The following is a 69,039-nucleotide window of genomic DNA, read 5'->3' on the forward strand; positions in this document are numbered from 1 at the left end:
ATTCCTTGATGACCTAGGTTTGTCTCTAAATATGATTTGCTCTGTTTGGATCATGAACTCTGCTAGAATGCTTAGGACCCTGTTACTCATTACACTCTAAAATATGATTACAATGTGTTTTCAAAACAAAATGTGCGAGTATCAAAATGGGAAAATGAGATTTTTTTTTGAAAATAAAGAGATGCTTAGATGAGATGGATGGTGACTCCTGTGTGGGACGCCAAATGGTGGGCTCGTACCTGTGTGGTTGAGCGAGGTTGGGAGATATCCATTTTGTCACAATTAAGGACCGAGTTGATGTGTCATCTCACCTAACTCAACTTATCGTACAACCACTCGACCGTTGTGTGTGGCAACGGCTTAGCATAAATCCCACTATAGCTAGTCTGTTAGTCATCAAGAGAGCTGGTGAGCAGCGGGTGATCAAGGAGACGGGATAAGATCTTTGTGAATTATACCCCGGTTGGGCCTCGTTGGTAGGTCAACGACCCCTTGGTGGATCCCGTGTTGGCTACTCAGGTCTAGCTAAGGTGGGTAATGGCTTCGACGGGATCTGCACCGACACTAAGGTGATCATGCTATAGTACCCCGCTTGTGGGGAAAGTGTACACCTCTGTAGAGTTAAAAACTATTCGAATAACCGTGCCCACGGTATTGGGGGGCTATGGTTTGGTCACATAACTAAATTTTTTTTTGGGATGGATGGTGTTGGTGGGAGTTGTTTCGGAAGATGTCCAGCAGTTGTGCCGTGTGCTATGGCGGACGAGGAGTCCGGTAGTGTCACAGAACCGCCTAAATTAAACCGGCTTAAGTGCACTAACTATCATCTTAAGTGTTAATCAAGTCACTGCACACTTAAAATGGTGTAATCCGGCAGCCTGTTGGGTTAAGGATCGAAAACACCGGAAGTCTCACCCGAAGGCGAGCACAGATGATTACATGCAAACATAAGTTTTTCAAATTTAAATTACAAAATAGAGCTTAACAAAATGAATTTATGAAAAATATCAGAGTTCAAAATGCAGCGGAATTTAAATAGAAGTTCAGTTTAAAAACCACGATACTACGAAGACGGGAGGATGTCACATCGAGCCCACCGATGTGAATCCTGGTTAGCTCCAACCAGCAGTAGCTACACCTGAAAATAGGGTAACAACAAACCCTGAGTATACTAATACTCAGCAAGACTTACCTGACTAGTGGTATATACTTAGCCGACTCCTAAACATGCAAGGCTTTTTGACTCTGTAGTTCTTTTGCTGAAAAGCCGCTAGTACTGGATCCTTACTTTCAATATTTTAGCTCCAATTGAGTTGACAGCTATAAACTAGGTTTGCCTAGTTCCCTAGAACAAACATGGTTAATCATCTTATCTTATCAAAGAAATATAGCCATAAATCCAACTTCCATCTTTCTGTCCGTTCAATCTTTACTACGATGCGACGCATTGACCAAGGCTCTCATATCCGCAAGTCACGGCGAATCGATCCGATTTAACCTTGCAAGGTGGACCTAACTCACACGCCAAGTGCAACCCCGTCGAGTCACACCGAGCAACTGTTCCCATAATTACCTCGAAGTCTGACTCGTGGCCGCAAACACTCGGATGATAAGTCCCACACGAGCGAACACTCGGTGAACCCGTGGACGACAACATCATCCGCCTCTCACCCCCACGCCAGAGTAGCGGATAGGGAGTCAGATTTCGTTGCAATTAGGTAATTAGCTTACCAGTTTCGACTACCTCCTACTTCTGGCATGTGGTTAGTACTGTTCAATCCTCAGTCAAAAGGCCAACAACGGTACGGTCCTCAATCGACACAGGCGGAGACTCAACTTTCCTTTATTCCATAATCATGTCCAAGTTTCTCTCAGCCTGGTCTCCATTTTCATTCTTTACAGTATTATTTCTCACTTCTCTTACTGAAGTATCAAACATATATCTCGCAGGTGACAAGAAATCACCCGTCTTCCACCGGGTTTACTTTAGCATAGCAGTGCTAGCGATAAACTGAACTAGTAAAGACACTGGGTATTCAAGATTATGCATCTATGGTTGCAATCAATTCCTTGAACGTAAATGTACAATACTTTAAATAAAACATGGAGTAATTAAAATAAGGGATATGCTCCGGGGCTTGCCTGGGTTTGACACAAAGTCAGTTAGTTAGCTTGCAGTCTTGCACTGGCTTGGCATCATCTCCAGTCTAAGCATGCACTCCAGTCAGTCCTTCCGCCTTCTGGATTGGTCCACTAGCACCGTCTTGTGGTTCGATTCCATCAGCACGTGCTTCACGACCGCGCATTGTACATCTAGCATATCTAAATGAGATGTGACAATGCAATTGCAAGAACTTAAGGAAACCACCACATGATGCATTTAAAAAGCATACAAGGCAAGCATAAGATCGAAATTGCATGGGTGCTGATGTGTGGGCTCAGATTCAAAATCATTTTAGCCTGAAGTGTTTCCTTCGAATAGAAGTTACTAAACTTGATTAGGAAGACTAAGCATAACCTAGAGCAAAAATAAGTAAGCTCTGGACTTTATTTACTAACCAGCAAACATAAGTAAGGTACACAAAAACAAGTAATTAACTGGTCCTAATATGGTTAGCATGATGTATAGGAACTGCACGCTTTTTGACTTAACAGAACTGCAGGTATTAAGAGCTAGCTTAAACAAGCATTAACACAATTAAATCATTAAATCACAAAAACACTTAACTAAACATCAGGTTAATATTTTTCTACAGTACTGCATAACAAAATAAGGCAGCCTAACTGGTTTTATATTTGGGGCTTTTGCGTTTATACCCCTATTTTAAGTGATAATGGTGATTTTGCCCCTATTTTTTTAACTTGGTGATTTTGCCCCTGCTTTTTTAAACTGAAGATTTAGTTTACCCCTATTTTATTAGAAAAAGCTAATGGCATCAATTTAACTGCAAAAGAAAAACTTTATGTCCAACCACATTCAGCAAATCTGTCTGCATAAGCATACTCGACCGCCCTATGTGCGCTCACCGGCAGCTGCGAATGCTAGTTTGCTGCCATTGGCCACAGAAGCTGCTATGGTCAGAAGGGAGGTGGAGGTGGTGCAATGGAGCAGGAGAGTTTTAGATAGTTACCTAGGGTTGGGATGGTTGAATAAGGGGCACTTACATATTTTTATGATTATTTTAAAAAATTTATTACCTTTTAAATTCATTTAACAGAGGTACACTTAAAAAACACTCAAAATAAGGGCAAATAGAAGCTTCATTTTTGAAACGTGAGGGTAAAATCACAAAGTTACAAAAAGAAGGGTATAAACACAATTGGCTTCCTCGGCAAGGGTAAAAACACTAATTTCCCTTTATATTTTTAGCACGCTCCTAACTCTAGTTATACAATTAACAAGCTACAAACATATTTATCTTGCATAATTAAAACTGTACATAAAAAGTTGTCAAACAACAAATTTCATGGTTCTATCATATAGAGCATGAAAATACGAAGCTAACAAAACAAGTTTTGAACTTTTAGCATTTATATTTTATTTATAAAGCATTTAAAACCATTTATAAAACACTATTCAAGTTAAATCAATAACTCAGTCAAACATGCATCACTAATTTTGAAATTTTTACCACAGAACATGCATCACATGACTATCCTACCACAAGAATTTCACAGCAATTGGAGCATTTCAACTATTGGTATGAATTTATCCCTAAAAAGCATAAATCTATTTTTATAGCAAAAGTTTTCAACTAACACCCATCATATTATGATTCTATTGCATAGATCTACTTACGAGAATTCCAAAAAGTCCTTATTTTCTATTTTAGGATTTTTCTACGATTTTTAATTGAATTTACAAGTTCACTATAAAAAATTTAAAAACAAAACTATATATTACGTATGGGTCCCTAGTTTTGCAGAAAGGACTTTAGAACTAATTGGGGGCTTGCAAACTAGTCCTTGGCCGGAAAAATAGAGGAGGGTGGGACGGGCCGGCCATTTCCTGGCGGCAGGGCTCGCCGGCGGCGAGGGCCCAGTGGGGGAGAAGGGAGAGGAGACCGAAGTGGACCTCTGGGTGCTTGTAGTTGGGGCTGGGGTGGACGGAGGCGGGCTGGTGTTGGCACTCCTTAAGTACCCCTTTTATCCCTTATTTATCCTTGATAATGGCATGAATTTAATATCAAAATCACTAACAGTCCTAACCCCGGCCTAATTATTGGTCATTTTCACACTAGCACATATATTTTGGAGGAACTTCGTTTTTGCAGGTTTTTGGCCTATTTTGGAGCATGAAATGACGAGGCCCGTGATCGAGCGCTGACACGGGGAAAGACGAAGGCCAAAGCCCAAGGGGAGGACCAAAGCCCATGTTGATTCGAAGCCCATTCACGCACATCCATCCTCCAAGAGAGCCCAAAGGACCGAGCCCACGAAGATGAGATCAAGATACTTCGGGATTAAGCAAAGCAAATGAAGATTTAAGGAAGGATTCCCTATCCCATCCTTTCCTCGAAGATATCTCCAAGATAACGACATCCAAAGGGGTGCAATCGTGAAGGACATAAACTCTAGAAGATGCGAGGAGTCTACACGCCAAAGATGAGACCGAGGCGAGCCCGAAAGAGGGTAGGCCGGCCGGCCTAGGCCCAAGGGGCCGGCCGGCCTAGCCCGTTTCCGAGGCGTTTTGGCCTCCCCTTCGACCGGTGGCTTCCTCGGCTTATAAATAGCTCGCACCTTATTCAACTCGCAGCATCCATCCACCCAGAACTCAACGAAAACCTAGGGCTAAGACCGGAGGGAGACGACGGCCGCCGCAAGTCTTCGAAGTTGTATAGGAGATGGCTTAGGCCACCCCTAGCCGCCATGGACTCCTTGCGTGGTTGTGTCATGGTGGAGTTCATGAGCTAGTTGGAGTCGTCATTGGTGTATACGCGGTGGTGATGATCCAAACGAATCTATTATGTGAGTAATGTCTTCATGTCATCCGATCTATTTAGCGATCATGTCTCTCCTCTTTGATTTCGTTCTTGCCTTGGGTGCGCTTATTCCTAGATCTATTCTCGAGATAGATTGCATGGGGTGTTCTTGTAGCTATGGTGGCTAGGAGTTCATACCGGATCTACCCAGGGGGGTTCGACACTAGCGTGCTTCTGGGGGCTTAGTCCCAAAGGGAGTGTCATGACAGGGCGTGGCCTGAGTAGGGGGGTTCCCGAGGGGTTGGATTGGAGGTTTTGGTTTAAAGAGGCTTTGGATGAGATGCATGTTGTGCTTACTCGTTTAGCTAGAACTACAACTAGAATGCGAGCGATCGGTTTAGTCATGCCTTCGGTCATGCTTTATCCTTACCGATGTTCATGGATGAGATCAACCTTTGTACATCACTCATATCTATCAAAGGTTTACCCTTTATATGCAATCAATGCTTCATGTTAGGATAGATCCGTTAGATTAGATGGAAAACCTTAGGTAGTTCATTGTCGATCCACGGATTGATAAACCTTGGGGGAATACTCTAAGGGAAAAGCTACACGATCCCGTATGCTTGCGGTATATAAATTAGGGCGCTAAGGAGCATCAACAGCCGGCCATGCAGCTCTGCTCCAGGCGGCGGCGGCGCCACTCCGGCGAGGGAACGGGGGCACGGAGGGGTCGGTGTCGGTGTTTACTGTCAAGCCTGCTCAGGGATACCCTTAGCAGTAGGGTTTGTAGGTAGGGATCGACTGCTCTAGAACCCGATGGTACAAGGAACACAAAAATTTAGACAGGTTCGGGCCGAGAGTTTGCATAATACCCTACGTCTTGTGTGGTTTATATTGCCTTAGGTGTTGATGATTGTTTGGAGGGGGTCCCTGCCCTCCCTTATATATCCGGGGGGACAGGGTTACATGGAAAGTCCTAGCCGAGTACAGTTGGAATCCAACTACAACATAGTCGGGTAGTTTCCTTTGTACTGCAGCTAGTTCTATGCCTATTCGTATAGTTACAAAAGAGGTAAGATACATCCATGAGCTATCCCTTACTCTAGAACATTCTATGTCTATAAGCAGTCCCGCTATCCCGGGTCTGACAAGCCCCCAAGCTCTTCGTAGCCGAGTTCTGCAGGCGTCGAGTACTTGGCTGGGCGTCTTCGAGTACTTCACGTAGTCAGAACACCCTTCTGGTTGCTTCTGGTTCTTCCTTCAGATACGTCAAGTAGTCCTTCAAGTACTTCCGTTTGCTTCGAGGCTGTGAGGTGTTCAAGCCCCAAAATCTTGATCATTTATGGTGCGCGAAGTACTCGCGCTCCATATGTAGTAGGCCCCCAGCCTTAGGTTGAATCGTAGAATAAGGCTGAGGGTCACTTCAGTCTTTTTACTTCTTTATTTTCCAAAAAAATTGAAAAATAAATCTCTGATGCCTATATCTTGCAGCCCCCGAGCCTTAAATCAAAATCCCTTTTGCTGCAAGTAGCCCCCGAACGTAGATTTGGAATTAAGGATATAAGACGTGGCATCAGATTTTATCCTTCTAATTATTTGCAGGATTCATCAGATCTAGAATCCGAAAAGACCTCTTTTTCGGGTAAAATCCCAAAAAAATAATACAATTGGATCCGCCACACTGATTGCACCCGAAATAACTTCAGGAATAAAACCTGGGATGTACGGCTCTCTATTCAGTGCTCACGTGGGACGTTATTGTTTGGAGAATCTGCATTATTGCATCTTTGACTGCATCCGTGAATGCTGCTATGAATGCGTCCGTGAAACATGCACTATTGATTCACGGGTTTCCCTCAATAAGCCCCCTTATGACTATAAAAGGCAGGGGAGACGCCCTTAGCAGAAGCACCGAAGTGTAGCAGCCATGGCTTTTCCTTGGTGTTCTTGCTCTCGACCTCCTGAGATTTGTGTAGTTCTTCCCAGTAAAAGATGCTAGAAGAGAACTTGCGAGTGACAATAGAAGTCTCTGCTGCCTCCTCCTGCATCCCCAATGTTCTCATCGGATCCATGCTAGACATCATGTCCTTGTATCTTCCAATGAGGCAGATTTGGGGTCGCTGGGTTGAGTCTTGTTGTGTCACATCCTTGGGGTTGCCTGTTTCTGGGTGCCCAAGAACTGACATCTCTAGCGGGGAAGCTTAATCTTGCCACAACGTATTCTGGGAGAATTAGAAGTTTCTCTAGAAGATGCTACAAGAGGACTTGCGAGGTGATTACTATAATCTACCTCCAAACTCTTGAAACTTTCCTTCCAGAGTACGAGTATCATTATTCCCTTAGTGGGAATAACAAGTTTGTACTTTGTTATGGCCTTGGACTGATCTAGTCTGCTGCAGGCGTCGACTAGAAGCTCCAAGAGATCCAGGAGATGGGCATGCAGGTCCGAGTCATTGTAAAGTTTATTTAGGAAAAAGTACTCGAGTTGTTATGTCGAGTAGTTGTACTGTGTCGAGTACTTATCCTTGTTTTGGAATGTAATCCCAGTTAAGGAAAAGAGTGTCGAGTAGTCGACTAGGGATGTGAGTGTTTTCTTTTCTAGAATGTAATCTCAGAAAAAAGGAATGTCTCAGAAAATCCCATTTTATCCGTAATTTGCAACGGACTGTTGGCCTGTTGGGTGTTTTTACCATGTTGCCACTGCCATTATAAAATGAAACAGTAACGTAGGTTTTACCCCATCGGCCGCCATTTATTTTTATTGTTTTAGGTCTGTCTTCGCTCTCAAGCTCCCAGATCCAAAGCTCTGGTTTCCTTTTGTTCCCCACTTTTGCCCTAGGGTTTCCGCCGGTGTATGCGCATGAAGCGATCCGTAGATTTCCGGATGGCCCCTAAGAAAGCGACCAAGGGAAAGGGTGTGGCTGCAGAGCCAACCCGTGATGAGGGTTGGAACACAAGTAAGTGTTCTCAATCTGACTTAGATTCTCTGGTGTCGCAGGGTCTTTTAGTTCCTAGATCTATTATCCAATGGCGTCCTGCCTTGGGGAAAGATCATCCGTATGAAAATACGGGGGAAATCATTGCATTTACCTCATACTTGGAACGAGAATTGGGGTTTCTTTGCTCTTCTTTCTTTTCTGAACTCCTGCGCTATTACAGGATCCAATTGCATCATCTGACCCCAAATTCCTTTGTTCATATTTCCATCTTCGTGCATTTATGTGAAGCTTTTCTGGGCATCGAGCCCCATTTCGAACTCTTTCGCTTTCTTTTTCATTTGAAACCGCAGCCCGACATATTCGTCTTAGATGTAGTAGGGGGCGCGGGTATCCAACTTAGGCAAAGAAAGGATAGAGTGTATATCCCTTATAACCTTAGTAATAAAGTAATCGAATGGAAACCCAAGTGGTTCTATGTCGAGAACCAGTTGAGAAGTTTTCCATCCATTACTCCTGGCCATCCAATCCAATGGCCCGAGTAGAATAAAAAACCAGTCGACGAGAGTCAGATCTCTGAACTACTCGAGCGGATTTCCTTCTTGAGACAAAACTTGTTAACTGGAGAGGTGGTCGTATTTGACTGGATGAAGAGAAGGATCCAGCCATTGCAGGCTCGGGAATCGCTTGGATTCTAGTATCAGGGAACAACTGATCCATCAAGATACTCGAAGGAAGAGATCTCGGATGATGTAGTTTTTAGTCGAGTACAACGACTTCTGAAGAATGCAAAGAAAATCCCAGTTGTTCCTGGTACATTTTCTACTGTGAATCTGCCGAAGCAGGTACTTGATAAGAGTAGTCGATACATAGAAATCGAGTACTTTACCATAGTGTAAATCTGATATGATTTGCTTTCTGTAGGAGGACGTGGATCACTTTAAGAGTAGTCCTTCGCTACCAGGCATTTGTTCGCCCTTTTGTTCTTCTAATTTCCTCGATCTGTTAATCAAATCTTAGTATGCTCATATGAGGTTTCATATAAACAGTACTGATGTCTAGACTTGGTTGTGCAGATGAGGCAGCGTCTGGGGAAAGGAGTGATGGGGAACACAGCCCCACTCCAAGTGCTGATACCCAGACCGAGCGCCTAAGGAATACTCGGTCAGTGGCGAGGAAGGGCAGCAGCTCCTCCCACACTACTAGCGACAGGTAAATAGCTAGTTGTTTTTGCAATCAAGTACTTTCTAGTTGTCGATTTGCAAGTTTTGATTTGTGTTTTTTGCTTTTCCAAGTCCGGCGGCTAAGATGCCACGGACCTCAGCATCTGGGGATGATGCTGCGGTAGAACAAACAATTCCCTCCACCACAGTGGACCCATCGAGTGGGATCGGGGCTACTCATTCAGCGAGTAGTTCCGATGTAAATATTACCGGCGATGCGGGTAAGCTGGCCATGATCACAAAGCCTGCCCGCAAATTTGGCATCAAGGGGTTTACCCTAATAGGAGCTTCTGCATAAGTTCTTTAGAACTTGTATGTGTAGGATCTGTTTTGAATCTAGTAGTTTGTAACTACTTTGTCTTTGCAGAGATGCGGTCCTGGGAGAGGACGTGGGGGCTGAGAGATACTCGACTTCTCAGCTGGGGCTGGGGAAGCCCCCGAGTACTCCTGAGATGAGTGCTCATGATGCGGAGGCGATGGCCAACGCTATGCTTCTAGATTCTCCACTGCTAGATCCTGAGAGGGCCAATGAGGAAATCCCAGAAGATGGCAGAAGCGGCAGGCTTCCAGGAGAAGGAAGAAGGCGAGAAGCTTCCTGAGAGAGGCGATGAAAACAACCTGCGGAGACCCCTGCAGGTAAGCTTGCAGTGCCTTGTAGAAAGGTATCCTTTTATTTGCCCTTAGTGTGATTAAGTAGCATGTCCTTCCTTTAGATTCCCAAATCACAGAGAATACTGTAGGAAGAAATGAAGAAGTACCCAAGAGGGCTGTTGTTGTGGCAAGTACTTCCCAAGTCACATCGGGAAGTGACTTGCCGCGAGAAAAGGTGGAGCATGCTTTCAAGCTGCGGGGAGTAAGTAGTCGAATACCTCGAGTACTTTTTGTAGTAGATCGAGTAGTATACTGATCTTTTTTGTTTTTGCAAAAAGCATTGGGACGGAAGGATGGTCAGTCCCAAGATGAGAAGAGCTAAATGCTCTCAAGGAGAGGGTTAAAACGCTCTCGTCTGAGAAGACTGCTCTTGAGGGAAAGCTGAGGAAGCTTTCCCAATCTAAGAAAGGTTAATCTTTAGCATTTGATATGCACTCGACTAGTAGATCCGCTTGGTGTTTATAAGAATTTCTTTTTAATCAAGTACACAGCTTGTGCCAAATCTTTAGAGATTCAGGAAAGCTTGGTACTGGATTTAAAGATTCTTATGTACCGAAACGCAGATGAGATAGAGAAGCTTAAGAAGATCAAAGAGGACACTGACCGAGAGGCGGCATCCATGCTGCAACAGCTCAAGACTTTATCAGAATCTCGAGACTCGATGTAGCAGGAGCTCGTGGAGCTGAAAGAAGTCAGAGATGCCGCCCTGGAGGTGACGGAGGCCATGGATATCCCACAAAAAGATAGAGATGAGCCACTAACGTTGGTTGTGAGGCTTCGCAGGTTGCCTGGAGTCTTCGAGAGGTTTGTCTCCCACATTACCCGTCAGTACGTAGGTCACGCTGTCGTTAGGTACTAACCCCGTCAAGTTGTCCAAGATGAAGGTGCCGAAAGAGTATCCAAGACCTACTCGGGCCAATGAGTAGGGTGTCCTTTAACCAAGGACTGGAGTAATCCGTAATCCAGAACTGTTAGGTACGAACCCCGTCGGGTTGCCCAAGATGTAAATGTCAAAGGGATATCCAAAACTTACTCGAGCAGGGCGAGTGAGGTGTCCTTTTAACCAAGGACTGGAGTAATCCGCAAGACAGAACTGTTAGGTACAAACCCCGTCGGGTTGCCCAAGACGTAAATGTCGAAGGGATATCCAAAACTTACTCGAGCAGGGCGAGTAAGGTGTCCTTTTAACCAAGGACTGGAGTAATCCGTAAGACAGAACTGTTAGGTACGAACCTCGTCGGGTTGCCCAAGACGTAAATGTCGAAGGGATATCCAAAACTTACTTGAGCAAGGCGAGTAAGGTGTCCTTTTAACCAAGGACTGGACTAACTCTTAAGGCAAGTCTATTAGGTACTAACCCCGTCGGGTTGCTCAAGATGAAGGTGCCGAAAGAGTATCCAAGACCTACTCGGGCAGGGCAAGTAGGTTGTCCTTCCGGAGGACTAGAGTGTCTTTTAGGACAGAACTGTTAGGTACGAACCCCGTCGGGTTGCCCAAGACGTAAATGCCCAAAAACCACTTGAGTATGAACCATAAGAACTACTCGATAGCTGCTCTAAAGCTGAGCAAGGCTTTCGAGATGGGGTATTGGTTGTGTGAGCGAGAGCCAAGTAGTCGATATATGAGAAATCAACTTTATTTGGATTTGTCGAAATTACGATAACTGTAAAGTGACAGACTCTGACTCTTAAGACCTACCCCTTGCTCGTTGGACGTGAGCGATGGTTTACATGACTGAATAAAACTTTATTCGAAGAAAGAACTTAGTCAATATGATGGTTGACTAAATTCGAGGTAGAACTAGTCGATGCAGAGATCGACTAGATTATTGGTAGAGTCTCCTTCAGGAGAGGTGTCCCAAGGGCCTTGCGGAGTGAGTCACACTGGAAGATCGTGTGAGAGCTCTTTAGGTGGATGAAGCACTTGCATAGTAGTACTTTGTTGATCCTATTTCCGCTCAGAGACGATTCACCTTGATGCTGGGTGTGTGGTTTACCCTGAGGACGGGCACTAATGGTTGCCGGCTTGTGCTTCTTGAAGGATGCGGAAGCCTTTGGCGGGATGCGGTAGTTGGAAGAAGGGATGTATGCCTCGACTTCCTGTCGTTCCTTTCTCCTTGAGATGATGATGTTGCGCGCATCACGCCCAACATTGATCACACTACGGAGGTCGTAGTTGGAGTAGTCGTAGTTGTCGCCTTGTTGTTCTTGTAGGGTGTTAAGGAGGCGCTGATGCCTGAACGCCCTCTTCTGGTTGAGCTGGCGACGACGTTCGTAGAGGTCTTTTGCTGGATTCTGCTCGTCCAGTTGGACGGTGACATTCACTGCTGGAGGAGGAGGAGCAGGTAGATCCTCATTGGTGGTAGCTTGGATTTGTATTGACTTAGGTGTTGATAATTGTTTGGAGGGGGTCCCTGCCCGCCCTTATATATCCGGGGGGACAGGGTTACATGGAAAGTCCTAGCCGAGTACAGTTGGAATCCTACTACAACATAATCAGGTAGTTTCCTTTGTACTGCAGCTAGTTCTATGTCTATTTGTATAGTTACAAAAGAGGTAAGGTACATCCATGAGCTATCCCTTACTCTAGAACATTCTATGTCTATAAGCAGTCCCGCTATCCCGGGTCTGACAGTCGGAGAACTCCGGGTGAGGGCGTAGAAGCTTGCAGGAGGATCTATTCGGAAGAATGGAGGCCGGAGGAGGGGTAGCTGCGGCGACTAGAGACCGGCGGCGGTGGCAGCCTTGCTCCGGCGAGCTCCGGTGATCGGGGCGGGCGGAGGAGAGGCCGGTGTGGATCAGTGGAAGGCGGGGAAGGTGATGGTACGCTCCATTTGGGAACGAGGGGGGCGCAGAGGGGAGCTCCACGGCGAGCTGCTAAGGGGCGGCAGCCATGGCTCGTGGCGGCGCCATTCCTGAGCGCCGGGGAGAGCTCGATTCGGCTCGGGGATGGGAAGGGAGTGGAGAGGGAGGTCGGGAACGTGCGTTGCGCGAGCAAAAAGGGGAGGAGAGGGGCGAGGGCGCATGTGAGATGGAGAAGTGGCGCACAGCACGGCATGGCCGCGGCGTCGCCGTGGCGCTTTGAGCGGCCGTCCTCGGCGTGCGCGCAGGGAGACGGCGCCGCGTGGCGAGTTCGAGAAGCGTCAGGGAGGATCCGGGAGCGGGAGGCGAGTTTGGCTGGGGAGAACAGCGCGTGGACGGAGGCGAGACGGTGACGAACGGCGAGGCGACGGCGTTGCGACAGGGAAGGAGGAGATGGTGGTGAGGGCAGTTCGGTAAATAAGTCAAAGTTCAAAATTTCCATTTTGTAAACTCAAATTTTCTCCTTCCTCAAGGCCTCAAATGAAAAATTTTCGAATACTAAACTTGCTTAAAATTTCGAGATCTACAACTTTTGTTTCAGGCACTTTTAATTTGAAGCCTACTTTTAAAAATAAATCTTAAACTCTTGCAAATTCAAAATATGGCCCTCTCCAAAATTTAAATTCTTCTCAAGTTTTTGCGTGGCAACTTGAAAAATCATGAACATGAAAGTTGTTCCACATTTAAAACTCTAAACTTTGGTTTTGACCAAAAGTTTATTTGAGCAAGAAATTAAAAGTTATTTTTAAAGCATGTTTTATTGTATTGGAATCTAGGCATCATTTCATGTGTTAAGGTGCTAGCAAAATTTAATCAAATAATTTTCATGCATGCACGATTAATCCTAATGATGATGTTAAACACAGGATTAATCCTAATTACGGGTAATTAACACCTGAGGTGTTACATGTAGCAATTGTAAAACTTGGATCCTGTGTGGATCAACCCCACTCGGTTACAAAAGAATTATTTAAGAAAAACCTTTGTCAAAATAAACCATTGCATGTGTTAAAAACTGGCTTTACTGCAAATGAACCCTAGCCTTATCCTTGATATATCCTGTGCATATGCTTTATATCCCCCTCCGTGGAGGAGATTGGACTTGTTGAGTACTTTTGTACTCCACCCCGATATATGTTGTTGCTTCAGAGGAAGATCCGGACTTTGTGGTGGAAGACATTGAGTAGAGATTGAGTCCGCACCCAAAGCTGTCTGTGGTGTTGGCCCTTTGCAGGATGCTTGCACTGGGCCCGAGCTGGGTCGTGCTTTGGTGTATCACCGTAGCCTTTTTAGTTCTTGTTATTATCTGTCTAGAGTGTCCACCTCCTCGGAGGATTATACGGTGACTGAACTATCTGATGAATAAATGTGTTATCAACCTCCTGGGACTGATATTTGTATCACATTTAGTCTCTACTTAAGTGGGGACGCTTCACACGCCCCTGCCCCCCACCCCCACTACTGCCGTCCACCCCCTCCACCCTGCACAGCCGCCGATGCCCCTCCGTCCCGCGCTGCCGCTGCCCTTCGTGCAGCTCGCTGCGGCGAGGCGGAGCTCGGCCACGGCTCCCGGCGGCGCGGCGGGCAGAGGTCGGCCTGGTCCGGCGGGCGGAGCTCGCCCGTGGCTCCCGGTAGCGGGCCAAGCTCCTCCCCGGCTGTTGCTCCTGGCGGCGCAGCAGGCGAATGACCCCGGCGGCAGGGGCACCCCACTCTCTCTCTCTCTCTCTCTCTCTCTCTCTCTCTCTCTCTCTCTCTCTCTCTCTCTCTCTCTCTCGAAATTTTGATATTTAGGACTGACTTCGCAGGCCTCACGTCTTTAGGGATCAAGTTCGCAGGCCTTTCAAAATGAGGGACTCCGGCTGCGAAGTGTTTGAAAACATGCAATTATTACCTTTTCTTGAGTCTCCTCGATTTTCTTTAATCTTTTCAATCTCCCAGGCACATGAACGGATGGTTTTGCCCTTCTGGCTATCCTCATCCCATGAGACCGGATCAGATTGAACTCACGCGCTCCAGGTCTTCGCTCGCTGCTCTCGGCGCCCGCCGGCTCGCCGCTCTCCCCACCCCCAGCCCTCCCCGGTCGCCGCTCTCCCCGTCCCCGGCTCTCCCTGGCCGCCGCTCTCCCTGCCCCCGGTCTCCCCGGCTGCCGCGACCAGCACCGCCAGCCGCACCTCCACGGCGTATGCATGATGTATGTTGCAACTCAGACCTTGAATGAAGTAATGGCTTGATATCCATGTAATGTACTGATGTATCCATCATTTGGCAGATTGCATTTTTTGGGAAAAATTGACAGCACGTCCCCATATTTGCCCACCCCTTTTCCTCCCCATTAGAAAACCATAAAAAAGGAGATTGAAAACAAAACACCTTGAAGATGAGCGTAAACACCACCAAAGACCTTTCATCTCCTTTTTTCTGCGATTTCTAGTTGGCATCCTCCGCCCCTCTGGATGGAATTTCACCTCTCCCAGCGCCTCCCGCCGTCAGCCGTCCGCGATCAGAACTTGTCGGGCGTGAAGTCGTCGTCCCAGGCTATCCACCCGATGGGGTTGACCATTGCGTCCAGCTCTGACTGCAGGAACACGGTGCGTGAGTACTGCTTCCAAGGATGGCCCAGGTACGTGCGGGGCGCCCCGGCGGCAACGTGGCCAGATCCGCCCGTGTTCTGGTTGGGGTCCTCCCGGGCCCACGTCGTGAAAATGCTGTTCTGGTTGGGGAGCGGACGGCGGGCATGAAGGTTGTAGTCCTGCAACACAGCGGTGGCGTTGCCGAAGATGAAGTCGACGGTGCCCTTAGCTACAGCCGTGCCGAGTAGGGCGGGGCATGCTGGAGGTGGAGTTGAGTTATTTAAACTCGATTGCAGGGACGATCTTTGGGTTTCTTCGTATTGCAGTGATGGCCTTTGGTTTCTTCAGCTTCTTTTCAGGTGTGTTTGTTGTGGTGGAGGAATTATTTGTGCTAGAATTGATGGCTTGCGGTTGTGCACAGAAAATCGATAGAAGGCATAAATAGAAGGTCTTAGTGGATGATGATTTGGATAGCTTGCATGTTGAGAGAAATAGAGTTAGTGACCTTTAGTGGAGAGCTTCTTTATATGTTTTATAGATGATGGTGTTATGTGACATAGTTCTAACACTTAGCTTGTACATAACGATTATGTCACATGGTTCTAACCCTAGCTTGTACATAATGATTATGAGATAATGTTGATGTTCCGTGAATTTGGTTCGTCTCTGAGATAATTTCTATGATTTGGTTCTGTTCTGTCAGCTCGGAAGCCTAAAAAAAATATTGCTCGGGGATCATAGGTGACGGGCAACATTTAGAGAGGTCTAGAACTCAGGTGAAGGGTAACATGTTGCGTGTCACCTATAGTTTGAAGATAAGTGATGCGCAACAAGTAGCGTGTCACCTATCTCTACTAAAGGTGACGGGCCAAGACCCCACTTGGGGTCATGGGTGATGCATATTGGTGACGTCCTAAGAATGAAGTGCGTCACTTTTGTGTAGGAATGCCCGTAACCTTTGACTTCACAACAGTGACGCGACAAAGGTGTCCGGCGCGATGCCCGTCACTTTTGCGAGATGATGCCCGTCACCTTTGACCCTTTCTTACGTAGTGTACGGAGGGAACAAGTACTGGTAAGTCCGCAAAGAAATATGTGCAATCAGACGGCTTTGATAAGGTATTACTTCCTGCCTCCATATATCTGTGCTTCCGCATGGAGAATACCATTTTTACCACCCAATAACACTTCCCTCTATTTGTCATGAAACAAACCCAGATTGATGCTGTAGAGAGCCCTATCAGACTCAGAGGTCTCCGAAAGTTCAGCTGATCCTGTCAAGAGCGAAAATCTTATGGTTAATATATCTAAAAATGCATTTTTCGGACCAACAAAAAAAATGCTTGGTGCACACTTCACCAGCATCTCCTTGCATTCCTGTCACATCTAATTTCTGGTCACACCATAATAATTGCCTAACTAACTTACACAAAGATTTTATCGTGCAGGACAACTGGGCAGCGAGATAATATGGCTTCTGCAAAAGCCATTCCTAAAGGGTTACGATCCCAGAAAAAATAGTTGGAGGTAACTTAGCAGTGAGTTCCTTCGTTTACTAACTTATCTTACTCCGTTTCCTTAATTCGTGTTCTAAATCTCTATATTTCTTTTGTTTAATGATTTTTACTTACCTAACTAGGTATACCATGATGACCCCATCAATTCGGAGCCTTCATCCCACTTTCAACCACTCACTCAAATTCCATATCGAATTATTATGGTACCAAATCTGGGAATTGTTATGCTGCTTCTCTGACTTTGAACCCTGCATTAGCCTGTACCATTTACCATAGCTTCTATTCTGAACTATCAAATGATCTCCAGAACACTATCTGTTCAATGATTAGTGCGTAAATTTGGTTCTGCTTGAAAAATCTTCTTCATTCGCTATTTAATTTGTTTTTTAAAACAGTTCTGTTTTGTGATAACCGTTTGCATTGGACACTGTCCATTATTATTATTTTTTGAACGAACCATACAAGATAGTGTGAGCTTCATTGATATAGCAGAAAAAAGAATACAAGACTATAGTCCTGAGAGGCTATAGCCAGGAAAACAAAAGAAAACTAAAATAGACAGGATTCTCCCAGTTGGATTGGGATGTCAACAACGGGAACTCTACAACTCAACTCACCCGGTTGGATTGGGACATCAACACAGGAAGAACTCGAAAACAACCTCGAGAGGCCCCGACCGGTTGGATTGGGCCATCAACACGATCAAAACCACTCCGCTAGGCTGCACCGGCCGAACTAAGCTGAGTTGGTGCGGCAAACCACCTTCTCCTACTCTTGAAGTCGTCGCAAGACGCAATCCAAGCCGATAAGGAAGGGCAAGAAAACAGACAGCCCTGCACCAAGCAGGCCACTGCCATGCGGGACCCGACGTTGTAGTGCTGCTGCAACAGTACCCACCATCCAACAGAGTGGAACCGCCGGATCCGGACTTCTCGCTGGCTGTCTCGCAGACGCCGCTACGAAAAAACACAACACGCGGGGGTCTCACCTCGCCCGCCGTCGGACACCTCCTCACTCTCGTCACCACACTGAAGACACCGCACGCGGGGGCCTCGCCACGTCCGCCTAAATACTCCATGCCACGGATCCATATATTGTATTACCGTCAGGATGATGAATAATGATGCCCTGTTTCCAAGATCTTCATCAAACAACCAAACCGCGCCCGTCGGCCAACAACAACTCATTGCACAACACATGCACGTAGCTTCCGCCGTCATGGCAGCAAACCAGAGTTGTCGTTTGCGCCATCTTTCGACGATGAACCATGCCGGAGTAACTGCAGCATAGCTGAGCCACCCGTCACAATCCGCCGTAAACCTAGTTGACCCACATTGTTGTTGCCGCAAACGCCGCCCTGAGACGCTATGCCATACCGAACTGACAACCGCAGAGTAGCGCCAGTCGCCACGGCACGCTGCAAGCAGCCAAAACCAACCAACATGCATCAACCTCTGGTCATCACCAAACTACGGAATGACATCGCATGAGCTTATCAACCCCCTTGAAGCTCATCCACCTGCACATACCCGTCACTCCCCTCGGCCGGTGAGTTCCAAGCTGAGTTGGGTCTCAAGAAACGATGCCTCCAAGAAGGTCACAACACCAGTGGTGCCGCCGTCGCTCGTCCAGGAACTCGACAGGGCTTTCGCCTAGAGAACAGCCCAGATAGTGGTGGTGGAGCTCGAAGATGATGCCCCCAACAGGGAGAATGACGCCCGAAGGCGCCGTCGCCATCGCCGTCAGAGAGACTGGCGGAAGGACTTTCGCCCAGAGCAACCAAACCCAAACCACTGCACGCGCTCAGCCAAGCACCCACTAGAAAAATCCAGCTATGGCGGACCACCAAGGGCGGCGCCGCCGCCGTGCTACCCAATATGCCACGCCGGAACAAGCCGTCCAGCCGCAACCCACTCCAACGTGTCGCCTCCCACGCCAGGTCGCCACCGCCGGAAGACGTCATCACCACCACGCCGGCAGCTGTCGCGCGTGGCCTCCACGCGGCCTCCGCCAGCGCCGCTCGGGAAGACCGCCGAGAAGGCAGCGCAGCCCAGTCACCCGCGCCCGTCGCCAAAACGCGCCTCCGGACGGCCTCCACTCGCCGAGCAAACCCTCTCCCACGCCAGCTCCTTCCAGCACCCACCAGTGGCCTCGGCGCGCCGCCCAGGGCGAGGACCTGGTGCTAGAGCCGCCGCCGCCGCCGCCGCAGATCCGCCACCATGGCCGCCGGATCCGGTCGCGGAGACACCGGATCCGGGCACGCCGGCCGCCAGCGCCGCGCATCCTAGGCAAGCCGCGTGCACCGACTGCGCCTCCCTGCATGCGCCGCACTCCCTATTGCAGCTTCCCTCGCGGCTTGTCGCGCCGCGGAGCCGAGCACCCACACCGCGCCCCTCCGAATCCAGCTAAGTGGGCGACGGATCCAGCCAAGGGGCCACCGAATCCGGCCGTAGCAGCGTTGGAGCCGGGCCACTCCATCGTCGTCGAGCTCGCCGCCCACACCGTTGTCGTTGAGCTCGCCGCCAAAGCCCTACCGCTGGCGAAGATGGCCCTGCCGCTGCCTTCCTCGAGGCTGCCGAACTTCCGGCGAACCACTCTTGCAGCGGCAGGAGGGGGGTTGGAAGGGGACCGGTCCGCCGCCGGCGCGCTGCTGGGAGCCGCCCGAGTCGCCCGTGGGGTGGCGACGCGGGGGCTGTTACGGTGTTACCTACCTTTCGCTGTTCTGCAAGATTGGGAATTTACACGCGGTCCATTATCATCTCTAAGAAATTTGCGATCCTCTTAATACTACTTTTGTACAGCAAGAAGTGACACGCCGTCCGTATCCATTGGTGGAATCGACTATCAAGCATCTTATCAACTACATTAGTACCATCTCATGATAGCATCGAAATCCACATTATCTACCTCCTGTAATACCATCTGCCCAGCATTTTCCAAAGTACCTATGCTGGCACTAAGCATGGTTGTCACCGGCCAAGCAATGTAGCTACTTCCTTTCTTAGTTCTCTTCCCCTTCAGTCCTACTAACTCTGTTATAATGAACCGTATGTTGTATAATATCCAGATATATTATTGGTTGCCTACAATGTGTACCTTCCTGATACTTAAGTGCTGAATCAATCGTATCTCTGTTTATTTGTGCGAAAAGGCAATTTACTCACAGCCTAAAAACTAACTTGCAAAATAGAAGAATATCCAGAGCAGGTAACCTTGAAATTGTATCATATACACAGGGTGATACACCTTCTGCAGGGACGCGCGCGATGGCGCGCGTTATACACTAGTACAAATGAACCCTACGCCCTTTCTTTCTTTGGAACCCAAACCTACTCCTAATATGCCCTTCCTGATACTTAAGTGCTGAATCAATCGTATCTCTGTTTATTTGTGCGAAAAGGCAATTTACTCACAGCCTAAAACTAACTTGCAAAATAGAATATCCAGAGCAGGTAACCTTGAAATTGTATCATATACACACAGTGGCGAAGCCAGAAATGGAAGGCAGGGGGGCTGGTGACCCTTCTTCTTCCTTGCTCCCTCCCTTCCTTCATCAATGGTCTCCAAAATTTTAGGGGGCTGTGGGGGGGCTCCATGGAGTTTTGGGCAGTAGGGGGGCTAGAGCCCCCCAGCACCCCCTTAGATCCGCCCCTGTATACACAGGGTGATACACCTTCTGCAGGGACGCGCGCGATGGCGCGCGTTATACACTAGTACAAATGAACCCTACGTCCTTTCTTTCTTTGGAACCCAAACCTACTCCTAATATTTTGAGCTAAGGATATGAACTGTATATGCTTGTTGATGTGATGGAACAATAAGAATTTCTCAATCTATGTGTGGGCAAGACGTATATTCGTATTCTAGTATATCTGAAAGAGTTTCAGACAATAAAAAGCAAAGCAGTATATGACAACAATATATTATATATCCCTCCTCCGTACAACATTACGTAAGACATATATATCTTAAAACAAGAAAGTCTTAAAAGTATTTTTAATTAAAAAATATTTTCCCTTACACTATACTGTTAATTGCTATAAAATCAACACTATCTTAAAACTAATCTGAATACGAAAACAATTGATACAACTTTTCATATACTAAACATGCATATTATTTGACAAATTTTTTGTTACAAAATGCAAGATTTGACTTTTTCCAAAACAGAATATGACTTTGTGCTGTTGGAAAGAGGGAGTAGTATCAAAAAAATAATTTTGTGTTGTTCTCCTAATATAGCAGTTGTGGAGCTACAGTCAACCATCATGATCAGCTAACATCGGCGACTTTATGCAAAATCAATGATGAATCACTGTTTTGCATTGTTCATATGTGTATTGTGTAGCTGACATCAAGGTATAACAGAGCTGATCTCGGTGGCTTCGCCGGCTCTGCCCCTGGAATATAGTTGCAGAGCCTGCTCGAAATCACAGTTCAAATGCCGAATCAGTGATTTTTTTGTGCAAGTGTTTTTTAAAAAAAAAACTCAAGCAGTAACACTGTCATGTCATTCAAGAAGAATTAGGTCTTGCAAAGTTTTGGTTACGCAAATAAATGATAACTCGAGCTCTCAAATGTCTGCAAGGAATTCAAATGCAATGTAAAGCATGCACAGCATGGTGCATGCTGGTTGTAGGGGAAGAGAGAGAGACGGAGCAGGGAGGGAAGAACGAGATGTGTGCAGTATGCGGGGGTGCAGTGGTGGAGTCCCACGGGTGGCAGAAGGGGAATGCGCCGCAGCTGCTGCGCCATGCCGTGCTGCCGCTGCCAGTCCATGCCGGTCGACAGGGAGTGGCTTTTGTCAGCCGGCCGTGACCGCGAGCGAGAGGCCACAGGCCAGGCCATATTCCTCTCCCTTTAGCAAGAGGGAGAAAACGTTTTTATGAAAACTTTTTCATGTTTTGACCATTAATTAGAGATATTAAATAAAGTCTAATTATAAAATTATCTCCACAACTATAGTACTGTAGCAGTTATTCTAACTAATGAGGCCTTTGAACGTATGATTAGGAGATGATTGAGCGCGGTCACTGTAGCATCAATGTAGCCAATCATGATGGAACTTGGCTCGTTAGATTCGTCTCGAAAAGTTACACACATCTCTAAAAATTTTTTACAAATAGACTTTATTTAGTACTTCACGCTGAAATTCGTCTTTTTGTAAAATTTTGATGTGACACCTAACAATTCCTCACCATGCCTGCCGCCGTCAGGGTTTTACCTGCATCGTCAGAGGTTTTCTTCTTCTTTTTTCCTTCAGCCGGCAAAGCGTAACGGCAATTCGGATCCTCGGCCCTGCTGCTCGCTAATCGCCCCCACAAACGCGCCTATCATCTGTGTCGTGTGGCTTTATCAGCTTTCTCTGGGGAAGATTTGGCCAATCCCACAGGCCATTTGCAGGAACTTTGGCCAGTCTCTTCAAAACTGACATGGTGTCACTGTGCTTTCTTTCTCAGCTCAGCCTATCAAGTCTTTTTTGTCATTTTGGCTGGCAAAATACCACAAATTTTAGAGGCTAGTGCCTTCCTCGTCTTCCCATCCTTCTCGTTGGCCTGCCCTGATGTTGGCCTGCCCTGATGTGTAACATCCCGAAAATCCACCAAAATAAATCATGCGCTAAAAATATATTTTTTAAAATTTATTTCGTCGTTGAGCTCAAAACCTCCTAAAACCTGAACCCTAACTCCCGAAAATCTTTTCTCTGTCCCGAACACCCACTTTCCAACACCCGATCCCATTCGTCGTTTCCATCCTTTCTCTTTCGCCGACCGTACCTCGCTCTCTCTCTTTCCTCGCCATCGTACCATCCCGTGCCGCTCGGCGGCCTGTCGCACATGCGTGACCGCCGACCGCGATTATCGCCGGCCGCACGCACCGCTGTCTCCCCTGGCCCGCGCGCCATGCCGCGCACGCCTCCCCTGGCCCGCGTACCCCGCAATCGCCGCCGGCGCGCACTCACTCTCCCTCCCCCTCTTCCTTTTCCTTTTTCCCCATTTTTCTTTTCTTTTTCCTTTTCTATGTTCTTTCTCTCTTTTTCCCTCTCACACTTTCTCTTTTTCTCTTTCTCCATTTCTTATTCCTTTTCTTTTCTTTTCTTTTCTTTTCTCTCCTTCCTTCTCTCTCTCCTCCCTCCCCTCTGCCGCTTCCCCCGTGCGCGCCTCCCTTCCCTGCCGCACACCTCCCCGAGCGCCGCTCCGCCCAGCCGGCCGCCTGCTCACGCACGCACGTTCCATGGCCACCGCGCCAAGCACCCTGCGGTCTCCCTCTGGCCACGACACGCGAGCCACGGCTACGCGCGCACTGCTCGCCGCGCTCGGCACGCCACGCCGCAACACGCTCGCCCGGCTCGGCGCCGCCGCGCACGCGCGCGCCCCTGCAGCCCGGCCCTGCTCGCACACCCCCCCTGCCGCTTTCCCTGCGCGCGCGCGCCTTTCCTCCCTGCCGCGTGCACCCGAGCCCCGCTCCCTGCCCGCACGCCCGAAGCCCCTGCCCAGCTCGCGCACCGCGCGCACCGCCGCGGCACACGCGCACGCTCGCCACGCCGCGACACCGGCCCGCTGCGTGCCCCGCCGTGCCCCCACCGCGCGCCACACGACCGCTGTCACTGCCGCGCCGCTCGCTGCCAACGCGCGCGCCCCCACGTGCGCTCGCCGCGCCGCCTGTTGCTGGCCAAGCCACGCAGACCGCGCGTAGCAACGCACAGCACCGCCGCCTCGCCAAGCACAGCGCCCCGGGGGCCCCTCCACGTGCTCACCTTTCCTCTGCACGCAGTCCTGCCTGAGCCGTCGCGTCCCGCTGTGCCGCATCGCCGCTCGCGCCGCCGCTCCGCGACGGCGGACGCCATTAACGCACCCGCACCGCCCGCCGGTCGCCACCTACACCCCGCCGAGCTCCACCGCCTCACTAGGGCTATAAAAGGACCCCCAGTGCCGCTCCCCCGCTCCACAACCGCCTCCACCACAGCGCGCCCCCTCCCCTAGCTCGCAGCGCCGCCGCCACACCCACTGATGCCTACCGCCGCCCGCTTCCGTGACCGAAGCACCTCGCTTTCCCCCCCACCCGGGCCAAGGGCCAAGGTAGGACCCTCTTGGCCCCCTCTCACCTTTCCCCTTCTCCCTGGCCGCCACCGAGCACCGCAGCGGCACCACCACGGCCGCCGCCGCTCGCCGCCGCCCGCCCCCGTGGCCAGGCCACCTCGGGCCGCCTCTGGTCGAGCTGCGGCCGGGGATCGGGCCCCCGCACATCCCTGCCCTTTCCCCCTCACTCCCGGCCGCCGCCGACGCCTCCGGCCACCTCCCCTGTTTTGGTCGCGAGAGGGGGGTGAGGAAGAAGGGCAAATATGCCCAGAACCCCCTGCCCTTTGCGACATTTCTTAAGAGAACCCCCCCACTCTCTAGACTACTTGCAAAACAAACCCTCCTCTCTATTCTATTTAATTAAGAATCCTTCCACCCTTGGGCCTTTTGCAAATAAAGCCCTATCCTTTATTATATTTCCAAACAAATCCACCACTATATAAACTTATTTACAAATAGAACCCTACCTTTTCCCGGATAACCCAAACCTTCCCCGAAATTCTAATCAAGTCCTTTCGTTATTTATAAACAAGTCCCTGGACCCCGGTTTAGACCCTAATCACCCCGTTAACCTATCATTTCATGCGCCAAACGACCTCAGATCTATCTAAAACTTTACCACACCCGTCATAATATAGTTTTGTCCATGCCATTATGAAACCGCCCGAAAATATTACTCCGAACTCCATATCTTAATTATTTCCGATTCGAGCTCAACGATAAACTTTTATTTCTTTTTCTTGATTGTGTGTTTGTTTGTATGCGTCGTAGACCACGGTGTAAACGAAGGAGAGCCCGTTGACGAGCAGTACTGCGAGCCAGTGAACGAGGACCAGTTCCACGACCCCGAGCCCGAAGGACAGTGCTTCGACCAGGACCTCCCCGAAAGCTTCGAAGACGGCAAGTTCAATCCCATCCTTTAATGCATGCTTTTGTCCTAGTTTTTATAAACACAACCTATTGGCCTATTTTACAAAAGTGCATATGTTCTGCCTGCTGAAAACACGGTTGGATAGCCACCCCTTGATTTGTGATAACCATTCCTTGACCACCTAGATTAATGTCTGATTTTGCTTGGACGTTAATCGATACTAGAACGCTTAGGACCTGGTACTTTAAACAACTTGTTTTATAAAGAAAAGGGGTGTGTGTGTGGGAAGGGATAAAAGTGGAATTTTCGAAAGTCAAGGTTAGACGGGATGGATGGCATTTCTGTGTGATTTGCCGATTGGTGTGCTTGTGCCTGTGTGGCAGAGCAAGAAAGGGAGATATTCATCTTGTCACAACTAAGGACCGAGTTGGTGTGTCATCTCACCTAACTCCACTATCGTGCAAACCACTCGACCGTTGTATGGGCAACTAAGGACCGAGTTAGTCTGATAGCCATCAGGAGAGTTGAGAGCAACGGGTGATCAAGGAGAAGGGATTAGCTCTGTGTGACTTATGCCCCGATTACAACTTCTGTGATAGATCAATGACCCCTTGGTGCATCCCGTGATGGCTAGTCAGGTCTAGCTAAGGTGGGTAATGGCTTTGTTGGGATCTGCACCGACACTAAGGTGATCGAGTTGCGGTACCCCGCTTGTGGATAAAGTTGCACACCTCTGCAGAGTTAAGAATCTATTCGAATAGCCGTGCCCACGGTACTGGGCGAGTTACGGTGTGGTCACATAACTAGTGTTTATTGTGGGATGGGTTGGCGTGAGTTGTTTTGGAAATGTGTCCGGCAGTTGTGCCGTGTGCTACGGCGGATGAGGAGTCCGGTATCAGTCTAAAACTTGGATCCTGTGTGGATCAACCCTTCGTGTTACTCGGTACAAGAAAACTGGTTTTGAAAATGCTTGCTTTCAAATGAACCCTTGCATAAAATATTGTTTTCCGCAAAATTAGACCTTAACCTTATCCTTGAATTACCCTGTGCATTATACTCTGTTTATCCCCCCTCCGTGGGTGTGATTGGACTTGCTGAGTACGTTTGTACTCACCCTATTCTTAATTTTTACAGAGGAAGACCCAGACTTCGTTCCAGATGACGTTGAGTAGGGTACCGTCCTGCACCCAGCCTTGCCTGTGGATTTGGGTCACCCGCAGGAGATTCCGCATGGCGCAAGACTCTGATGACCCTCTTTTTATTATTAATATCGTTGTGTAGGTGTGTGTTGTAATCCTCGCGATAGTGGCGCTTCTCTGCTCACTACCGCGTAGAGTTGTACGGTAATGAACCATCTGATGTAATAAATGTGTCATCAGCCTCCTAGGACTGATGTTTGTATCACATTTAAATCTTCTCTCATGAGGGGACGCTTCATGATGAGACCGGTCTTACCGGTGCACCACACTGGTCTGATTGGTTTGCGTAGAGTTGCTGTGAGCACATTTAGTGCTCAGTGTTTAGCACGGTGTATTTTCGTTCGCATCAACACTCCTCAATCCTCATTTTTCCCTCACCTCCTCTCTCTCTCTTCATCCCCTCCCCTGACCTTCTCCTCTGCTCCTTAATTTCAATGGACCTGCAGAGGCTCCAAAGATTGCCCCTCACTGGTTTCTTTCTCTACCATCTCCTGTCAGGTTTAGTAAAACACCGGCTAACTATCCAAAAAAAAACACCGGCTAGCTCTTGTTTCTAGCTTGGTGGGTGAATAAAATCTTGCGATGCAGTGACCACATGCGGTGCAGTAGCCTGCGTGCATGATGTATTCATGGTGTTGTCAACATCACGGAGCACAGCCGGAGATAGCCCAAGCATGGACGGCCTGTGGATCTTGGTGATGGCGTACATCTTTCTTCTCAGGGTTAATCATATCTCCACACAAGAGAGCTACTCCTATGTGTGGTATTTTTTTTCTCCTTAAAGACCATGCATCATGCATGCAGTACTTATTAGTAGCCCAGCAAACCCATACATCTATCACTTCTTTTTCTTTAGCAAGCAAAGAGACGGCGTGCGTCCTTTCTAACTAGGAATTTATCTTCTTTTAAGAGAGTTGAGATATTTATTGATGCAATTTGGTTAGTAGTATATTGAATATTGCTCGATTAGTATAACAAGCAACTCTTGCTAGCCAAACAACCTAGCCATAGACCAGCCCGCGTGCTATCTTAAGAATTTTATTACTTCATCTAGTCAGACACAAAAATTTTAAGACATTGGCATGACAATGTGAATAGTCGTACGTATGAAAATATGTTGTGCTATCGTTTCAAAAAAAAAGAAAATATATTGTGCTAAGCAAAAATATAATTCTATACATTATGAAAGTATCCTTCATGATGAGTATCATATAATTAATTTTGTGAGTGTGTCGATCTATATGAAAGAATGTGACATGTCTAGTAACATCAATTTTGTATTCTAAAAATCTATATGAAAGAATGTGACATGTCTAGTAACATCAATTTTGTATTCTGAAAATTAAAAAGTTTTTTTTGGGAAGTTAAAAAAATAAAAAGTTTGACAAGCTACTGTAAATAGATTTATATATTACAATGAGAGAAGGTGGTTAGTTTCTTCAAGTTGGAAATATCGGTATGCCAACAGAACAATAGTTAAACCGGAAAGGATAAACTTCATCTAAACCCAAAAGTGAAAAGACAACCCGTTGAATACCCTAAGGATTAGTGCTATTATGCTAATTAGTCGCAGAGGACTGGAGAGAAAGGGGGAAAAGAAAGAGAGGAGCTTTACTTTTTCATCCGACAAGATAACAAGTGATTATAGCCGGGACAACACTGTAAACCACCATCTATTACTGAGGCCGTGTTCGAGTGTCGTGCTGTTGTGCCAGTGATCTGACTCTGACGGCGACGTCTCCTCTGTTTTTACACTGTCACAAACAAGGCTCTGTGGGCCCTCACTCACATGTGATGATGTGGCCACCAGATCCAATAGTAACTTTGGGAGGTACAGCACGCGCGCTCTGTGTGCGTCGCTCATAGGGAGGGCCCACTGGCAGCACCATGAAAATGCTGAGGCCACACGTACGTAGTAAACCAGATAGACAATAGGGCTATACAAGTTGAACCGGATCAACCATTCAACATGTATGGATTAACTTGAGTCCAGGTATTGGGGCCTCTACGGCCTCTTTATAGCATGATTGCAAAGGTTCTTTACGAGGAATACTAGTACTTCCTACTTTTTGCGGTCCTAGAAATTTCTTTTTTTTTAAGCTCATGTAAAGGCTTTTAAGTGAATCCTTGTAACAATGGTAGCTAGATTACTGTGATTTGGACTACTAGTGATTGCAAAATAAAAATAAGCTTTGCCGCCTTGAGTCAAGTGTACAACTTGTTACTGTATATATGAGATTGTGTAGCCCATTCTATGAAAACTATTTTCTTAAATAAGTCAAGTAGGCTAAAACTCTATTTAGTAGGTAATATAAATATGATATCGATGTTGACTAGCTACTTCTGACTTTTTTCATCTTCATATAAAACTACTTATGCTTTCCAATAAAATGATGCTTTCATGTCTTCATATATTTACATGTGTTACAAGCTTTGTGTCGTGTTTTTATCAAGTAATAATCTATGGTGAGTTCATTGTAGATATTTAAAGACGGGTGTATCATATCATTTTGCTAAGCAATGTGATCATAGCCTCCTAAGCATGTATTGATGTGTATTTTTAAGTTCAAGGATTCCGAATAGGAAAGTTAAATGGACACTTAAGATCTTCGGATCTTCTAATATCTATAACACTCCTAATATGGTACAACATAATATAGATCGCGAACAATGTTAGAGTTCCACATGCATGCCCTAACCGGATTGTTTGTCTCCATATTACCACTGATGCTAATATTGTAGTAGAAGTCTATAGATCTTGTAGTAAAATTAAAACTCAAATGACACATTACTAAAGTATTAGTTAGAGGTACATCTTGCCGTTGAAAAGAAAGGTAAGGTGTAATGAAAGAGGACTCTTTCACAGCTCACACACGATGCATTTACTTGGAGAGCTTCCCGGCTTTCAACCACCTACCTTTTCTCCCACTGGTTGTAGTGGGTGTAATCCGTAGTTTAGCAAACGAGCTTACTCTGATGCAGTGGTGTGCACCCACCATTTCTCTCAAGATCACTGTTTACCGATGTGGACCACGGAAAGGGGTGTGAGCATGAGGTACTCAGCAAGCCTGCCTTTTCACTTGAACTCTCCATCTTCTACATGAGTCAACCAAAACTTATGGTATAAATTGGTACTAAACAAATGGTAAACTTTTTTTTTCCACTAACACGGGCCCTAAGCAATGCTTTGCACAGACTCAACAGTCAACAGCTACAGACGTCAGACCTATTTATTGCCTTGTATCCACCTCGCCACCCTGCAGCATTCACTCACCCACTGGCCACTACTCACTCCCTGCACATCCACCTCTCTCCTCTGCCTGCTCTTGCTCTGCATCTCCAGCAACCAAGAACATGCAGGGACGCAGGGGCACCGTCACAGCAGCATTGGTGTGCGCGGCGGCGCTGCTGCTCGGCGGCGGCGGCTGCGCCTCCGCGCAGACGGCGGTGGAGGACAAGATCGGCGGCCTGCCGGGCCAGCCGCCGGTGGGCTTCGCGCAGTACGCCGGCTACGTCCCGGTGGACGACGCCGGGAAGCGGTCGCTCTTCTACTACTTCGCCGAGGCGGAGACGGATCCGGCGGCCAAGCCGCTCGTGCTCTGGCTCAACGGAGGTAAAATTCTCTGCCTTGCACTGTGCATGAGCTGCTGAATTATTGCCCTGGGGGGATGTCAATCTGGCGTGGCGTGCAAGAGTAGTTTGATAAGACCTGGGTTGAATAGAAATGGAACATCATGAATGATGCCAGTGAGGAGAAGGGAGCTCAATTTTCAGTGGAGATGCACATGTGGCCACCAGATATTTAACCTGTTCAGTTCTTACTTCCCAAAAAAAACTATAAAAAATATTACTTTTTCAGGGGGTAGAGAGTTAAAAGTGGACCTTTAGATTTTATTAATCTTTAGAAGGTAATTCTGGTTGAACATGGAAATGGAAATGGAAATAGAAATTTAGCAAATAAGTAAAGCAAAAAAGGCTCATAGATAGCATCTTTAGTTCTTTATAGGGAAGGTATAGGATGAAATCAGATTCCCTCTAGGATTCGTATCAAGATTGCTTTCCCCCTCCCTTTGAAATTGTGCTCTGCTGCCATTGCAATGTACTATTCGTTTTTCTTGGAGAGAGATTCTGATAATGCTCTTGCATGTGAATGTAGGACCTGGCTGTTCATCTGTGGGAGTGGGGGCATTCTCAGAGAATGGGCCATTCAGGCCTAGTGGCAACGTGCTAGTGAGGAATGAGTATAGCTGGAACAAAGGTGAGCGTTTCTTGCAAGTTGTAACCACACCAAAGCAAAACTTTTGGTGTACAATGGCTCCTTTTGGTTGGTCCTTTCTTTTCGGTGGAAAAAATTCAGAAAAATTATGAGGTGTTAATTTCCCTTTTGGTACTTGTTTGTTGTTCCAGAGGCCAACATGCTGTATTTGGAGAGCCCTGCAGGAGTTGGCTTCTCATACTCCACTGAACCTTCCTTCTATCAGCGTGTTGGTGACAGCATCACAGGTGAGTTTTAATCATAGCTCATTTTTGCTGTGGAGTTTGACTTGCAGGCTAATTCTTCTTGGGGCGTTTCAATTTCTGAAGCCAGAGACAATTTGAAGTTCTTGCAAGGCTGGTTTCCCAAGTTCCCACAGTACAAGGGCAGGGACCTGTACATTACAGGAGAGAGCTATGCTGGTAAAGCCATTTTACTCCACTAGCATCTGGAAGTTGCTCCGATACTGAATTTGTCACTTCATCTCCTAACTGGCAAGATATTTCTTTATTTCAGGCCACTATGTCCCACAGTTAGCGCAGCGCATGGTTGAATTCAACAAGAAGGAGAAGCTGTTCAATTTGAAAGGCATTGCTGTAAGCAATTACTCACAAGCCTAGCAAACTACAGCTACCATACAAAACCTCAATTTGCATCCTTTCAGGGACTAGACAATATCCTTATTGCCTCTCTTTTTTTCTTCTCATCATTGACATGATAGCTTGGCAACCCCGTCCTCGAATTCTCCACTGATTTCAACTCGAGGGCCGAATTCTTCTGGTCGCACGGCCTGATATCGGATTCAACCTACAACATCTTCACAACTGTGTGCAACTACTCGCGGTATGTCACCGAGTACTACCATGGCTCCCTGAGCACGGCCTGCGACAGGGTGATGAGCCAGGTTACCAGGGAGACCAGCAGGTTCGTCGACAAGTACGATGTCACCCTGGATGTCTGCATCTCTTCGGTCCTGATGCAGTCCCAAATCCTCGCCCCACAGGTTGTAGGCGTTGCCAGTGTTAACCATCTGAGGCGTGGTAGCATGTTATGTTGCTGACTCTCTCTTCTGTTTGTGTTCATCGTGCAGAAAGGGAGCAGGGAGCTGGATGTGTGCGTGGAGGACGAGACGATGAGCTACCTGAACCGGAAGGACGTGCAGCAGGCCATGCATGCCCGTCTCAGCGGCGTGCAGAGGTGGACGGTCTGCAGCAGGTGTGTGATCCCTATCTGAACTATCAGCGTTCAATTCTGCATTTCCTGATCAAGGTTGGCGCTGCAATGTTTGGCCCAATTGAGCAGTGTTCTTGAGTACAAGCAGCTGGACCTCCAGATCCCCACCATCAACATCGTCGGAGCGCTCGTGAAGTCCGGCATTCCCGTGCTGGTTTACAGGTGATCATCTGAAGAAACAGATTGCTCGAAGTTGACAGCTGCATACAGAATGCAAGAGTTTCCATTTCAGGCAATGCAGAAGTAGAACCTGACACTGAAGAATACTCTCGTGTTTCTTGCCTGCATTGCATTTGCAGCGGCGACCAGGACTCGGTGATCCCGCTGACGGGCAGCAGGACGCTGGTGAGCCGGCTGGCGAGCAGGCTCCGGCTGAACACGACGGCGCCGTACCGGGCATGGTTCCAGGGGAAGCAGGTCGGCGGGTGGACGCGGGTGTTCGGTGGCAGCGCGCTGTCCTTCGCGACGGTGCGGGGCGCGTCGCATGAGGCGCCCTTCTCGCAGCCGGAGCGGTCGCTGGGGCTCTTCAGGGCGTTCCTCGCCGGCCGGCCGCTGCCGGAATCGTTCGAGTGATGGAGTGGGGAATTCTTGGCAGCCGCTAGAGAGGAATAGAGAGCCTCTTGCTCGTGTATGTTTGTAACCATGCAGATAGCTAGCTCATCGTGATCCGGCTGAGACTGCATTCGGTTTCATCTCCAAGTGTAACAAGATGTCCTTGAAATCGAGGAGAACGTGTTGTCAGATGTAGAGATGCAATGGGAATATGTTCCATTTCACCATCACTCTCTAGTGCACTTCAACACTCGGATACCTGTGGAGAAGGAAAAAACTATGACATCGCTTGAATCCACAATGGTTTCTGGTTACTGACACAAAGAATAAAAACAAGCACAGTGCGTATCAATGAACAAAAGGTTAAAAAAACCCAAACACAGTGCATATCAATGAACAAAAGGTTAAAACAACCTGAGTTCTCAGGCGCCATAACAGCATATCATTATCTACCAATGTTATCTGTGACTTGAATAAGTTACATTCATACACAACTGGGAGAATAAGTACAACAGTGCAAGCGATAACCATGTCATCATGCTTGCAGAGCCCTAATGAAGTAATGATACATGTAATTGCAGGAAACTGAAAAGTCCCAAGTTTTTTTTTCAAAAACAACGCAACTCAAGGTCTAAGCATACAGTGTTCTCGCTGCGTCTCTGCCGATTCCTTTCCATAGCATTCCTACTGCCTCACTTCCAATGGAATTTAAATACCAAGGAAAGCTGAAGAGTCTGCAGTGGGCGGGCGAGCGATGTCAATCTAGTTTTGCCATCATGAGGAACCCAACTGTCTTGTAAAGAAGGCCATATTTCGGACCAAAGAGTTTTCGACCTCAGTTAGGTACTGAGAGCAGGTTCCAGGGGCTCAGCAACACCACTACCGCCACTCAGGACTATAACCTTGCCATCAGAATCCACATCGGCAATGGCAGAGTCACCTTCTTTCACCTCACCAGCAAGCATCTTCTCAGCCAGACTATCCTCCAGAAGCCTCATGATAGCGCGCCGCAAAGGCCGGGCACCATAACTTGGGTTGTAACCTTCGTCAACAACTCTATCACGGAACTTCTCTGTAACCTGGAGGTCAATGTCCTTAGCCTTCAGCCTGTCAAACACTTCTTTCAGCATAATGTCCGCAATCTCCTTCACCTCTAACTTCGTCAGCTGCCGGAACACAATCATCTCATCCAATCTGTTTAGGAATTCTGGACGGAAATACTGCTTCAACTCCTCGGTCACCAGGCTCTTGATCCTGTTGTAGCTAGTGTCTTTCTCATCATAGTCAAGGTCGAACCCGATCTTGCGGCCTCCCTTCTCAATTACACTGCTCCCAACATTCGATGTCATGATCAATAGTGTGTTCTTAAAGTCAACTGTGCGCCCCTTGCTGTCAGTTAGCCTCCCATCTTCTAAGATCTGAAGCATCATGTTGAAAACATCTGGATGTGCCTTTTCAATCTCATCAAAGAGAACAACAGTGTATGGACGGCGACGAACTGCTTCAGTCAATTGACCTCCCTCAGTGTAGCCAACATAACCTGGAGGTGATCCAATGAGTTTGGAGACAGTATGTCTCTCCATGAACTCACTCATGTCAAGCCTGATCATAGCCTCCTCTGAGCCAAAGTAGTAGGCTGCCAGCGCCTTTGCTAATTCTGATTTGCCAACTCCAGTAGGTCCAGAGAATATGAAGCTAGCAATAGGACGGTTTGGATTCTTCAGCCCAACACGAGCACGTCGAATAGCACGGCTAATAGCTTTGACAGCTTCATCCTGACCAATGATACGTGTGTGTAGTGTCTCCTCCATCTTAAGGAGACGATCAGATTCATCAGATGAGACTTTCTCCACAGGGATTCCAGTCCAAGAGGAGACAATATGTTGAATGTCTGCCTCTGTGACAAGAGGACCAACTTCACCAGATTCAGTCTCTGCTTTAATCATTTCTTTACTCTTGTCAAGAATGGCCGTAATCTGGGCCTTCAGCTCCATTTCCCGATCCCTTAATTCACCAGCCTATCAAAAGAAAAAACTGTGATAAGATAACATGGACAATATTTTAGAAGTAGTACAGCCAGTTGACGATCCATGTAAAATTACAATTGCAATAGAGCCTAGGTTACATTCAGAGAAATTTTTTCCCTTTTCCATGGGACAGTCAAATCAATTCATACAAACAATAATGATGAGATGACATGGAAAGATAAGATGGAGATGGTAGAGAATTCATGGTCCACTGAAAAGTGAAAATGGTCAGACCAATGTATAGTTGTGCAACAGTAATATACCTTCTCAAAATCTTGGCCTCGTACAGCCTCGTTTTTCTGCTTGGTTATCTGCCGGAGTTCTTTGTCCAGCTCTTTGGCTTCATCAGGGAGCTATAACACCAAAGAACCACACTCAGCAAGAACAATAAAGTGAAGCATATTGTTTGTAGTCTAAAGAATTCAGCATTAGTTACCTGGGCGTGCCTCAGCCTAACACGAGATCCAGCTTCATCAATCAAGTCAATGGCTTTGTCGGGAAGGAAGCGGTCACTGAGGAAATGAGAGCAGTACAAAATTACGTTTTTATCCAATGATTGACAAATATAAGCACAGATACATCCTCTCTTTGAGGAACACTTTCTTTTCAATCACCTAAACCGTATAAATTTTATCATTCAGCAATAATCATATATTTTTTTACTAACCTAAAACAAATTTTCTTGGATCCTAGAATGTGCAAAAGGAAATTACTCAAAATCTCTATAAACAGATAATTGGAACAGTTAGGTCCCAGGAGAGATCCAAAATACCATGTATTTCAGATAAATTAAGGTTGAAACCTAAGTGCTATGCAACTTAAAACACCTGTTTTCTTTAAGAAAAAATCTGAGGCGAAGGGAACAATAGAGTGCAAATAAACTTAGCAAAGTCAGGATAATGTTATAGAACACACAATTAAAAACTTCTCTTGGAGCATCTATTAATTTTTTTAAAAAAAAACTGCACATAATTTTTCTATTCAAGGGAAAAGTAAACCGAAGGGCCAAAACAAAATATATGACTACATCCTAGCCATGCCGAAGTGTCTTCTTCAAAAGCAAAATGCAGCAAAATATAAGACATTACTTAATTTTGATGTATTGCGAACCTGATATACTGATAAGACAGCTGTGCGGCTGCAATTAAAGCTTCATCTGTGTATCTCAGCTTGTGATGAAGCTCATATCTTTCACGAAGTCCTCTTAAGATTTGTATTGTTTCATCAACAGTAGGTTCAGGAACCTTAACTGGTTGAAACCTTCTTTCCAAGGCAGGATCCTTCTCTATATGCTTCCTATACTCATCCAGAGTTGTTGCACCAATACACTGCAGAGGACACAGAATATAAAAACAAGTGATTAGCTAGGGACAATCACACAATTCTAGAGTCACTGTAGATGAGGCCTTCGTCACTTTCTCCAAAGTCCAAACAAAACCAGCCATATGGACAGAATGCAAAGTCAGGAACTTATACCTGCAGTTCACCTCTGGCAAGAGCTGGCTTCAAAATATTAGCAGCATCAATTGCACCTTCTGCTGCACCTGCTCCAATCAGTGTGTGCACCTCATCAATAAAGAGAATAATGTCTTCATTTTGCTTAATTTCCTCCATAAGTTTCTTCAGTCTCTCCTCAAACTCTCCACGGTATTTGGTTCCAGCAACAAGGAGCCCCATGTCAAGAGTAATAACCTGACCATACAATGGGAGAAATACTGATCAGATTTCCAAACAATATATGGATAACTAGGGAGATATAATTTACCACTATAATTTGCAAAGCAATACTGATAATAACACCATCATCTGATAGCATCATAAAACAATTCTGATCACAGTAATCACACTAGTGCAAACTAAAGAGTAACATAAATGCTTCTAAGTTCTCAAAACTTTTCGATGGGTAATTATGGACACCTAATGCCAACCAGTCGACAGTTGAAAAGTAAATTCACAAAATAAACCTGGGTATGTTACAAACGAAGTTGCACAGCAAAGGAGGTACCATAATTCATAACAAACTACTTGTAAATTAGTGTAACAAATTTAGTCCCAAAAGGGAATCTTGGAAGAAATGAAATAGTAATATTTACACAAGCATAGACCAAAAAACAAATATAGTGCCCACGTGACACAGGATGGTCCAGCTAACCTTCTTTCCTTCAATTGTTTCAGGAACATCTCCATTGGAAATACGTTGAGCAAGCCCCTCGGCAATAGCAGTCTTACCAACACCAGGCTCTCCAATGAGGCAGGGGTTGTTCTTTGTCCGCCTGCCCAAAATTTGAGTCACACGCTCGATTTGATCCTGTCTACCAACAACTGGGTCCAATTTTCCCTGCACGAAAAGATGGTGAGATTTTTTTTTTATCTTCAATAGTTACATACACAAGTAGCAAGCACAATGGGGAAAGAGGCAATACCTCTTCTGCTAATTTTGTCAAATTTGTACCATATTCTTCAAGTGTGGGCATCTTCTGGCCACTGCTTCCTCCACCAACTCCAGCACCAACAGCTTCTGTGCTTTCACCAACCATTCTTATGACCTGCGCAATGGACATCATGTCAAAATCACTCCCTGAAGAATTTTGATTCAAAGGAAAAGTGGCCAAGAAAAGCAACAAAAGAAGAAATTTACCTGGGTGCGGATGTTGTTTGGATCAGCACCAAGGCTTTCAAGCACACGGGCTGCAACACCTTCACCCTCACGAAGTAACCCAAGGAGTAAGTGTTCAGATCCTATATAGTTATGCCCTGAGGAATGAAAATGGAAGAATGTAAGTGAGAATATGCACATACTGTTTTACAACAAACTAGTATCCAAGGGTAGCAGATTCCAAACTCGAAAAAGGATGAATGTAAACAGCTAGACAACTCACAAGGTTCTACCTGAATTCAAGACGAGCAACACATAATCTTCGAGAACGATATGATAGTTGGAATTTCACATTGTGCACCTTATATTGCAATGTAAATGTATACTAAAGGATCATCACTGTGTGTATTGATAATTTAGTAGGAAAGTGCCTCATTTCTACTCAAAACCCACATGATTTAATGGTTCCCACACTTGCAATCGTTCTGAATCAATAATTAGTCATAGATTCAAACACATCATACATGTTAGTGACCAACTCACAATATATCATTCTCAAAAAAGAACAAACATACAATAAGCACTTCGCATGTCCAGTATCAGTATGAAGTGAGGACAAGACACCATATTGGCAATAAACGAACAAGAGTATTTACATTGAACCAATTAAAAATGTAGAAGTGCGTCAACAAAGCTCACAGTAAACAGTAAGCTCGGAGTAAATTATAACAAAAACTATGTATATATAATTTTATACAACAAAAGACTAGTCTCATAGAGCAGCGAATTCTAAAACCAAAAATATGGACGGAAATGAATGGTACAGAAGCACATTGCTATATTGTTTAAGGACCAGACAATCTGATGTGATATCACAAGGTTTCAACTGAACCAAGTAAAGGTAAAAGTAAGATCAGCATAATCTTCAGGAACAATACTGTAGTTATCATTCCACAGTCCACACTTCTGCGCACCTTATAGTGCAAAAAGATTTCTGCTCAAAATCCCATACAATGGCCACCCTTGTCAGTTGTCAGTTGGTGTCATTCTAGAACTTACTATGAACAGATACTATAGGTGAAGACATGACCATTCAAACCAAATGACAATTGGATTACAACACAAAACTACCAAAAAATGTGAACAAGTGAAGGTAATACCTAGCTGGCGGGCTTCTTCAAGGGAGAGTTCCAGTACACGTTTCGCGCGAGGCGTGAATGGGATTTCAACAGCCACAAACCCACTTCCTCGCCCAATGATCTTCTCAACTTCCACTCGGGCATCCTTAAGATTGATTCCCATAGACTTGAGAACCTTAGCAGCAATTCCGGTGCCCTCACCAATAAGCCCCAGCAAAATCTGCTCCGTCCCAACAAAGTTGTGGCCCAGACGCCTTGCCTCCTCCTGCGCAAGCATAATCACCTTGATTGCTTTTTCAGTGAAGCGCTCGAACATGGCACGAACCACCCCTCTTGTCGCCGATCCTCTGGGCCTGGCAATCTGGCTTGCCACGATAGCGCCAAAGTCACGCTTTACCACGGACCTCGTGTCCAAAAAGTTTGTTTGACGCAGCCCTTGGAAGCTGCCAAGAGTAAGGGTCCTTGTCGGCATATTCCGCACCATTGTGGCATTTGTTCTGGCTCTTGCACGCACACGGAACCGACCAGAGTTGCTTCTGTAAACAGTCGGGACAATCGCAGACTGAACTAGAGACCCCTCCATACTGAACTATCAAAAGAAGATCCCAGTCCCCTATCTACAAGCCCTGAAAAATTGCAAAAAGAACAGAATTAAATTTTAAGGAATATCACGAAATGTTGACAGATGCAGCAAAGCGAACTAGCTCCCCTGGAAGAAATGAGTATGCAACAAAATTTAAAGGTGACAACTATCCACAACCAAGGAATTGCGAAGCAAGCACACATAAAAATGGCAGTAGGTCTAGAATAGATTATATGTCCCCGAATCAACTCTAAAGTCTTGCGCTTCCCTATGCCGACACTTCAGCATTCCACATTGGCTGCCCCTCCAGGCGTCCACCCGTTCTACGCCACCAACTTAAAGGAAACAGAATCAACAGGCAGGGTTGCTTTGTTCAGCCGACAAGACGGCGTCTAAATCCTATCCAAGCAAGCCACCGCAAGCGAGAAACATCTAGCCGAGGAGACGCGCATCAAAGGCCACGCCGCCGCAGCTAGCCGCGCCGCCCGCCAGGAAAGCACCCCGCGGATGCGCCGTGCTGCCAGCCTAGGTACGCGCCGCTGGGACCTCAATTCCCCCGAACCACGCCCGGGTACACCGACAGGCACCCCCGAGGGCATCCGACTGGGGGAGGGAAAGGGAGCAGGGAGATTACCGCGCCGAGGTCCGTCTCCCAGGGAGGGGCCGTGGAGCGGGCGCCGGCGGGAGCGCCTCGACCCTGCGCCGGCGAGTCGGGCGAGCCCTCTGAGGCGGAGGAGGAGACCGGACGGATGCGGTAGCTGCCTGCCGCGGTAGTGGGGAAGGCAGGCAAGGAAGGTGGAAGAGAGGTCTGGAGATAAGGAGAGGGGAGGAAGGCGACGACGACGAGGCCCGCTGGTCTGGAGCCGGAATTGCCCAAGTGCGAAGCCCATTTAGCCCAATGGAGGCCAGTAACCTGACCAGCGGGCCGCTTTGCTTTCTTTTTTATTTTATTTAAGTTGTCTAATCTTAGTAACTCTCCTGTTTAGTTGGAGTGCCTCAACTTTTAAGCCTAATTTGGAAGCAAGGGGAGCTAAACCCAGGAAATAATAAAACCTCCTATCAAGAGCTAAATGTCCTATTCAAATGACATCCTCGTAGATTGCTCATGGGAAGAGTCAGTTATTCCAAAAGGATTTAAATTTCTCGTTTTGTTTTGGCCCAGTCTAAAGTGGTCTAGGGCTAACGTTACATGGATTTATGGTTCACATGGCCAGCATTTTTGTAATTTAAGTGCGTAAAACAATTATCAAAACGCCTCTAAAAATTTCGGGAAGAAAACGGAGAGCTCATCAAAATATTATAGCACGTGAAAAAGGTCAGTAGGAGCTTTTAAGCGATCAAAGCGGACGAATAAGCCAGGAATGGAAAAGTTTGCACGGAGCGCCAGTACATGGTGGTTGCTGAAATGGACGAATAAGCGCCAGTATCTTCACCAGTTGTCCAATAAAAATTTCGCAATAAGATATTATTAGAATATCTTAACATTACTTTTTATAAACTATTAGAAAAGATGCTTTTACAGTTTTCCACACCTTATCTCCGTACCAGCCACCGTATTACAGACCAGCGGGATTCCATACAAGTATACAACTACCGTATTACTGGCCAGCGGAGACACGGATCTCTGCATATCCCGAGCAATACTTTACCATCACTTCTTCCGCCAGCACAGCAGCGGAACATCACAGCAAAAAATGATCTAAACAACATCGCCAAATTTACAACCTAAAAGCACAACAGCGTGACATCACAGCAAAAATTGATCCAAACAACATTTGCTAAATTTACAACCTTAAAGAACAATGACTTTGAAGTTCAGTTGTAGCATCCAACAACCAGCATGAAGCAGTATCTTTGTAAGCCACTGTTATTGGAGGCGGGGATAAGTTATATTCTCATAAATAGTTGGAAGGTTACGTACAACAGTGCAATCATATCCGTATCTTACTGCAAGCATGACCTAGTAATACAGTAATTGAAGGAAACCAAGCTTCCAACATCCTTCCAAATGATAAAGCTTTCAAAATCCTTTCAAAAACAAAGCACTTAGGATCTAGAATCCACTTTGCCCCTATCTATTCATTTCCATAGCATTTCTACTGCCTCAATTCCAAAAAGAAAAAAGGAAAGAGACCTAACGAAGGGCTAGTGATGTATATCTAGTTTTACCACCATGATTCATGAGGAGCCCCAGTAAGATGTGACGAAGGCCATATTCCAAACCTAGGATTTTCAGCTTGACTAGATGCTGAGAGCAGGTTCCAGTGGCTCAGCAACACCACTCCCACCGTTCAGGACTACTACCTTGCCATCTGAATCCACGTCAACAATAGCAGAATCACCTTCTTTCACCTCACCAGCCAGAATCTTCTCTGCCAGACTGTCTTCCAAGAGCCTCATGATAGCTCGGCGCAGAGGCCTGGCACCATAGCTCGGGTTGTAACCTTCGTCAACAACCCTATCGCGGAACCTCTCAGTGACTTGGAGATTAATGTCCTTCGCCTTGAGCCGATCAAATACTTCTTTCAGCATAATATCAGCAATCTCCTTCACCTCCAACTTTGTCAGCTGCCGGAACACAATCATCTCATCCAATCTGTTCAAGAACTCTGGCCGGAAATACTGCTTCAACTCCTCCGTTACCAGGCTCTTGATCCTGTTGTAGCTGCTGTCCTTCTCTTCGTAATCAAGGTCAAATCCAATCTTGCGGCCTCCCTTCTCGATGACACTGCTTCCGACATTGGATGTCATGATAAGCAGTGTGTTCTTGAAATCAACTGTCCTTCCCTTACTGTCCGTTAGTCTCCCATCTTCCAAGATCTGAAGCATCATATTGAAGACATCTGGATGTGCCTTTTCAATCTCATCAAAGAGAACAACCGTGTATGGACGGCGACGAACAGCTTCAGTAAGTTGGCCACCCTCAGTGTAGCCAACATAACCTGGAGGTGACCCGATGAGCTTGGCGACAGTATGTCTCTCCATGAACTCACTCATGTCAAGCCTGATCATGGCTTCCTCTGATCCAAAGTAGTAGGCTGCTAGAGACTTTGCTAATTCTGATTTGCCAACACCAGTTGGTCCAGAGAATATGAAGCTAGCAATTGGTCGATTCGGATTCTTGAGTCCAACACGAGCACGGCGGATAGCACGGCTAATAGCTTTGACAGCCTCATCCTGGCCAATGATGCGTGTATGCAGTGTATCCTCCATCTTAAGGAGACGGTCAGACTCATCAGATGAGACTTTCTCCACTGGTATTCCAGTCCAAGAGGAGACTATATGTTGAATGTCTGCCTCTGTGACAAGAGGACCAACTTCGCCAGATTCAGTCTCTGCTTTAATCATCTCCTTGCTCTTGTCAATAATAGCTGTAATTTGGGCCTTCAGCTCCATTTCACGATCTCTTAATTCCCCTGCCTGTCAACGAACAACAATTATCAGATCACATGGACAGTTCTAGATGCAGTATAATTGTTTCGGCATCATGACTACTGATTGCATTAGAACTTTTTGTAGCATCCAGAACAGGTTTTACCCAGACATGAAGCAAAAATGATTAGATCAATTTATATATTTACAGACACACACATTGAGTCTTTGTACAGAGCAATTTTCAGAAGTTATACCTTCTCGAAATCTTGGCCGCGAACAGCCTCATTCTTCTGCTTGGTTATCTGCCTAAGCTCTTTGTCCAGCTCTTTGGCTTCATCAGGCAGCTATGATATATAAATGACATGTTTAGATAAGAGCAATGCAGCTAACTGTATTTTCTAGGATAAGACGAATTCACTGGTAGTACCTGTGCATGCCTCAGCCTAACACGGGATCCAGCTTCATCAATCAAGTCAATAGCTTTATCAGGCAGGAAGCGGTCGCTGGTGAAATAGTAAAATAAAGGAAGTTTGTTAAAATTGGAATTAAAAAAAAAGATTTATCAGCAATCAAAGATGTAACCATTCCTTCACTAGTAAAAGAAAAATTTACAAATCCAAAAATAGAAATTCTACATGAGGTTTTTGCTTCTAGGAGCGACCCAAAACACTGATCATGTCCCATGGATGAAGGAGAAAACAGCAAAGCTCAAGCAGCTAGCTCATCTAGCAGTGTCCTGGAATACACTATTAAACATGCAAGGACTGAGGGTAATATGACTAATCATTTCTCGATGGACAATCGAATCAAGTATTCCTACTATGATGGTAAATCTTAATTCACTGTAGGCCATTTTCACTCACCCCAGAATAACCAAGGAAACAGCGACAAAACTGCCACTCTACAAATAAGTGATTCCCAGAAACTTATCAACCACACCATGGCAAGGTCAAACAAACTTTTAAAAGGTAAAATTGCGGCCAATAAATAAAACCAGCAGCGGTACATATTTCAATGGACATGATATAAGCCAAAGTTTTATAAAAGAACAGTGATAATAAAAGCGTGATATGATGCATCACAGACCTGATATACTGATATGATAACTGTGCTGCAGCAACTAGAGCTTCGTCTGTGTATCTCAGCTTATGATGGAGTTCATATCTCTCACGAAGTCCTCTTAAGATCTGTATTGTTTCATCAACAGTTGGCTCTGGAACTTTAACCGGTTGGAATCTTCTCTCCAATGCAGGATCTTTCTCCATATGCTTCCTATACTCATCCAGAGTTGTGGCACCAATGCACTGAAGCAATAACAATATAGTTATAAATTAAAGGGTGAATTTGAGCAGTTCATATGTTATTTATGGACATGGTTTATAAAGTAAAGAAACAGCTACTAGAGTCAGCTACGATAAGGGCCATGGGAACTTTGGATTTAACAAGACACAAACGACCAAATTCGAAATCAAGAATCTGTACCTGCAGTTCACCTCTAGCAAGAGCAGGTTTCAAGATGTTAGCAGCATCGATTGCACCTTCAGCTGCACCAGCACCAATCAGCGTGTGCACTTCATCAATAAAGAGAATAATGTCTTCATTTTGCTTTATTTCCTCCATAAGCTTCTTCAATCTTTCTTCAAACTCTCCACGGTACTTGGTACCAGCCACAAGGAGCCCCATGTCAAGAGTAATAACCTGGCCCAAAGAAAAAGTGTTCAATTTTCTGAAACGCCATGGGGGTAGTTAGGAAGAAATAATTTATTTCAAATCCCGCCAATCACAGAATCGCATCTCACGCTAATGGTATCGGTATAGTGTACAAAGCCCAACGTAAGCCTTGGCATGTTACAGTAGGTACTTACGTGGTAAAAGCAGCATGTTTGTCAGTTGTCACTACAAACTATATAATTTGGAAGTGAAAATGATTAATTCCAACACAAGGGGCACATCTAGGAAGAATTAGCATAGTGCAACAATCCATTGACAACTAACAACATGGATCCAAAATAGGTTAGCCTAACAAACCTTCTTTCCTTCAATTGTTTCTGGAACATCCCCATTGGCAATGCGCTGGGCAAGCCCCTCTGCAATAGCAGTCTTGCCAACACCAGGCTCTCCGATTAGGCAGGGGTTATTCTTTGTTCGCCTGCCCAAAATCTGGGTTACACGCTCAATCTGGTTCTGTCTGCCAACAACTGGGTCAAGTTTTCCCTGCAGCACACGGTGGTTAGACTTCATTTCTTTAATAGCTCACTTGTGTGAGAACAAGCCAAAGGGGGACACGAAAAATACCTCTTCTGCCAGTTTTGTCAAATTAGTACCATATTCCTCAAGTGTGGGCATCTTCTGGCCACTGGCACCTCCACCAACTCCAGCACCAACAGCTTCCGTGCTTTCACCAACCATTCTTATGACCTGCACATCATGTCAAAATTTGACTACCTTCGAAAAATTGACCATGAACAATAACACTAAAAGATAATTACCTGGGTACGGATGTTGTTTGGATCAGCACCAAGGCTCTCAAGCACACGGGCGGCTACGCCCTCACCCTCACGAAGTAGCCCCAGGAGTAAGTGCTCAGATCCTATATAGTTGTGCCCTGAATCATGAGCAATGACGAATATTAGTGAAAAGGATATGTACCTTTTTTAAAAGCGAAAAATAATCTCACAAGGTCATATTCCAAACTTAGAAATGAATAGACATAAAAGCGGCTAGCTAAGTGGCAAGACTGTTTCTGGTACTAATGACTCGATAACTGATCACTGATGTGATCTCAAGGTTTCACCAGAGAACAATAAATAATACTCCCTCCGTCCCATAATATAGTTATATAGTACTTTTAGGTTTGTCCTAAGTCAAACTATCTCAGGTTTGACTAGGTTTATCAAAAAAATAGTCACACCTACGACATCAAATATACACAATAAAATTATATTTCATGATAGATCTGATGATACTAATTTGGTGCCACGGATCCTAATATATTTTAATATAAATTTTCATCAAACCTAATATAGTTTGACTTAGGAAACCACAAGAAAATACTGTTGCACTGCTATGAACTATGATTGTGCCTACTTTATACACAAACCCTGCTGATCTTTATGGCCTTTTCCATTTAAAGTATAATTCTGAACCAGCAATAAGCCATAGATTCAAACATAATACATGATGGCGAGCAATCAACTATGCATAATCATGCATTATGAAGTTAAATTTTCATGTCTAATAAGGAACAGGGGTTTTCCAATTAAAAAGAAACTAAAGTTTAGGATAGTCGCACTAAAATTTGATGTTATGCCTACAGAGCCATGGATATAGCAAGCAAGGTATACTTAGAATAAGACTATAATATGGAACTAGCTGAAATCTGTGCATAGGTGAAGAATTACCTAGCTGGCGAGCTTCTTCAAGTGATAGTTCCAATACACGCTTCGCACGGGGTGTGAACGGGATTTCAACAGCCACAAACCCACTACCTCGGCCAATAATCTTCTCAACTTCCACTCGGGCATCCTTTAGATTAATTCCCATAGATTTCAGAACCTTCGCTGCAATCCCAGTTCCCTCACCAATAAGACCTAGTAAAATCTGCTCTGTCCCAACAAAGTTGTGGCCTAGACGTCTGGCCTCCTCCTGCGCAAGCATAATCACCTTGATGGCCTTTTCAGTGAAGCGCTCAAACATGGCCCGAACCACACCTCTTGACGCTGAACCCCGTGGCCGCGAAATCTGACTTGCTACGATAGATCCGAAGTCACGCTTGATCACAGACCTCGTGTCAAGAAAATTTGTCTGCCGCAGCCCTTGGAAGCCTCCAAGAGTAAGCGTCCGCGTCGGCGTACTGCGCAACATCGTGGCCCTCGCGCGCACACGAGATCGACCAGAGCTGCTCCGGTGTAATACGGTGGGAACAATCGCAGACTGAACTAGAGTCCCCTCCATATTGAACCGGTCAAAGAATCCCTAGCCAAGTGTCAATGAAGCCTGCAAGCGGTACAGTATTTGGTATCATAAGACAAATAACACATGAAGCTAAGCCACATAGCACTTTGTGATGCAGAAACAAGTTTGCAACTATAATTGTGCAGTGACAACAGTTCATTAAGGAGAAAAGATAGCACTCGATAACCCCCCCCCCCCCAAAGATACATATTCTACAATTCAACTGGATAGATATTAGTATAACACCAAGGATCCAATTAGGTTCACAAATATAACAAAATTAAAGTCCCCTTCACATCCCCGAGGAAGCATGCAACACGAACATGAGGGGGAAGGAAATTAGCGCAACAGCCAAGAAAGCAATACCACTAGCCATTACAGATCACAGTTAGAACAAGCAACAAAAATATATCTTGATACTATTTATCCATAATACATGGGTGCACGCTTCAGCAATTAGCGTCGAAACAAATCAGTTAGCCTAGGCTCCATCTTTATTACGCTACCGACTTCAACCAGGAATAATCCGCGGGCATTCCTGCCGGTTCTAACGACTAACCGCCACCGGCGACCTTAATCCTATCAGTATCCACACCTCCAAAGGCAGGGAGGAACATCCGCAGGCGCGCCACGAAGTTCGGCCCCCAGATTCATCCGCAGACGCACACCCACCCGGATTAAAACAAATGAACCAAACAGGTGACGGGGACGGGATCGATTGATTCGGAGGCAGGGAAACCTGAGCCGGACGCTACGCCGGCGCCGCAACGGAGCCCTAGCGAGGGCAGGGAGGGATGGGGCGGCAGCTCTCGCGGTCGGGGACGGGGGAGGGGGAGGAGGGTCAGTGGATAAGAAGGGGAGACGGCGACGGAGATGGCTACGCGACGGAGACGGGAGACTTCGCCGAACACGTGCTCTGCCCTTTTTTTTCTTCGCCCGAGTGCGCAGCCCAACTAGCCTGGGCAGCCCGTTTGGCCCATATTGAGCCTGCACCTCTCTCTGGCCCGGCCTTTACCGACTCCACAACCCACCAAAGCCCACGACCGGCCCGCCTCGTTGCCGACTCCAGAACCCATCGGCCGTCTCCGTCGTCTTCTTCTCCAGGTAGGTGCCGAGCGCATCGTTCTTCCCCAAACCCTTGCGATCCCCAACTCGAACCCCCTCCCACCCACGGCCAGAGCCGGGGCCCGGGACCAGCAGGACCTTCGAGGAGCCTCCGGAAGCCGCGTCGTCGATGGCGGCCGAGGGCGGCGGGGGGCAGGAGGCGTTCGAGGCGCGGGTGAAGCGCCTCTTCGACGCCGTGCCGGACTCCTCCTTCCCGGCGGCGTCCTGGTCCGTGGCCTCGGGCGACGTCGAGCGCCTTCGCTGGGCGAAGCCGTCGGAGGCCCGCGACGCCGAGGAGGAGGCCGCGGGCAAGGCCGGCCGCGGGGACACGCCCTGCGCCTCCGCGTTCTACGACGCCAACGGCTGCCTCCGCGGGCGGAGGCGCAGGTCCAGGCAGGAGGAGTTCGAGGGGGACCTCGACGACCTGGATGAGGACGAGGAGGAGGGTATGGGCAGGGGGAGGAAGACGGCCGAGGAGGACGAGGAGGAGGGGGTTAGGGTTAGCATCGGCCTCGACCCGACTCTGGATCGGGAGGTGAGGAAAATTACCTTCGGTCACTCGTTGATTTGGCCAGATACTTGTGCCCCATGATAAGCTGTTCTTACGATGTCATAATTGATGCTTGCCATTATGTTGGAAGTTGGAACTAAACTCTGAATTAAGGTTAGGATCAAATCAACTTTTGATCTTCAGTATATGCCTGTTTTAAGAACAAATTCTACTTAGGATTTGTTGCCCTCCTAACTAGGGTTCTGCATAATTTGGACAAAGAGTAGGCGGAGAAAATCGGACCACTGTATTGATGAGTTTCTCTGTTATTTTTGCCACCTATGACCTAACTAGGGTTCTGCATAATGTTGTTGCATTTTGGCTTCTGTTGGAATGGGAGTGTTAGGATTCAAATCCTTAGGGTTTAGTACAAATATGAACTAAAACCTAAAAACTTCCTAGCCCCCTCTTTCAAAGCCCTTAATGGTTTTTTCTAGGCCATCAAGGGCAGTTTGTTATTTGGAAGGGATCCTGTCCCTATCTCCTTTTGGTTATTATGAAGTTGTAGGTAGTATAAATGATGAAGCATGTTATTGACTAATGGGATATCCTAAGTTGAGTGTGATATTCACTGGATGTTGAAAACACTTCAAGTAACTTAACTGGATTATTCTTCGATGTTTGTTCACAGCCTGTCATTATGATTTGTCATCCCTATGGCCTCTGGTTTGTTTGTATTGGTAATCTTACAAGAGTTGTTTTTTTTTTTACAGGAAGAGGAGGACAAGTATGACAGAGAGGCCTTTGGTAGAGAGGATCCTGCAGACCGTGTGTACATGAACGATATAATGGATGATGGCATAAACATGAGCATCAACAGTATAGTCCCTGACCTCCTTGATGATTCCATTGAAGACGTTTACCGTTTTTCGAAGGATCCTCGGGCAGACATCAGGGCAGCATCTGCAAGACTAAGAGAAGATGATGGTTTGGCTAAAGATGGTAACTCTCACTATGCCGCTCAGGCGAAGGAGCTCCCTACTGTAGGAATGCAGATAAAGAAAGCTGTGGAGGATGTCAATGTAAAACCTATACTGAAGAGGAAGGAGGAGCAAGCCAATTTAAAACCAAGGAAACGTGTCAGGTTTGATGCCAGTGTTAAGGTTCCAGAGTCGGATATGTTTGAACATGATGAAGATTCTCCAATGGTTCCTCAATCCATGGATGTAGTCACAGAGAAGGAGAACACGTCCACTCCATCTGAGACTCCTGGGGTTCCTGACTACATAAGGAACCCTTCAAAGTACACACGTTACACCCTGGATGTACCAGAGTCTAACGAAGCCTCTAACAGGAGAGCTCTTGCAGATCTGCATGATCTGTTAGGGAAATCAGATCCCAACAAGATACATTCTGGGACCCCTGTTGAGATTCCTAGCTCGGTCACGTTCATTCCCCGCAAAAAGTCAGTTGATGCGATGGCAGTGGATGAGGGTCCCAGAACTAGCGATTCCAACTCATCTGTAATTGGTATGGTGGCAGGAGCCTCTGATGAAACTGATCAATGTGAGATGGATGAAGATGACAGCAAAGCATCGTCAACACCACAGATGCATACGAACTCAAAGGCAAGCTCCCGTCGTTACAGGTCAATTAGAACTGATGGTGATGATGAGTGAAACTGACAATAGCAGAGTCCGTAGTCCAATGTTTATTTTAAGAATCTTTCAAGTTTCAGATTTCCATATGTAAATCGGGATATATGTATGTGCCTTTGCTTTGGTCTTATGATATGAGCAACCAGCTTTTATTACTTTGGTGTTACTCGTATTTTTAATTGGTCTATAATTGCTTATACTGGCCTAGTGGGAATAGCAGAGGAACTAACCCTAGACGGTCTGTCATCAGATATGCACTTCAATTCCTCTGCAGGATCCAGAGCCAGCATAATACAGAGTTTTGCACCATGGAGGCATACAGATACACATTCCATGGGTTAAAAAAAAAAGGGCATCCCATTTCAGGTTTCTGACCAAATTTCAGAACCAACCCACAAGAACAATAGGATGCCAAGAACCTGTATCAATCTGTACATTCTTCTGTACATTCTTGCAGCGTTTTATTTACGGTGCTCAAGACACATCCTGTGGCGGCTACAGCTTATCAGCAATTCTGTAGAGGGCATCAGCCACCTTGCCGAGCACACCGAGCAGGCTGCTCACCTGGTCCTTCCTCTGCTCCCTGTCCAGTCGGCTGTTGATGTTCTGTGCCTCCAGCTGTGCCGCCACCATCTGGCTACTTCGGTCTAGGATCTCCACCAGCTGCCCCTGCAGGTTGGTCATGGCAGCTCGTCCAGAGGTGTTGTCATCGCTGCGCTGCCTCTTCTCCCCATACTGTGCTGGTGAGTCCTCCGTAATTTGCTCTGGCTGCTTTCTTTTTGATGTGCCTGCTGTTCGGAAACATGGCTGATTGTTAGGGATGAAACCTACTCAAGCTTAAAGTTCTACTGCTCTTAATTTATTTGGGTTGCATGTTAGATTATTTGATTATAGAAGTATGCCTAAACATTCAAGTGGATACTGGATTGGTTGATTATTAGAAGGGGACTAAGAATCTAAGATGATCACTGTGAAGCGAAGATGCTGAGAACAAAGGAGCAGTCATTCCTGCTCCCCATGACTTCAGAATCGATCGAAAGATTTGAAAAGAGAAGAGGATAATGGATGTTTCTCAATCAACTCTCCACCTCCACGTGTTTACATGGTAATTGGATTTAATAACCGAGGATTCCCTATGTAACAGATGATACAATAAAGAAAGATCACTCTGTAAGTAGCAACAGATAGCATCAGTTTCTTCCGGTATTAGCTAGAAAAGGGACCCCATTCAGTCAACACATTGCCTTGTGGGCATTGATTCCCAGCCAGCACCACCTGATGTTAAAACAATTCTTCTTATCGTCGAGCAGTGCTGACTCATGAGAAAGATTGTTGGTTCACAAAAAAGGGAAAAAGGTAAAGCTAGTGTTTCACAATCTTAGGATGAATGAATCTAAAAAAAATCTTTCGGATGAATGAGAAATCGACACCACGCTGTCTCGTACTTCTGTGCTGATTGGACTTGTTCATGATATGTTTGTTAGACAGTCTCTGGTTTTGGTTTTAAATAGTAGGAAGTGAAGTGATGCAATGGTTTATATATAAATTTCTGTCCGTATTACGCTTGGGCTGATCAAATCAAACCAAACCAATGGAACAGTAGGAAGTTTCTGCAGAGTACCTTGCTCGGAGCTCTCTTGTCTGGGCACATCAGCCGTCTTCTCTGCAAACGGAACAGTAGCAAGTGAAGCTATATCACCCAAGTAACAATTCGATGTCAGGAACCCAAGAGAAAGAGAAAATTGGTTGCTTGAGTGATTTTGAGCTTTATGTGTCATCAGCATGAACATAAGCTTGAGAATTTTCACCCTCTAAGCAATGAAACAGGAACGCAGCAACAGGAGAACAGGGATGAACAGAACAAGGCAAAGATAGCCTTTTATCTCCGAATGCTTAGACACTTCCATGCAGAAAAAGCTCGCACTTTTAACCTCGAGCAGCAGCAAAAAAGGGAGCAAAAAGGCTCCGTGCGTCGAGAAAGGGGAAGGAGCAGCAAGTACGAAGAATGGAACGAATTGCTCACCGGAGATGGGTAAGGCCACCGGCGCCGCCGGCGGCGTCGGCGTCGGCGTCGGCGTCGGAGTGGGGCTTGGCGTGGCCGCATCGTCTTCTTGATCATCCTCGTCCTCAGACGACGAGAACAGCCCGGCCCCATCGTCCCCGCGGCCGCCGTCGATCGCCGCCGCGGTCATCTCCGCCTTGCTCTCCACGTCCACCACAACAGGGCGCGCCGCGGCCGTGGCCGCCGCCGCCGCCACATTACCGACGGCGCGCCCCTCGAGGATGTCGTACACCTCGCGGTCGAAGAACCCCGGGAGGCGCCTCTCCCGGCGCGCGTCGTTGCGCATGGCCCAGAACGAGGCCTCCTTCCTGGCCGCGAAGACGCGCTCCCACTCCCTGATCTTCTTGTAGTCGCCGGCGAGGTTGCTCCAGCGCTTGCGGCACTGCACGGGCCCGCGGTCGACGCCGTGGCGCCGGCAGTACTCCGCCACCGCCGCCCACTTGGTCGGCTCCGCGCCGCCGTCGCCCCCCCTGGCCCGCCCCCGGCCGCGGCCGCGGCCGCTCCTCTCCACCACCCGCTTCCCCTCGATGAGCACCAGGATCTCCTGCCGCGTCCACCGCGGCAGCCGCGACCCGCGCCCGGTCCCCACGCCTCGGGCCTCGCCGGCGTTCGACATGCCGCCCCGGCCTACGGCGACGTCTCCTCGGCCCCCAAGAACCGGCGCAGCAAGCAACAGGGACGCAGGGGGGCAGCAGGAGGGACGAGACAACAAGGGTGTTTGTTTGGCCCTCAAGGCCTCAACTCTAAAGCTGGGGATTAGGAGGGAGCTAATCAAGGTTAAGGACTTTGATTAAGGGTTAGTGGTGGCTCCTCTCCTCTCATCCCAAAGACTAGTAGACCTCTAGAGCTAGAGGGAGGAAAACAAAAGGCTGGGGGAGTGGTTTGTAGCTTGCAAGGTAGGGCGAAGCCACGGTCAAATGAATCATGGTGCACAGCCCAAAGAACTAATATTTTTCAACTAATAATTTTCCTATGATTATATGGTGAAATAAACTTTAGTTCGTGGTAAAAAAAGTTTACCCTGGTGCGTGGGCATCCGTGTGAGTGATTAGGAGGGGAAAGGAGCTTGGAGGAAGAATTAGCAAGTGGGGGCTCCAACAGCAACAGGGGTAGGGTAGGTGTTTGAGGGCTAGGTAACCTACTTGTCTCGATTTCTCAGCGAAAGGGTGGGGAACAGTGAGTGGGTACTGTTGTGATCTCAAGCCTTTTCTTGATGATCTCATAAAAACAATTTGGAGGCGAATATCCTCCTTTTTGTGCGTGCGTGGGTGGACTTGTGACTTTGGAGAATTGGAGCAGTTTTTTTATATAGTTTCGGATTGGTCGGTATCATGGTTGAGCCAACAATTAGGGTCTATCTTTTGGCCAAAAAAAATTAGGGTCTACCTGGAACAAAAAAAAAACCACTTTCAACAGCTTCATACTAGAGAAAAAGGATCATTTTCTATGAGAATTCATAAATATTCACAACGAACATAATGTCGCACTCAAAAGTTTTTGCAGATGTGTGTGATAGATATTCCAGCCACGAACATTACTTGCGAAATCATTGCGACTTATACTAAACTTGATCGGAGAGGTATAACGGTCACACATATTTCATTAAGAGCTAGCACCTGAGTTCCCGGCCGAGAAAACTCTCCGAACTCTGGCTGCGCCAGGGAGGAGATTTGAACCAAAAAACCTAAGAAGTGGTACTAGAATCACCTAACTAATTCAGCTACAGGCCTGTTTGCATCATTGTGACTTGTAAATTGTCAGAAATTTTAAACTGTGGAGATTCCAGATTATAAATAATTGTGAAGAAAAAAAAATCATTATGACCAGCACCCGAACGAAAACACAGATCACCATTGACCGGAAAACCTCCGGTCGGACGTGAGTAGGAGATACGAAGAAGGTCAATTGGCATCTAGCTAGCATCCTGTGACAAATTCTATCAGTCGCTAGCTTAAGCCCCTCTGGAATAATGGACATACTATATATAGTGGTGCGCTAATATTGCAGTGTTCGGTGCACATCGCTGCCTGTAAGTGTAACTGACCACACAAATACACTCCGTATTGAAAACTAGGACATCAGCGCGCTCCGCCACGCCCACAGTACAAAAGCTAAAAAAAACTCTCTCTCCCCGTTATTATCCACGGCGCCCTCTCCCTCCTCCACACACTCCGCCGCTGCGCCGCAGAGCCGCCGCCGCCCCGAAGTCCCGCTCCCGTCTCCCCAAGACCCGCCGCCGTAGCCGTCCCTCCGCCGCAGTCCGCCTCCTCACCCGGGCGCTGCCGCCGTCCCTCCCCGTGCAGCCGGGCTGCGGTCTAGTGGCTCCTCCACCGTGCCTCCACGCCTCGTCCCCCACGCCGCGGGATGCTCCTTCACCGAGCCCGGGAGGGGGCGGCCGGGATCCGCCATGGAGGAGGCCGGCGGCGACCAGCGGCGGGGCGGAGCGGACGGCGGGGGTCGAGAGGAGGGGAGCCCTGGAGGGGGCGCCGGGATCCACCATGGCGGAGGCCGGCGGCGACCAGGATGGAGTGGGAGGGGGAAGGGGGCGGGGACCTCGGCGGACGACGGCGCCGTAGGGCGGAGCAGGCCAGATCCGCCACCGGGATGCCGCCGGTCGGATCCCCCGGCGGCGGCGGGGTGGAGCGGACGACGGGGGTCAGAGGGCAGCGCAGGCTACTGTGGCTGGGAAGGAGGGAGAGAGGGGTGCCGCCGGGCGACGGAGAGAGGGAGGACCGGCGGTCGGCGGCTGACGGGCGGGCGCAGGGCACGGAGGCTATCGGCGGCTGGCGGGCGCGGACCGAGGCGCTGCGACCGCATCACGTGGGCACGACGAATCCACGTCCCACGTCGGGCATCCTCTCTCCGGCTCCTGGGGGCACGTGTCGCGCTGGGAGCGCCCAGCGCTCCCTTCCCACGCTGTGTAGTATATAGAGTATGCCGATTGCTTGCGCAGCTGGAACTGCCAGCGGAGGGGGACGAGCGGATGACTTGGCTGCGGATAAGGCAACCGGGACGCGCCGTGGAACATGCCAGGTCTAATTACAAGATGATTCTGCCTTTTCTTTCTCGGCGAAATTAATTATGCAAGGAAAAAGGATTTTTTCCCCGAATACAAGTCAGTGCCCTAGCCTGTTTATTTCAGGTCTGATCAAGTTCCCTTTGGAAGAAAAAAAAAAGAAGAAGAAAGAAAACCCTAACCTTCTAACGAGTGTCGTCATGTCCAGCGTGAGTATGAGCAGCGACGCGTCTTGTCAGACGAGCATCGGATCAGATCAGATCAGATCAGATGAGCACTTGAACAGCAGAGAAATGACAACCCGGAAAGCTCGCACGTGTCTTACCCTTGTTTAGTTGCAAAATTCCAAATTCCAAAAAAAAAAATTCCGGCGCCATGGAGAATTAAATCTAGACGAAATAAAAAACGCATTGCACAATTTGCTTGTAAATCGCGAGACGAATCTAATGAACCTAATTAGGCCATAATTAGACGCTAAATTACTAGCATAATGCTACGGTAAACAACCTCTAATGATGGATTAATTAGGCTCATTAGATTCGTATCGCAATTTACAGACGAGTTCTGTAATTTATTTTATAATTAGTCTATATTTAGTACTTCAAATGTAGGAAGATGCTCTTTCAAAAAATTTACACAGCCCAACTAAACAAGGCCTTAGTTACTCAGATCGACGGCGGCTAATAAAGCGATTAATAATAATCGAACCTTGGAGGGTCCCGTACGTGCACGCAAGATCGACGATGGGGCATGAGCATGATGATCCATCCAGCGGTTGCGTCGAGGATGGCAGACGATCCGATGGGATGGATCGCATGGAGGACGATCGGGAGCGGGGGGCGCGCGGCTCCTTTCGCGGGATTTCGTTCTTGTCCCATCGGATCGGCGGCTAGCCTGGTCCCGTTGCTTTTCTTGGTGACATCGTGTGAGGGACAGCCCTCTCACGACGCCAAGATTTTGAACAGGGACGGCTGGGTCGCCCCAGTGATCCGGAGATTAATCAACTGCTCCATCCCCTCGGTTCCAATTTACATGTCGTTTTGGCTTTTTTAAGTCTACTAGAGTTTTTCTATGCACCTAGAAAATATTATAAGAACGACGCATTTGAAAATACCAAAATAATTTATAATTTGAAACGGAGGGAGCAATAAGTAGCGGAAGAGTGGAAACGATGCGAGTTGTAAGGGTAAAGGAGAAAGAGTTTGCGAGTTGTAAGGGTAAAAGAGAGAGAGTTTGGACTATGAGAAATTTTCTCTTGGAAATGTGATATTTTGGGAGTTATGAACGGAAAGCGAGAAGAGAATCTTGACGCAAGGTATGTGCGTCACGATCTGATTCAAAATGTTCAGGTACTTTTAACTTAAAAAGCCATGTTTTCTATGTAATGAATCTATTTTTAGGCTTTTGACCTGAATTTAGATTGGATCAAGGGGACGCAGCAACGATGAGGCATCATGGCCTAAAGCTATGTAATAGTATTCAAATTAACAAATCACTTGAAAAAACTCTAAATAAATGAATTCTCACCTTACTATGGAATATTTATACAAATAAAAGACTCCCCAAACAGCCTCCGCTTCACACCAGAATATTTAGACCCTCACTAAATTTGGTCGAGTAAATTAAGATTTAATACACAAACACGTTTTCTAGCCTATAATACTTGATCATATAAAACATAGACAAGTGTTATCAAAGAATAGCTTTTCTTCTTCTATGTATTCAGCATCCTCTCAAGAAACCATGCTTGCTGCACTACTTAGTAAACTCGCAAGGGCTCGTATATTGTTCCCAGCCCACACAGAGCTAGACTCTAGAGCATAGACTGGGCACACAAATCTGCCCATAATTAAGGACAGCAAGATCCATTCAATCCTTTAAGCTGTGTTGATGTTGAGAATTGTTCTCTGCCTATATACCAATAATTTCTCTCCATCACTCAACAAACTATGCACAATAAATGTACCCACGCTTCCCAGTCACTTGAGCTGCTTTCTTTCATGCTTGCATATTGTGTGGCTCCACCTTGGCGCATCAAATTCTAGATGGCTAAAATTCTTCTAAAACAACAAAATAAAGAGCAAAAAATATATAAATTGTTGTGCGAGAGCTATTATATAAAAGCCCAAAGAAAATAAAAAAGAAAGAATGGCCGAAAATTGCGGGAGTACAGTCATGGTCAGATGGTGTACCTCTACATAAGGTGTGACTTGAGGGAGGCCGTCTCTCCCACTTGTTAATTTCTTTGAGTACGTGTAGCTTTCATGTCGACCTCCCCATGGGGACCCTAGCACCTCTCCTGGTGTGACCAAATGGGCCACCGCCCTTTCAGCCACTAGAAGAGATTACAACCCCTATGGTATGGACGTCTACAGAGATGCTTTACTTCCCCCATAGGACATTGGAGAGCCATGACCAGATAGATAGATGTCTTGGTACTCAACCCATGGAATGACCAACAGGATCATGATGGGACCTCCCATGGTCAATTACTCAGCTATGGCATTGCATTCATATGTAGTCAGCAAAAGAAAATGGTGTTGACAATATATGCATTGGTTACATGTATTGGTCATTTAAAATTTGGTTATATCACGGCCACAACTATATTTAGCAGCAAAAATTCCTTAATAGTTGCATAGTAAACGTGTAATTGTTTCTTTTTTTTTGTAAAACATAAGCATGTCATTGTTCTTCACACAAAAAGTTTAATTTGGAGACTACTTACTTCACGAGGAGTAGTTAACGTAGACGGATTATTAAACCAAACTTGTGCGTATTTTAAATAGTTCGCCGTGCAAGGATGATTGTTTTCGGTCCTTGTCATGCCACCTATTTTTAGTGTTCTAAAAAGGGATCTAATGCGTATCACTGATTAGCATATCTCAAATGATGATTGGTATTGTTTAATTAGTATATGTTAGGGAGGTAGTATACTACTATCTTGTTATCTTAACACAGTCTATATGGGGACCGTTATATTGTGTTTTTGGATAAGCAAATAATTTACTCATCCAAGTACACTTTGCCCTCCCATCGACATGGGACAAAAAATTCGCCAACACAAGTGGCACACTTGGAAGAGCGTGGCATGGCCGGCCGCGCTGTGGCGGCGTCACAAAGATTTGATTCCTGCTTGCTCACAACAACTAAGACAAGATTAATTAGATTTTGTGAGTGCTTTAGGGATCATCCCGCTCATGTGTACCCCACAGCCCACGCAAGGGGCAGGTGGATTAGCGTAGCCATCCATAACATGAGAGGCGGTCTAATAAAGAACTGCGTGTAGGGCGGGCCTGACAAATCGTGGAATAATACTTGGTGCATAATCATTTCTACAAATAAAAAAGGGCTCTAAATTTGCTAGCAGACGAGCTGATGAGCCACTTTTACAATACTAATACTAAAGGAAAGCAGGCTTGCAAATTTTATGGAAGGAACCACCGGAGCAAAACTTAGACAATATATATGCTACCACTTCAGTAGTATTCAGTGAGAAATGATTGTGCTATTTGTTCGGCTGGAAAAAAAGCCGGCTGATTTCGGCTGATTCAAAAGTATTATGTGAGAGAGAATAAGCTGGAACATGCTAAAATAAGCCGGAAGTAGGCAAGCCCATCCAGTCGTAGAAAAAAGAGCTAAATAAATGGCACTTAATAACAGGCTACAACCAAAACTTGAAAGCCGCAAAACGTTAAGTATTTGATCTTGTTGAGAGTAGAGAAAAAGGACGGACCTACTAAATGACACTACAAGTATTTGTTAATCTCTGCATTATTAACTTCTCCCTTTCATAAGTATAGTAGTGGCTTCCCTTTCGGTCTATCCACATTTGCATTGATGTGCTTAAAATAAAAAAGGCCACTGATCACCGCATGTACGTCCATACCACCACTACAGCGCGATCGTGGTGCTATCCTGTATCTGTGTGCCATGTGAGAATCCCTATCGGCTTTGATGATGACATAACACCGTTCGTCTTGTGTAAGGATGATGACATGCTGATGCTCACCAGGGGTTATGCCTAAGGCAGTTCTAGTATGAGTTTTACAGGCATAAATTTTATGCTATATGAACAAAATTTGCTAACATGACAGGATCGTTACGAGGAGAAAGGAGGGAGAGTTTCATAAGATGAAAGAGAGCAGTTCCATCCATAATATTTATCTAACTCGGTTACCAAGTTTTCAGTCTTGATACCTGTGTAATGAAACCGTACACTGAGAGCGGTCTAGCAGTGGGCATATTACTGCTAATGTTAAGTAGCTAGAGTTGTAGCAATTAAGTTATGTTTGCTAAAATAGGTGCACATCAATTCAGCTTAGCTAATGGTATGGCATGATGACGCCCTTATTATGCATCATGTTATATTTATTCCTTTGTCTAAGAAAATAATAGAAAAATATGTTTTCTCTCTCCAGTTCAGCTTAAATGATGATATTATCTAGATAATGATGGGTACACCTGAGGCCTACAGTTAAAGACCTAAAAGAAGAATGCATATAGTGGCCTCCTTTTTATTTTCTTGCATGATTCGTTCTCTGTTGCCTTTTGGAAAAAAAAATAATTGAGATTACAATACGGTATTGTATAAAAAAATCAAGTTATTCCCTGGCTATGAAAGGATAAAGGTAACTATCCACTAGGAGCAGTTTTGACTAAACCTGTCAATGCCCCACCTCCTCCCTCTGGATCAATGCTGCATCGTATAGAAATGGAATGGTTGGGAACAACTAAATAATACCAGTATACTACACACCCAATCAATTTGACACTTGAAAAGAAGAATGGTCTATTCACTTGACGTATGTTTGTCAAAAATGAAAACAATTTCATTAGTATTATGTACATTTATCATATTTTCAAAGAAACTGACGAACTTTTATTTCTGGATATATTTGTTATCTATACTATAAGGATCCATGACAATTGAAACATTCGTCACCAAGTTTAGCCCCCATACCCACCTCACAAACTCCCTTTTTGAGGCTCACATGTAAGCACAAATTGTTTGACAGGAACCTAGCAGGCCGAAAACAATTCCTCCGCCAGTGCAATTGCCACCGCGCCCCCCTCCCCCCTCCGATTTTTTCACCGAATTGCACCCACGCGGCGGTTTTACCCACCCCTCATCACACCGGCTTTTCACCCGGCTCGCGGAGCCCACGCGCTGGTGACGCCGGTTTTTTCCATGGGGATCGCGGAGCCGCGGCTGTTGACGGTCACTAACGACCCATTTTGACCGTCAACTATCGTGCAAAAGTTGAGCATCAGAAGGAATAAATGTTAGCATAGGATGATTATTTGACGAATTCCACAGATGCTGGTTTGAGAATGTGTGCAGCTGAAATTGGGCCAAAACTCCATCTAACAAGCATATTATCCAAGGCACAAATCCCTGGTCAAGCACAAGCAAGCCCAAGGGCCAAAAAGGCCCACTTGTCAGCCACACAAGAGAAGGAGACACAGCCCATGAGAATGACACGTCATCAATCCGAGGTGAAACCTTCTCGGCGAATCAGACGCATTCACAAGGATCTACGGGCCCACCAGAGCTACCAAACCGACTCAAGACAAGCCATGACCCACATACATAACATGAGGGCCCACCTAGCAGCCTTCAGACCAAAGACCAAGCCGAACGGGCCCAGCCCACGGTCGGCCGACCTTCAGGTCGCCCGACCAAGTCCTGGCGGCCCACGGGCCCCACCGCCTCTCAGACGACACGTGGCGAGGTGTGGTTGATCCCCAAAGGCGGTTTGACTCGTTTCTTGGGCAGGAGGCCGGTGGTTCCCTCCTATAAATACAAGGGGAGGGGGCTCAAATGAAGACACAACACACACCACACATCAACACTTCACTTTCTTCTTGAGTTCCTACTTGAGTTGAGGATTGTCTTAGGGAGTTTAGGAGTAGAGGTACTCAGGAGGGGCGCCGGTAACGGCGCTCTTCTCCAAATTGTACCTCTACGAGAGTGAGGGAGATAGTCGGGAGAAGTGCCGGGCTTGTCGGTGCTCTTCTCCGCTTGTACCTCGACGGATGCTTATTTGGTTGTAAGTGATCGAGATTTTCTTTGTTTATTTAGAATTAGAGTTTAGATCGCAATTTATCATCTCTGCCTTATATTAGATGATGTGTATACTTAGCGAGTAGCATTTGACTCTAGAGTGGGGCCCGGATAGAAAAGGATAACCTTGATCGCCTCTAGAGTTAGTAGGGAAAGGCGTAGACGTGGTGTCTAGGCTGGACTATACCACTCAGTTGTCTGATAGTCCCACGGTTTGTAGAGGTAGTAGGCAAATGGTGACAGCCCTGTTCGAGCCTTTTAGTAATCCTCCACGTTCGGATATCGGATAGAGCACTATTATTGGAGCTATCGGCTTGTTTAAGCCGGTCGATACCTTTAGCTCGAAGTATAACGACGACATGATCTCTTCTTCTAAACATAGATTCTAGATCTTAGAAAGTCCTCTCTTTCCTATCCTCCTACGCTAGTGTGTGTGTCCTTGGACTGTCTGAACCCGTAGGTAGTGTACTCACATTCCCTAGTGGATACAATACCCAGGAATACTCTTGGGTGAAAGCTACAGCGGTATCCGTGCGTTTGCGGATTTTATTCGTGACATTACAAAATACCAACAAGCTTTCTGGCGCCGTTGCCGGGGAACGACAGCTACATTATCTTCGGACTCAGTCGTCCTCGTATCTTTTTCATTTTCTTTCCTTCTACCTTTACCCCTGCTACCCTTGGAGCAGCTATCCTTTCCACAGCCCTTTACCCCAATGGGCAAGAATTCGAGGAACTGTGTTCGGGTCTAGAAATCCTAGGCATGACACAGGAAGTCTTGCGGTGGAAATTGTTCCCCTTCTCTCTTATAGAGAGGGCGGAGCAATGGTACACCCGCACAATAGGAAATATGAGCGGTGATTGGGAGGAGCTTCGAGATGACTTTTGTTATTCGTTCTCTCACCGGACGCATAGACTCCCTACCGACCGACATCCTCGATTTTGAGCAATTAGAGAAGGAGTCCATAGGTGCTGCATGGGCTAGATTCTCATGTCTTTTGGCATCTATCCCAGACATGTCTATACCCGATGAAGTATCGTTGAAAGTTTTCTACTTGGATTTAGACATGGAAGCTGCCCTAGAGCTTGACGACGCCAGTGGAGGATGGTTCTTACACACAACTCCGGAAGAGAGAAGAGACATCCTAGACAGTTTCTTCGACGACTCTTTCTTCTCTACCGACCATAGTGAACCCTGCCGGGAGGAATCCACGTCGAGCCATGAGAGTCTCTCAACACCCGAATCTGAGCCTTCATCTTCCACAACCCAATATTCGTCTGTTGAGCCCTCTCCCGAATCTGAGCCTTCATCTTCCACAACCCAATATTCGTCTGTTGAACCCAATATCCACGTCGAACCGGAGGAAGAAGAAATTTAACCTTCGGAGTTCTCTTCCCGATTCGAGGATGATCCTTCGGGAAATATCCAAATACCTCGAATCATCTTAGGCACGAGGAGCCTATGAAATCGATGTGTCTTTATGAGACCCTCGATAAAATTTTCCGCCATACACCCGCAATGGATTGGTCAAAGGAGGCAAAGCGTGCTCCCGAAGCAATTCGGATTAGCCCAACCTCTTCCACCATCCCTTGTTCTATGAAAGGAAATATCGTAGAAGCTCTTCATGACCTTGCTGCTGAGGTTTGCATCTTACCCGAGTGTCTTTTGGATACTCTCATGGGTAACAAGCCTTTAACCCCGACCAACAAATATTTTAAGAGTCCATCCGGACTGTACTTTGAATGTTGGGGGATTGCAAGGGACGTGCCTATCACAATAGACAAAATCAAGATGCATTTAGATTTTTACATCTACGATATCCTCGATTTTAATCTTGTCCTAGGCCTCCCGCTAGAAAAACTTCTGGCATCTCATGGGAGCCTAGATGAAAAGGTTAGGGAAACCGGCTCGGCCACTACTACACCTCATCTAGAAAATCTTCTGGCCAAGCCTCTTCCCGAACAAAACCCGCTCAAGGAGACAATGCATACATCTCCGTTCATATCATCCAAGCCTGTTCTCTTGAGAGCTCTAGAACCCTCTGAAGAATACGACTCGGAAGATAGCCTTCACTCTCTGAAGCGTCCCCTCATGAGAGAAGACTTAAATGTGATACAAACATCAGTCCCAGGAGGCTGATGACACATTTATTACAACAGATGGTTCATTACCGTACAACTATACGCGGTAGTGAGCAGAGAAGCGCCACTATCGCAAGGATTACAACCCACACCCACACAATGATATTAATTATAAAAAGAGGGTCATCAGAGTCTTGCGCCATGCGGAATATCTTGCGGGTGACCCAAATCCACAGGCAAGGCTGGGTGCAGGACGGTACCCTACTCAACGTCCTCTGGAACGAAGTCTGGGTCTTCCTCTGTAGAAATTAAGAATGGGGTGAGTACAAACGTACTCAGCAAGTCCAACCACACCCACGGAGGGTGTATAAACCGAATATAATGCACAGGGTAAATCAAGGATAAGGCTAGGGTTTGATTTGCGGAAAGTAATATTTTATGCAGGGGTTCATTTAAAAGAAAGCATTTTCCAAAACCAATTTTCTTATACCGAGTAACACAAGGGGTTGATCCACACAGGATCCAAGTTTTAAGCTATTACCGGACTCCTCATCCGCCGTAGCACACGGCACAACTGCCGGACACATTTCCAAAACAACTCACGCCAATCCATCCCACAATAAACACTAGTTATGTGACCACACCGTAACTCGCCCAGTACCGTGGGCACGGCTATTCGAATAGGTTCTTAACTCTGCAGAGGTGTGCAACTTTACCCACAAGCGGGGTACCGCAACTTGATCACCTTAGTGTCGGTGCAGATCCCAACAAAGCCATTACCCACCTTAGCTAGACCTGACTAGCCATCACGGGATGCACCAAGGTGTCATTGACCTATCACAGAGGTTGTAACCGGGGCATAAGTCACACAGAGCTAATCCCTTCTCCTTGATCACCCATTACTCTCAGCTCTCCTAATGGCTATCAGACTAACTAGTGGGGTTTATGCTAAGCCGTTGCATATTCAACGGTCGAGTGGTTTGCATGATAGTGGAGTTAGGTGAGATGACACATCAACTCGGTCCTTAGTGGTGACAAGATGGATATCTCCCTTCCTTGCTCTGTCACACAGGCACAAGCACACCAAATGGCAAATCACAAGAAAAATGCCATCCATCCCGTCTAGACTCATCTTTTGAAAATCCACTTTTATCCCTTCCCACACACGCACACCTTTTCTTTATAAAACAAGTTGTATTGAGTATAAGATCCTAAGCATTCTAGCAGCGATTAACGTCCAAACAAAACACATTCAGACATTAATCTAGGTGGTCAAGGAATGGTTATAACAAATCAAGGGGTGGCTATCCAACCGTGTTTTCAGCAGGCAAAACATATGTAATTTTGTAAAACAGGCCAATAGGTTGTGTTTATAAAAACTAGGACAAAAACATGCATCAAAGGATGGGATTGAACTTGCTGTCTTCGAATCCTTCCGGGGGGTCCTGATCGAAGTACTGTCCTTCGGGTTCGGGGTCGCGGAACTGGTCCTTGTTCGCCTGCTCACAGTACTGCTCGTCGACGGGTTCTCCCTTGTTCACACCGTGATCTACGACGCATACAAATATGCACACAATCAAGAAAAAGAAATAAAAGTTTTATCGTTGAGCTCGAATCGGAAATAGTTAAGATATGGATATAGAAGGGATATTTTCGGGTGGTTTCTTAATGGCATGGCCAAAACTATATTAGAAATGGCGTGGTAAAGTTTTGGGTCGATCGGGGATGTTTTGGCGCATGAAATGATATGTTTTATAAAGGCCTAGGGGTTAAATAAGGGTCCAGGGACCTGATTGTAATTAGTGAAAGGATTTGTTTAGAATTTCGGGAAAGGTTCGGGTTACTCGGGAAAAGGGTAGGGTTCTATTTATAAATAAGTTTATGTGGCGGAAGTTTTGTTTGTAAATATCATAAAGGATAGGGTGTTATTTGAAAGAAACCAAAGGGTGGAAGGGTTCTTAATTAAATAGAATAGAGGGGAGGGGGTTATGGGCAAAAGTACACTGTCTTCTTCCTCCCCCCGCGCTGAGAAGCAGGGGAGGGCGGCGCATGCCGGCGGCGGCCCTGGGCCGGTGGCCTGGGGGCTCGAGGGCGACCGGGGTCATGGGGAAAAGAGAGGTAGGGCCATGGGGGGTTGATTTCCCTCTCCAATTTCATGGAAGGGGGTCTGCAGGAAGGGGCGCGGCGGCCATGGTCGTGGCGGCGAATGGCGGCCATGGGCGGCGCAGGCAGGGGTGGCTCGGGGTGAGTGGTCGTGGGGAAAAGGAAGAGGGAGGGCCAGGGCACCTACCTCGGCCCTTGGCTTGAGCAGGGAGGTGGCGGAGCGGGCTAGCCACGGGAGCAGGCACGGTGGGCGGAGCGGGATCGCGGTGGCGGTACTGCTGTAGCTCGGAAGGGGGCTAGCTACGGTGGAGGCAGTCGTGGAGCGGGGGAGTGGCGCTGAGGGTTCCTTTATAGGACGCGAGAGGCGGTGGGGAGGGTTGAGTGCGGCGGTGGCGGCCGGCGAGCGGCACGGGCGCCATTAATGGCGTTCGGTGTCGAGACGCGGCGGCGGCGCGATTCGCGGCGGACCAGGGTGAAGTGACGGCTCAGGCATGCGCGCAGGCACGTGGAGGGGCCCCGGGTGCTGTGTGTGTCGCCGCGCGGGCTCGAGCGGCGAGGCAGCGGCGTGGTGTGTGCGTGTGCGCGTGGCGGCCAGCGGCGAGGACGGACACAGGAAGGCGGTGGTGATGCTCGGGTCGACGGACAGCACGGCGAGCGGCGCAGCGGGCATGGAACGCGTGGTGCTCTCGGTCTTGTGCGCGTGCGGTGCGTCGATGGGACGAGTCGGCAGCGAGCGGGCGGCGCGGCGCGCTCGGTGCGTCGCGTGTACGTGTGGGCGGGGTGCGCGCGCAAGCGGCAGCAGGCGAGCGCGTGGGCAGCAGGCACGCGTGCGCCGTGCGTGGGGTCGGCCGAGGCAGAACGCGCGCGTGGAGCGAGGGCGGGGAGCGGCCGGTGGCGGGCAGCGTTCGCGGGGGGGCGCGGAGCAGGGGCAAGCCGGGCTGAGCCGCGCTCGGGGGAGGAGAGAGGGAGGGAAGGAAGGAGAGGGAAAGAAAAGAGAGAAAAAAGAAAAAGGAAAAAGGGGAAAAGAAAAGGAAAAAGGGAAAAAGAAATGGAGAAAAAGAGAAGAAAAATGGGAAAAAGGAAAAAGGAAAAGGGAAAAGGGGGCGAGCGCGCGGCGTCGGTCACGTGCGCGCGGTTGGGCACGACGCGCGGGACGAGGATGAACAGAGGGATGTGACCGCGGGGTTCAGATGTCAGGATCGGGTCCTTCGAAAGATCGGGAGATCGGGCGGGAAAATGGTTCGAGCTCAACGACGAAAAACTTTTGAAACAATTTTAGCGCGTGATTTATTTCGGTGGATTTTGGGATGTTACACTCTCATGAAGATGAACGATCATCATCATCCTTGATCGGTTTGAGCCTCTTCTTGATGGCCTAGAACCTGTTGTTCTTGACCTTGATCGAGGTACAACTATGATCTTTCACGATGAACCACTTGAGATGGAGAATCAGTGGGCCAAGGAATCTTGTGAGGCGCCGACTCTGGAGTCTGAAGAAAAGAATTCCTCAAATGAGCATGGGAATTTCACTTTTGACATACCACGTAAACCATGCTCATTCAATGCAACTCCAGAGTCAGGCATGTTTTGTGCGCCGTGCACACACGAGGACTACAACCACCTTATAGTCCTCTTCTGCAAAATCTTCAGAAGGTTGGTTGGAGATGTATATGTTTATCGTAAACATTGCAGATTTCGTGGATGCACCGTGGCACTAACTTTGTAGCTAGCTGCAACAATTGGTGGTGAAACAATGACCCATCACCAATGATGGCTACAAGAGTTATCATGGTCGAGCTTATGACCAGAAACAAAGCACTACCGGGGGATAGCCCGGACTATTATTTATTTATTTACCTTTCAATAAAAAAGAAGCAAGAGCATGTTCTAGGATATAGTTTTCCTTCGGGTATTTTTGGTCGCTAACCTTTCCAGGGGAAGATCAAGAAGAATGATGGACAAACAACACCTACGAACATAAGAACTACACCGACTACGACACCTCGATATGCCTTGATGAAGAACAACTACAGAAGGAGACTTGAACTCCATACACTTGGAGTTTTGCAAACTCCAAGTGTGGGGGAGGTATGTGAGTACCACGAAGTAAGTTCTTTTCTCAATTCATATCTTGTATTGGAATTGGTGTATGTCCTCGCATCTTGCTCTATAAAAAAAGAAAAAAAATAAGAGAAGTTGTCATGGCGACAACATTGAGTCTTCATCAACAAAACACCATGGTAAGTACTCTCAATGTCCTGCTTTCGACATTAAACAAAGCCCTGCCGGGAGGTCGCCCGAGGATCACCAGGTTCGTACTCATGCCTATCTCTCTTCGAATAATGCCCAATCATGCTTCATGCTTCCTTTATCTGTCCTTGTATGCTCTAGTTTGAATGTGTGATGCATAACACATTCATAGGCCTTTTTAAATCAAGCATGGTGTTTGGGTTAAAATGTCCTCTTCAGTCAACTAGACCTTATGTCTAGTTTGATTGACGTTCGTAGAGTTAATACTTGCATAGATGTTGGTTGCATATATGGACTAACTCCTGTAGAAAAATCAAATCCAATTGGGTGAGTCATTGAGCTGAATTCAATTGGAAAGGTAAGACAAGATTTTGGATCAATGTTGCACAACATACTTATGTTGATGCAACCTTAATTCAGCCTTGCTTGAGTAAGTATCTTGGTGAGATTAAATTTTAGTTCAAATAAATTTTAGGAGCTCCCTGGTTTTTAAAACCGGATGAGCTATTATTTTGTTTCCATATTTTTATTTTTGTTTTTGAATAAGCACCAGGTACAAGAACAAATGTGGGGGGAGATCTCTCGGAACTTTCATGCATATGCACTCGAGATCTCCCACAACACGTGCGCAACACCGAATGAATCAGAATGCCAAAAGTCAAGACGAATCATAGCTAGTATTGAGCTAGTATTCCAGGATACAGTGCAGATTTTTCAGGTATTTAGGATTCTTGGCTAGAGAATTTTTGGTGCAGTGATCCTTGGTTTAGCTCATCACCATGCTCCTGCCTTGCTTCATCTCTATGGCTAATACATTCAATCTCTCAAGTCAAGCTTGGCCCACACATTTTGTACTTCTAATGGGCAGAATTTTTATTTACTTTTGCAGGTTGTCAACTGGATGGGCAATCTGAATTACTAGATAAGCTCATCGAGGCCAACGACTAGGGTACTCTCTTTAGAAGGATTAGGTAACCAACCAATTCATGATTGTATACTGCATGTGCTCTGTCAAATATAGCAATGTTTTTTCGATGTTCTTTTTTGAACAAGTTTTATTTGTTGTTTTGAACGAACAGTTCAATACTGAAACAGAGAGTGGAGTTTTCAAGGGGTGGAATAAAGACAAGTTCTCCTTTGCTCCAACATACAAGCACGTATGAAATTCTGATAGATATGATGGCGAGGATGACGCACCAAAGTCTCAAAGAAGAAGCGAAGAGCACTAGAAGTGTAAGTTATCTGACCATACATACTGTATGCCAAATGAATTCCCCAATGTAGTTTGGGAACATGAATGGTCACAATTTGTTCAGCACTATGTATGTTCCTGAATGCTTAGTGCTGGATCAAATAAAAAAAACTATGCAGGTATGACCAGATTCTTTGGCATGGTGATGCTGAAGGAAATAGTGTAGCTGTCCAGTTTTCAGCAACAAAGTAATCAAGACCGTATCAGCTCCCAACATGAAAGTTGGCGCAAAAAACTTCTTCTATCCACAAGATAGTGGAGATTAAGGAGAGGCAATTGAAAGGTGCTTGCTACTTTGCTGGGTTCTATGAACCATAATATGGTCTGACTGAAAATGCTCCACATATTGATGTCATCATTATTTCAAGAATCAAGATTGTCCCCTTCTACATCGGGATGAAAACCAAAGGTTTCTAAAGGCCATAGGTCTATGACTGATGCCACACCTTCATTCTACGGACAATGATTGATTGGATTAGTTAGTAGCAATGTGGAGGAGGCTATTAGCAAGTGCTAACTACTAGCAACTTCAGTGATTCAAAATATAGTCAGGTTCATGTTTGTACTCTGTTTCATACATGACTGCCACGTTGCAAGTCAATAGAAGAATGAAAGTGCTTTCATTTGGACCATCTTTATTTTTCATGTTGCGAACTTTGTGCTGAATGAAGAAACGTAAAAGGTGTACACAATTTCAGTTTCCTTTGACAAGATTTGCACAGTACAAAAATAGTTCGAAAGACACCTATGTGGCCATGTTTTGCATTGGCTTCATCCAATTAATTATCTTGCTATATATGTTACTATTCTATATTTGTTTTGTCCGTAGCATGGGTACACACCTTGCTATACATACCCATTTACTTGTTTTATAATTATATATTTTTATATTTCAAATATTGTCTATTTTCATCGCAATTGATCTCGGTGCTTGTTTTCACCATATATAGTTTTTTTTTAAAATGCTTGTTGAAAGTAAAATTTAGTGTGATTATTTTTTTATAATATTATTCTTTAAACACGTGCGTGCCGCATGTTTATTTTATTAGGACTTAGGTGCTCCGTCTAAAACAAACGAGTTGTACTTCGCATAAGTGGGTCCTCTGGAAAAGGAGTGGTCCAGCACAACGGGAAGAAAAAAAAAGGAGCCATGGGGTTATCTGGCCCAATGCCAAGCCTTTGTTTCTTGTAGGCCCAATCTCGTAGACCACTGTGCGGCCCAATCATCACCACGAAACAGGTAGCAGCCCAAGAGAAACACTACCTGCCTGCTGTCGTCATCGCCTCCAAAGCCCCCCAACCCAACTGCTCCGGCGGCCGCCATTGCTGCTTGTGGCCTTGTGGGAGCTCTCCGTAATGGACATGGACATGGACATGGATATGGAGACCCTCGCCGACGACACCGACGC

The 69,039-nt window shown here is 46.6% G+C and overlaps 7 protein-coding genes and 1 long non-coding RNA gene across 9 annotated transcripts in view; 4 read left to right on the forward strand and 4 right to left on the reverse strand.

Annotated features, from left to right (window-relative positions):
• Nucleotides 1-15,096: 15,096 nt before the first annotated feature.
• On the reverse strand, nt 15,097-23,930 carry LOC120681077 (pectinesterase-like). The gene is made up of 3 exons (XM_039962620.1): nt 23,789-23,930; nt 16,381-16,440; nt 15,097-15,425 (listed from the first exon to the last, which is right to left on the reverse strand). The coding sequence occupies exons 1-3, from the start codon at nt 23,928-23,930 to the stop codon at nt 15,097-15,099; spliced, it is 531 nt and encodes a 176-aa protein (XP_039818554.1).
• Nucleotides 23,931-28,791: 4,861 nt separating this feature from the next.
• On the forward strand, nt 28,792-32,102 carry LOC120682868 (serine carboxypeptidase-like 45). The gene is made up of 9 exons (XM_039964895.1): nt 28,792-29,445; nt 29,989-30,090; nt 30,240-30,335; nt 30,417-30,509; nt 30,604-30,683; nt 30,809-31,090; nt 31,178-31,302; nt 31,390-31,482; nt 31,620-32,102. The coding sequence occupies exons 1-9, from the start codon at nt 29,187-29,189 to the stop codon at nt 31,891-31,893; spliced, it is 1,404 nt and encodes a 467-aa protein (XP_039820829.1). The 5' UTR covers nt 28,792-29,186; the 3' UTR covers nt 31,894-32,102.
• Nucleotides 32,103-32,265: 163 nt separating this feature from the next.
• LOC120682866 (chaperone protein ClpC1, chloroplastic) lies at nt 32,266-39,077 on the reverse strand. The gene is made up of 10 exons (XM_039964893.1): nt 38,852-39,077; nt 37,656-38,260; nt 36,538-36,653; nt 36,323-36,445; nt 36,052-36,237; nt 35,376-35,591; nt 35,010-35,227; nt 34,336-34,411; nt 34,163-34,252; nt 32,266-33,890 (listed from the first exon to the last, which is right to left on the reverse strand). The coding sequence occupies exons 2-10, from the start codon at nt 38,215-38,217 to the stop codon at nt 32,712-32,714; spliced, it is 2,766 nt and encodes a 921-aa protein (XP_039820827.1). The 5' UTR covers nt 38,218-38,260; nt 38,852-39,077; the 3' UTR covers nt 32,266-32,711.
• Nucleotides 39,078-40,066: 989 nt separating this feature from the next.
• On the reverse strand, nt 40,067-46,487 carry LOC120682867 (chaperone protein ClpC1, chloroplastic-like). The gene is made up of 10 exons (XM_039964894.1): nt 46,286-46,487; nt 44,994-45,588; nt 44,082-44,197; nt 43,888-44,010; nt 43,621-43,806; nt 43,075-43,290; nt 42,679-42,896; nt 42,020-42,095; nt 41,847-41,936; nt 40,067-41,637 (listed from the first exon to the last, which is right to left on the reverse strand). Exons 2-10 carry the CDS (start codon nt 45,544-45,546, stop codon nt 40,459-40,461), a joined length of 2,757 nt encoding a protein of 918 aa, XP_039820828.1. The 5' UTR covers nt 45,547-45,588; nt 46,286-46,487; the 3' UTR covers nt 40,067-40,458.
• Nucleotides 46,488-46,609: 122 nt separating this feature from the next.
• On the forward strand, nt 46,610-48,957 carry LOC120682869. Its single transcript, XM_039964896.1, has 2 exons — nt 46,610-47,185; nt 47,914-48,957. Exons 1-2 carry the CDS (start codon nt 46,781-46,783, stop codon nt 48,817-48,819), a joined length of 1,311 nt encoding a protein of 436 aa, XP_039820830.1. The 5' UTR covers nt 46,610-46,780; the 3' UTR covers nt 48,820-48,957.
• Nucleotides 48,958-49,043: 86 nt separating this feature from the next.
• Nucleotides 49,044-51,786, reverse strand: LOC120682870 (trihelix transcription factor ASR3-like). Of its 2 annotated transcripts, none has more exons than XM_039964897.1 (3): nt 50,822-51,786; nt 50,420-50,461; nt 49,044-49,589 (listed from the first exon to the last, which is right to left on the reverse strand). In XM_039964897.1, the coding sequence occupies exons 1-3, from the start codon at nt 51,474-51,476 to the stop codon at nt 49,294-49,296; spliced, it is 993 nt and encodes a 330-aa protein (XP_039820831.1). In that variant the 5' UTR covers nt 51,477-51,786; the 3' UTR covers nt 49,044-49,293. The 2 variants fall into 2 exon arrangements, with proteins under 2 accessions (XP_039820831.1, XP_039820832.1); XM_039964898.1 differs by having other exon boundaries at nt 49,044-49,586; nt 50,822-51,778.
• A 15,254-nt stretch (nt 51,787-67,040) lies between these two features.
• On the forward strand, nt 67,041-68,322 carry LOC120680472. The gene is made up of 4 exons (XR_005677681.1): nt 67,041-67,096; nt 67,268-67,349; nt 67,458-67,611; nt 67,750-68,322. It is a non-coding gene; the product is annotated as an uncharacterized LOC120680472 (long non-coding RNA).
• Nucleotides 68,323-68,909: 587 nt separating this feature from the next.
• Nucleotides 68,910-69,039, forward strand: part of LOC120683968 (protein MHF1 homolog) — a 2,864-nt gene continuing 2,734 nt past the window's right edge. The window contains exon 1 of the mRNA XM_039966053.1: nt 68,910-69,039. This exon is cut by the window's right edge and continues 116 nt beyond it. Within this exon, the coding sequence (XP_039821987.1) occupies nt 68,987-69,039 (53 nt within the window). The 5' untranslated portion in view covers nt 68,910-68,986.

Source organism: Panicum virgatum, chromosome 7N (assembly GCF_016808335.1).
Source record: "Panicum virgatum strain AP13 chromosome 7N, P.virgatum_v5, whole genome shotgun sequence".
Taxonomy (NCBI): Eukaryota; Viridiplantae; Streptophyta; class Magnoliopsida; order Poales; family Poaceae; genus Panicum; species Panicum virgatum.

Excerpts from the sequence above, each read along its gene's own strand:
- LOC120681077 (XM_039962620.1), bottom strand. The coding sequence starts at position 23,930 with ATGTGCGGGGGCCCGATCCCCGGCCGCAGCTCGACCAGAGGCGGCCCG. Across the intron at positions 16,441-23,788 it reads GGCCAGGGAGAAGGGGAAAG|GATCAGCTGAACTTTCGGAG; the intron begins GTGAGAGGGGGC and ends CGCTCTTGACAG. Across the intron at positions 15,426-16,380 it reads TCTCTACAGCATCAATCTGG|CATGCCCCGCCCTACTCGGC; the intron begins GTTTGTTTCATG and ends CTCCACCTCCAG.
- LOC120682868 (XM_039964895.1), top strand. The coding sequence starts at position 29,187 with ATGCAGGGACGCAGGGGCACCGTCACAGCAGCATTGGTGTGCGCGGCG. Across the intron at positions 31,091-31,177 it reads CCCAAATCCTCGCCCCACAG|AAAGGGAGCAGGGAGCTGGA; the intron begins GTTGTAGGCGTT and ends TTCATCGTGCAG. Across the intron at positions 31,483-31,619 it reads ATTCCCGTGCTGGTTTACAG|CGGCGACCAGGACTCGGTGA; the intron begins GTGATCATCTGA and ends TTGCATTTGCAG.
- LOC120682866 (XM_039964893.1), bottom strand. The coding sequence starts at position 38,217 with ATGGAGGGGTCTCTAGTTCAGTCTGCGATTGTCCCGACTGTTTACAGA. Across the intron at positions 35,592-36,051 it reads AAACAATTGAAGGAAAGAAG|GTTATTACTCTTGACATGGG; the intron begins GTTAGCTGGACC and ends TTGTATGGTCAG. Across the intron at positions 35,228-35,375 it reads TTGCCAGAGGTGAACTGCAG|TGTATTGGTGCAACAACTCT; the intron begins GTATAAGTTCCT and ends TGTCCTCTGCAG.
- LOC120682867 (XM_039964894.1), bottom strand. The coding sequence starts at position 45,546 with ATGGAGGGGACTCTAGTTCAGTCTGCGATTGTTCCCACCGTATTACAC. Across the intron at positions 44,198-44,993 it reads TGAAGAAGCTCGCCAGCTAG|GGCACAACTATATAGGATCT; the intron begins GTAATTCTTCAC and ends CTCATGATTCAG. Across the intron at positions 43,291-43,620 it reads AAACAATTGAAGGAAAGAAG|GTTATTACTCTTGACATGGG; the intron begins GTTTGTTAGGCT and ends TCTTTGGGCCAG.
- LOC120682869 (XM_039964896.1), top strand. The coding sequence starts at position 46,781 with ATGGCGGCCGAGGGCGGCGGGGGGCAGGAGGCGTTCGAGGCGCGGGTG. Across the intron at positions 47,186-47,913 it reads ACCCGACTCTGGATCGGGAG|GAAGAGGAGGACAAGTATGA; the intron begins GTGAGGAAAATT and ends TTTTTTTTACAG.
- LOC120682870 (XM_039964897.1), bottom strand. The coding sequence starts at position 51,476 with ATGTCGAACGCCGGCGAGGCCCGAGGCGTGGGGACCGGGCGCGGGTCG. Across the intron at positions 50,462-50,821 it reads GGTGGCCTTACCCATCTCCG|AGAAGACGGCTGATGTGCCC; the intron begins GTGAGCAATTCG and ends TTCCGTTTGCAG. Across the intron at positions 49,590-50,419 it reads ACAAGAGAGCTCCGAGCAAG|CAGGCACATCAAAAAGAAAG; the intron begins GTACTCTGCAGA and ends GTTTCCGAACAG.